The 54,647-nt window shown below is 37.1% G+C and overlaps 3 protein-coding genes across 4 annotated transcripts; 2 read left to right on the top strand and 1 right to left on the bottom strand.

Moving 5' to 3' along the window:
* Positions 1-5,077: 5,077 nt before the first annotated feature.
* On the top strand, positions 5,078-7,688 carry LOC110693227. The gene is made up of 2 exons (XM_021870366.1): positions 5,078-5,873; positions 6,638-7,688. Exons 1-2 carry the CDS (start codon positions 5,498-5,500, stop codon positions 7,150-7,152), a joined length of 891 nt encoding a protein of 296 aa, XP_021726058.1. The 5' UTR covers positions 5,078-5,497; the 3' UTR covers positions 7,153-7,688.
* Positions 7,689-20,402: 12,714 nt separating this feature from the next.
* LOC110693225 (trafficking protein particle complex II-specific subunit 130 homolog) lies at positions 20,403-42,274 on the bottom strand. 2 transcript variants are annotated; one of them, XM_021870364.1, is made up of 21 exons: positions 41,802-42,156; positions 40,528-40,757; positions 39,172-39,353; positions 37,453-37,636; positions 36,999-37,089; positions 36,233-36,393; positions 33,357-33,446; positions 32,870-33,031; positions 32,467-32,528; positions 32,272-32,362; positions 31,252-31,415; positions 30,896-31,103; positions 27,307-27,852; positions 27,013-27,225; positions 26,508-26,883; positions 26,126-26,216; positions 25,977-26,061; positions 23,860-24,049; positions 22,498-22,793; positions 20,918-21,011; positions 20,403-20,817 (listed from the first exon to the last, which is right to left on the bottom strand). In XM_021870364.1, exons 1-21 carry the CDS (start codon positions 41,863-41,865, stop codon positions 20,642-20,644), a joined length of 3,756 nt encoding a protein of 1,251 aa, XP_021726056.1. In that variant the 5' UTR covers positions 41,866-42,156; the 3' UTR covers positions 20,403-20,641. The 2 variants fall into 2 exon arrangements, with proteins under 2 accessions (XP_021726056.1, XP_021726057.1); XM_021870365.1 differs by lacking the exon at positions 20,403-20,817 and having other exon boundaries at positions 20,941-21,056; positions 41,802-42,274.
* Positions 42,275-43,675: 1,401 nt separating this feature from the next.
* On the top strand, positions 43,676-45,034 carry LOC110693302. The gene is made up of 4 exons (XM_021870458.1): positions 43,676-43,838; positions 44,111-44,535; positions 44,620-44,859; positions 44,951-45,034. The coding sequence occupies exons 1-4, from the start codon at positions 43,676-43,678 to the stop codon at positions 45,032-45,034; spliced, it is 912 nt and encodes a 303-aa protein (XP_021726150.1).
* The last annotated feature ends 9,613 nt before the right edge of the window (positions 45,035-54,647 follow it).

Raw genomic sequence — 54,647 nt, 5'->3', positions numbered from 1 at the left:
TTCTCCAGGCTAGACCATGATATACAGCTAGTTTGCATTATATAATAATTCCTTTAATTAGAAATTGTAATATATCATCATGCATCATAAAACCATGATAAAGATAACTTTATCTTTGCATGATTCATTAAGGTGCCCGAGTGGTTTCTTGCTCTTGTGGCTGGGATGAGGGCAGGCTGCCGCCTGCTGCTTCGGTGCTAGGACTAGGCCGGTTGTCTATTAGATAACAAGGGGCTTGCTTGCACCTTACCAGATCTTGCACTATAAACCTATGGAATGCCATATTGAAGCCGTATATACGTAGTATGAGGGCTGTTACTTTTGACTGCCGCCTAAGTACCCAAATGCTCAACACATCTTGGGAGCCTTCTACATATGTAGAGTTGGGTGGCTCGCAAGAATTTAGGCGGCTACCTTGTCAGGTAGGCTACTGTCACCTGCTTGCTTTGAGGGACGTGGAATAGATGCCGCTTACTTTTGCTCGATTTTGCTGAGCATCTAGCGTAATCCAGCCATTAATTGGTTTTACTCACGTTTGCGGGCTTGCTGCATTTGTTGGGAGTGCCGAGTGTTTTAACATGGCTGGCTGCCGCCTGTTTTTAACGTGGCTGGCTGCCGCTGGCTGCTATGTGGCTGGGCGTAGGGCGGCTGCCACGAGGGCATATGCTAAAGGCTACTGCCGCCTACTGTCTTGAGGGGCATGCCGCCTGCTCCTTCATCAATGCAAAGCATTCGGCCATCCAAATGTCGTAACGCAAACAGCGAGAAGTGTGCTGCTTCAAATACATACAAGGGGCAGCCATCAACAATACCAGTCGGTTTTTAGCCTTTTAGTCAAATGCCTTGTGATGGCTTGTTGCCGAATGTATCTCCAAATGCGTTGAGATGGCCGGCTGACTTGCTTATTATGCTTTATTTAACAAAATTCGAAGAGTGCTCTGTTTTCATGGAGTTGAAAATTTATTGCCTCAAACTCGGCATTTGGTTGCCTATTTTTGAAATGCTTGTGCCGGCTTCGTGGCTGGTACTAGGCCGGCTGTCATCTGGCCGCCTGCTTCCTTGGGCGAGACGCCAATGCCCAGCTTTCACAATAAGAGACTAGCACATGAACAAGTTAAAGCATTCACTCTCATGGCCAATTATATTACAACGAGCCAAGCGCTACTCCTCTCGGCAGGCCGAGAGATTTTTATATGTGCGAGTATTTTGGCTGTTTGCTTTTGGAAGAACAAGCTGGAACCAAACTCATTCGTATCAAGTATACTTGGCATTATATTTTGAGCAAAAACCTTGCGACTGTACCTTGATAAAACATCATATAGAGCCGGCTGTTTATGCGAGAATGAGGGCTGCTCTTATGGTTGCCGCCTAAAAGCTCAAAGGCTCGACGTTGGCATGCCACTACTGCACTCACAGTCGGGCCTTTATCGAAGGAAAAACAGCAGGCTTCCTAGACATGTAGAACAACCGACCGAGGAAGCTGTTCGTGACAAGCATCATGGGAGCCGGCTATGTATATAGCGATGTGGGCTGGTAGTTATGACACTACTTATGCCACTTGATAATATCAAATGCTAAGATTAACTTTGTAGTAGGTTGCCACCTAAGGCTCTTAGGTGGAGAAGCTTGACCGTCTGACTCTTTGCATTCGGCCGTATGACGCCTGCAGTAGTTGGCCGCCTGGCCGGATGCTCGGTGGCTGGTATATTGCCGGTTGTACCCAGTAGTTTCATGCGAGGCGCATGTAACTTCAACTGGGAGTTGTTTGATCTGGCCGACTGTTCCTTTGGTGGAGCAGTCGCCTTTTTATTGACAAGCTCTTGGATCTTTCCCTTGAAAGTACTCATGAGAGTCATGATTTCTGTCCTAGTAATAGGAGCAGATCCTTCGGCCGCCTGCTGAGTCTCAGGCGGTGGGCCGGCTGGTTTACTAGATTCAGCCAGGCAGTCTCCCCGTTCCTTCCTTTCGATGGGACGGGTGCGTCGAGCTCTGAGGGACCCGTCAGGGGCCGTGTGAGTCTCGACTTCATATTCTTCGTCGGTACCCTGGTCTGACTGGACCAGGGGGTCGTCCATGGGACGCTTCTCACTTAGAATCGGTACAGACTGTGATACCATCTCGAAAGTACTCTCCCCACAGGTGGCCTGGCCGACTGTTCCTTTGCAGGAACAAGCGCCCTTTGGTTGATCAAGTCTTGGATCTCCCCCTTGAAACTACTCATGAGGGTCATGAGTTCATTCCTGGTGATAGGGGCAGATCCCTCGGCCGCCTGCTGAGTCTCAGGCGGTGGGCCGGCTGGCCGACTGGGACCAGCCTCTCGTTCCCTCCTTTCGGTAGGACGGGTGCGCCGGGCCCTTAGGGTCCCGTCTGAAGCTGTGTGAGCTTCAACTTTAAATTCTTCCTCAGTATCATGGTCCGACTGAACTTGAGGGTCGTCTAGGGGACGCCTCTCTTCAGGAGTTGGTACAGACGTGGATGCCATCTCAGAAGTACTCTCCCCACAGACGGCGCCAAAATGTTTCGGGGTTTTCTGGTGTCCTGCGGGAGAGTTACAACACCGAGACTGGAACCGGACGCCTGTACCTGCAAAACAACGAAGACTCCTTGTGGTGGGAGCTCCGCCTCCAACGGTCAAGTCAGTACTTGTTTGAGGAGTAATAAGTGCGGAAATTAAAGGGGGGAGATCTGGTTCCTCTAGGGGAGGAGTGATCAATGTGTTTAGACTTCTCTAGGTGAGAGTCATTCTTCTGAATATGGAGGCTAATGACATGTTTATATAGCCTCGAAGTTTGTGCCCAATACTAGGTTTTCTGGGAAAAACCTAAGACTGATTGGGCTTGCCTCGGGAATTGGGCCTGCGATGGCCGTTTTCCAGGTTGGCGGATAATGGGCCACATGATGTGACCTGATTAGTCCATGTTGGACCTATTAGGGTGACAAGTGGCGGACGCTGATTGGCCCACGTGGTGGACACGTGGCAGGTCCGGATTGGTCCATTTGTCATGGGTAATTTTACCCTAAACACTATATATCTTATTAAAGTCATACGACATCTATAATTGACAATCAACGATAATGAAAACATATCTAACAAAATCAAACAGGAATTAATCAGGAAAGGGATAAGAATTCAAATACATAAATATAACAATTCGACACATTCTCGATTCGTTGTCTCATACCACTTTTTGAGTAGATCCGATCCGTTGCTGCTTCATAATTTTGTGAAAAAGAAAATTCTTGTGCTGATTTTGTAACTCGAATCTGAGCAATAATAAATCGTAGCCTCGCACAACTGGAGACCAAATTAAACGTAAATAACACCTTGTCTTTCGAAGGAGTTCGAAAAACGTCTTGCGAAGGAGATAAACTCTTTCTTTCGAGAAAGACATAATTATAACATAAAAAAAAATAAAAAAATAAAACCCTTAGAAGGAAACAAAGATTAGGGCTTTCCACCTATGAAAAGCCATAGAAGCCCCTTCGAATTCCTCTCTTCATCCCTTTATTTTTGCCCCATTGCTATTTTTGGGGTCAAATTTTAAAAACTTTGATCATAAATTACCGTTAATGTATAAAAGATAATTTAGTCATGAGTGGTCTTATTATATTCATCTCATTGTATATTTTATTATTATCACGTTTTTATAATATTTACATATATGGAAATAAAGATATAGATGTTTTAATACGCGTTTTGGAGACTGTGTCCAGTCAAATGGGACAAAAAAATAGGGACAGAGAGAGTAACAATGAAGGCTAGGATTTAGGAGAGAGAAGAGGCTAGGGTTTTTTTTTTTTTTTAAGCAATTGCACTTCTCTCATATTCTCATTATTAGAATACCCTAAATTTTAGGCTAATTATATTAGATAAAATAATGTAAATTTAGGTGGAGATATAACAATTTTTAATTAAGAAGATATTTAAATAATTAAGGTGCTTCCCTAAATAATACAAACAAAAAAAAAAAAAAAAATAGGGGCAGCATATTGTCGGCGCAGCAGCATCAAGTATAGTAATTACTGGGAGAGTGATAATGCGAAATTACCGGAACTCAGATTTATTCCACACACTTCCACTTCATTTTGATTGACTTTCTGCCCCACCATTCTAACAAACTCTTCCCTCTTTTTTTCTTTCAATTTCAATTACTGATAACATAGGCAAGGTTAAAAATGCTACGATCCGAGTACTCGATAATGACAGTTATTTAGTGCAACACTTTAAAATTATACCTTTTTAAAATCAAATAAGATACTGTAGCATTTTATTTGATTCAGTATGTTATGTGTTAGTAGTTAAATTGATAAATTTTGTAGATGTTGCATGATTTTCTTCATAAAAAAAAACTATATTTATCAACAAAATTATTTACTAAAATTAACAATTTTTTGATAAAACTAAATATCAAAATTAAAAGTACACCATAAACCTAACTACAGTATCTGAACAACATGTTGTGTATAATGATAAATAAAATTCCAAATTTTGAAGCCCTTATTTTCATACGCCTTTTGCAATCGCTCATTTTACACATACTTGAAAGTGGAGACCATCTGATTACTACTCCCTTTGTTTTGTTTGATTATAATCGCGATAATTTGACTTTTACACTATTCATTTGCTCACTTTAACCATACAATTTATTGATATATAAAAAACATATGAAGGCATGTAAAATATTTTTGACTTAGTCTTTAACTATTTATGTACTCCAACATTTTTATTATATTATTAATTAATTATAAATATTTTTTATCAAAGTTAAACATTGGCATGTGTGTCAGTTAAAGTGTTACGATTATTATGAAATAGAGGGAGTACTTCAAAGTAGTATTTAATAAACCAAAAAAAAAAACTTTAGCTTGTTTGACATCGTTTTTTGTTTTCACTTTTGATTTTCTGAAAATAAAAAACCAAAAACTAGAAACAAATAAAAGATGTTTCCACTTTTCTATTGTCAAAATTTCAAAATTATCATGATTTTAATAAATTATGATCAATTTTTTATTCATTATATGATATACCATATGATTTAGAAAACCAAAAAACAGAAAACATTATACCAAATATACCCTTAATTTAAAACTCAATAAATAAATAAATAAATAAATAACAAACTTCCCAAAAAATCCGAACCTCTTTTCCCGGTAACCCTTCCAAACAATCCCCTCATAAATTGCAGCCTCTTCACACGTATATAATCCTTCCCTCCCATCAATCACTTCCATTTCACACACCCCCTTACTTCCATTATTCCATTCTCTCTCTCTCTCTCTCTCTTTAATCCTAAAACAACCGAAACGCGTCGTCTTACGTCCTTTCCCCATATCACCCGCTTTTAATTCTGCGCAAAAGCTGGCTTCCAGAATCATCATAGTTTGAACCCCACCTCCTTACTTATTGCTCCGAAATTTGGAATCTTTTTATCCAATAGCTCGGAGCATAAATTAAATAAAATTATTTATAAATTAACAAATTACAATACAATCGATAATGGGTAAAGGAAGTAGAGATTGGTCACAGATCTATGCAATCTACGGCATGGATGAATGGCAAACATTCTTGTTTCTATTCTTCCATGCTTTGATCTTCTCTCTATTATCTGTATTCATCCTTCATTTCTTTGCTCCTTTTACGAGTGTCCTATCCGCTCTTCGGGTGTTCTCTTTGCTGCCGCCGGGATCTGCGAGGTTTGTCGCCGGGTTGATTGGTTCGGTGACGGCTTTGATCGCGGTGTGCCTGCTGTTTGCGGCGGCGAATTTCTTATACTCAGCTGTGCCGCTGCGGTGGGAGATCTCTCAGCGGATGATCTCCGCTGTTACTGATTGGTCTAATGTTAAGACTGCTCTTGATGTTGGTTGCGGCAGAGGTAGGCTCATTCTTATATGTTGCTCTTTTTCTTCTTTTGTATACTTTTGCTAATTGTTATGTTATGGAGTCTTAAATGTATTTAATGTTTTATATAACTGATAATTATTTCATTTTTACTAGTAAATGGTATGGTTTATGGTAACAGTAATCTAGTGGGAGTGCCTTTATTCTTTTATTTTATACAAAAGAAAATACTGGAAATGTTTTTATACAGTAACCTTATTTGAAACTTAGGAAAAAAAAGTATATGGTAACATTGTATTTTGTAAACAGTATACAATGTTAAATTTCAAATAATTCAGAAATTCATTTATTGTTTTCTTATCTTCATTCAATCATTAAATGTAGTACTAGTATATGAATAGTACCATGGCATTAAAGTCAAATATGGCGGATGAAAATAAAAGGTAAAAATGGATGATTTAATCTCTCAATCAATTCCGTAATACTCCATTTTTTTTATTTTTGTTATGTTTTTGAAGGAACTCCATTTATTTTTGTTGGTTTGTGCTTAATTTGAATTTTGATGTTACGTACTAATTAAAAATATCATTTGTTTGCATATTATTTTAATTTTAAGTAGTATTGTACTCCGTAATTAATAATTTTGTCAATAGTAAAATTTAAACTTTAACTATAGAAATGGCGTGATTATGATTTATAAAGGTAAACAGAGTCATTAATACTTGGTAGAAAGTGTTACGCTAGAATCATAATTATAGTCAGAACAAAATTCACGGAAAAAAGTTTAAACTTTTACAGGTATTCTCCTAAACGCGGTCGCTTTACAACTAAAGAAGCAAGGATCATCAGGCATAGTAGTAGGACTAGACCAAAAGCGGTCAATAACGTTACAAACGTTACAGACCGCTAGTCTAGAAGGGGTCCAAGAATACGTCACCTGTCGAGAAGGTGATGTAAGGAGGCTGCCCTTTCGAGACGACTACTTTGACGTGGTCGTTTCGGGGGCAGCGATAAGGCGGGCCGGGGCAAAGGAGGAGCGAGAGAGGGTGGTAGGAGAGATGGTTAGGGTGTTGAAGCCAGGTGGGGTAGGTGTAGTGTGGGACCTACAGCACGTGCCGGAGTACGTGAGGAAATTGCAAGAATTGCGGATGGAAGAGATTCGGGTATCGGAACGCGTCACTGCATACATGGTTAGTAGTCATATAGTGTCGTTTCGGAAGCCTTGTTATCAGCAATTACAGAATATGGTGGGCCCTGTTTATTCTTATGCTGGGGAAGTCAGACTTGACTGGAGATGCCACAATTTGTGCTAATTTTTCCTTTAAGGATTATATTACTTTCTTCCTTCACTTTTAGTTGCATCAGTTTCACTAAATGTGTGCGAGCTTTCTAATTAAATTGTTGCAACTAAAAATGAACGAAAAAGTATTACGGAGTAGTTTTTATATTTTTTTCTTTTAGGATTTTGGGGAGGCGAAGCCAAACCAAGATAATTGAGTGAGAAATTAGGGTGAGGAGAAACGGGGGAGAATATATTATAATGCTCTCAACAAAAAGAGATTGTGAATATTAAAACTCGAAAGTATATATACTATTAGTATTAGTATTAATATTAATATTAATATTAGTCTAGTACTAATTAATTTCCTAATAAAACAAGTCCCACTTGTGTGTAGATGAATTCTCTTGGAACAGATGAAATTTTTACTCGTATGGATTGTAAAGTTTCCTCTATATTCAAGCTCATGTATACTTTTGACATATTACTAACGTTTTGACTTTCACACTTGTAACATATCGTTTGAGCTAATGTATACTTTTGATATAATACCCTTGTTTTACTTTAACATTTACTACATATTTCGTATAACATATGTATGAAGGACTTTTTCGTATCTATTTACTGCAGCACTTTGATTTATGCATTATAACTTATTTAATCTTGACTAGTTTGAGGGGGAAAAAAAACGATCACATAATATAGCTAATGATTAACAAGTGTGAAAATTAGAGTAAAAAAATTATTAAGATGAGATTATAAATTTATAACTTAAATATAAATAAAGTAAATGTTAAAATGTTGTGACTTGTGAGTATTACAATTATGAGGAATTGATGTCAAAAAAAAAAAAAAAAAACAATTATGAGGAATGATGAAGAAGTTTCCCTACTCCGTATATAGAACGTAAATACATGGAGTAGGGATTCCATGAATATATAGAACATAAATATTTATGGTAATCATCCTTTGATACATATTCTTATACAAGTGAATTTGGTGAGCAACTCACTTTGTGTCTTTGAAATCACAAATTTGAGTCACACCTGCTATATTTGTTTAAGAATAGAGGGATTACGTTACCTTCCTCTTTATCTCAAATGTTGATTTGCGTAGTTGGATTAGTTTAACATATAAGAGGTGTTAGTTTGGTAGGATTCTATCTACTGAAAAAAACTCTACAAAATCAACTCTTTGCGAAATTTAATTTAATTTAATTATAATAGTTTTTAGGAAAGATTGCCAAAAATTACTTAACCTTTAGCCCATTATTTTTGAATAATACAACCTTTAGGGGGAGTTAATTTTAAACAAGACAAAATTGGATATCAAATGGATTTCGAGGTTAGGAAAGGGGAGGGGATGAGTTTTTGGTGGTGGGGATAGGGAAGGGGGGTTCTCCTCTCCTTCTCCCACCTCAAAACCAATCGAATATCCGATTTTGTCTTGTTTAAAATTAACACCCCATAAAGGAGCCAAATGTTATATTGTTTTTGGCAATTTTTCCTAATTTTATTAATCTAATTTTTTGTTCAATTTTTTTTGTTATTTGATTTTTCTGTAAATAAGAAAAAAATCATTAAGGTCGTGACATTTTTCATGACAAATACATTTGACAATCAACATAATCGATAATCGATTGTTGATCGTACACAAACAAACAAAAAGTTGGGGGGGGGGGAAGGGTGTGACTGTGTGAGATTGTGAATTTGTGAGAAGATTGAAGTATTTAATGAACAAAACAGTGTCAATATTAAACTAAATTGACACAATAAAACTATTTAAGAAAGATCACCGACAACGACTTCGAACAGATAGTATATAAATATTTATCACTCGAATCTCCGAGTATTATAAATTTGTTAGATAAGTTAATTTTACTCTTAGAACTTGCACAATACATTAATTTATAAGATCAATTATAAAACTTTGCATGATTGGATGCTAACTTCAGAACCTCGTTGCATTTTCCGACCAATGATTCAATGAACAATTGAACATGTATTGTAAAATAAACAAATCAAGCAAAATAGCACATGATGTTGCACCTATAAAAATATAAGTTTTGCTTTAATAATCTTTTCTAAAAATCAATTCTACCTATAACTCACGAAGTATTACTTTTTTTTTATGCCAGTTTAACTAGTTTAATCTTTCACACATCCACATGGTGACATAGGCGATTTGAGCACCATATATAATACATTCGACATGTACAAAAACACTTGTTTCTTTAAAAGTATGTAAGTCTGATCGTATGATAGATGCTTTGAAAAGAATGAAAACAATATACGAAGTATGTAATTTGTTATAGAAAGAGACAAACGTTTATCTTTGTTGATTAGTTTCATTGATCCAATTAGTTAGCAAGTATTTGATTTAATCGGTGAATTTGTATGCTACTCCGTAGCACGTCTATTACAATAACAATTTACATTTGTTATTAGCAGCAATCTTTGTACTTTGAAAAAATATAATACTCCGTAACATCTAATTTAATAAGATAATTTCACGGCTAATAAGGATGATGATAAGTACAAAGCTATTAAGATTAGGACTAATAGCTTTGTATAAGATCAGGACTAGCTAATTGATTTGTTTTCCCACATAAAAATTGAGATACATATATAGTTTATAGTTTAATTAGTACTAAATGGACTAGCTATCAATTTCTCAAGACAATATTTATCACACACGTCTTTTTTGATAATAACTATTGGTGAATACTCATCCCTTTCAATAATTCATCGGTTTTGTTACTTGGATAGCACCTTCATACACTCCTTGGTTTAGAATTCTTTGATTGACAGTTATTAAAATTGACATGATTGACCATGACTTATTGACGGCTTTTATATTGCTTTAATCATAATTACAATTATTTTATTGAATGTATAGATCTCATAGTTTGGTTATGAATTTCAATCAACACTATAAATTACAATGAAATCTATATTGTATGGGATTAATTACACTATTTTTATAATTTTTATGGAAAACAAATACAAGTACTACTCAAATAGTTGACCAATACCATCGGTCAACATTTGGCACAATATATACGTTGGAAGTCTTGGCCTTAATTTGTGGGGAATAGAATAGAAAAACAACTATGGTTGACCCAAAATTTGCAAAATAGACTTTTTCAGGGGATATCTTTGAAAATTGAAACTAGAATTTAGATAAATTGTTTGACAAGGTCGATATTAAGATTATTTGAGAGAATGATCACGTACAATATACAAATTAAAGCATATGTATAGAGTTTGCGTGAATTTTAATTTGAAATATTTCAAGCTTAATATACTATATAACACGTTAATTTTCTACTTCAATGTCACTTTACTTTGAAATTTTGAATCAACCATATTATATAAACAAACCATATCCCTTTTTCTTCAAAATAAAATAAAAACAACAATATCCCTTGATAATATTAATAAAGGGTTAAAAAGAGGCTTGTTTTTAAATAACTTTAATGAATTTTCAAATATTGATGTTGGACTTTAGGGGGGTTTAATGGATGTTAATTAAGACTTTAGAGGCCTTACTATAATGATAGTGAAGGGAGTGGGGTATTGATATTTGATAGTGAAGTCTTTATCCAAATTGTGTTTATTTGAATGTGGAAAATAAAATTAGAAAATTGTTGGTTTCAGCATTTAATGTTTATTGGTCACCATTCTTCTCTTATTACTAGAGTGTCACTGTTGGGCTTAGCAAGAACTGTATGTTATGTCATTCACCGACCATCCAAATCCGTAAATTATGGCACAAATTAATCCTACTTTATTAATGTCATTTTCATTAATAACTTGCCTTAAGTGAGTGTGTTAGACTGTAATTATTAGACTAGTGACATAAATCATCATTTTGTCATTTTAATATTATGTATATACGAAGTCATTCTCAAACAATATACCTCGACGTTTAAAATATCATAAGATTCATTGGTCATGTCAAAATATTATAGTTAGATCACTATTACACAAAATTTTGATTGTCTTTTACAAGAACGAAGTATGATTTATAAATAGTACTTTATGTATCATTGATACAAAAGAGGTAAATAGTTCATGTACATCAATTTCTTCAAAGAAAAGAAATAGAGTCCATCATGGAATTAAGAAAAAATTATTTTTGTAGAATGATCAATGTCTTAATACTCTCTAACTTTGAGAAAACAAAATAATACAATAGCATGTTAATTAGTTCGTGCTAGGTGTAATATTGTAATCAATTTCACTTTTTTAGTCTATTTTGTCATGTATATTCCACTATAAACAAATTTGTTTTGTAACAAACCATCACAATACAATAAAGTAGTATTGTAAAAGATATGAATCATATGAGTGACTTTTACTAAAATTAACAGATTCTTTATAAGTATATACCAAGAATAATCTATGTATAGCAGATTCTCGATGATTTACACTATTACATAGTTTTCAACTTTTCATTTCATTGAAAGAGTTTTTTCTTTATTTTATATTTATTCATACATTATTTTTCTTGAGAATACATACATTATTTACATGCATAAACTTAATGATTATAGATTATTAATACAACTTACACAAACTTAATACTTGATTTATAATGATACAAACTTACAATGTTTACAAATAGCAACGTAACACAATGATTTTCTTTGTTTTTTAAAACACTAAATACAGTGATTATCGGAAACTTGTAGAGTTGTATTCATACATCGATAACCTTTTTAATTTTACCATCTAATCAAACTGATCATTTTGTGTAATATATGGGTTAACATCATACTAATTATATAAAGAAAGTACACAAAGGCATATGAAATAATCATATCATATCAAATATCACTAATAAATAAAGTCAGTTTCATAGCCAGGCCACAAGACAACGACACTTGGCATTTCAATTTTTCGCCAAGTGTCACGCCACGTAGGATATAAATTGGTATTATTGTGGCACATATAATGCTAAGTAGGCGATTTTTGGATAGATTTTTTAAGATAAAATTTTTGCATAGAGTTTTATTATCGATAAAATTCTAATATTTCATATATATAAAATTAACCATAACTTTTAATAAATATCCTATAACTCAATTCTATTTCCATCATCAAATTCGTTTTAAAAAGTTCATTAAATTAAGATCCATTTATAATATATTTAATCACAAACTTTTATACTCTCTCCGTTTCCTATTAATCACAACATTAGGGTGCTCACAAAATTTAAGAAAAATTATAGGGTGGGGCTCAAAAGAGGATTTTTTATAATAATAATAAAGTATTGTTGGTAGAAGAGAGAAATAATAATAAAAAAAGTAGTATACGTGGGGTTGGTAACTAAGAAAGAGAAATAATAAAACATTTTTGAAAGTGGGGGTTATTAGTGGGAGAGAGAAATTATAAAATAATGGTGGGTTCTTTCTAAATATAAAAGTGTTGCAATTAATATAAAACTGATGTAAAAGGAAAGCTAGTGTTGCGATTAATACGAAACGGAGGGAGTACGTAGCTGACCAAACCGTGTCACCAACTATTACAAGATCAGAGTTACTTCGTTAGTGCTATAGGGATTACTTGGTCAGTGTTATAGTGGTTACTCAATCAGTGTTATAGATAGGGATTACTTAGTCAGTGTTAAAGGTTACTAAGTTAGTATTACAGGGGCACTCGATCAGTTTTATAGGGGTTACCTTATCCGATGGTGTGGTTAGCCACATGCAAAATGCATTGTTATTCAAAAAAATATTAGAGAATCAGTAAAATAAGTTTTAATCCATAAAAATAATTTTAGCTTGGTAAAATACTTATAGTTCAGTGAAAATAATTTAATTTCAATAAAAATAATTTTAAGTCAATAATAACATAGACATCTATTGCTTTTAAAATAAATTAAAAAAAAAAACAAACAAACAAACAAAACTATTCAAAGTACACTCCATATGATATCGCATGTCTAAATATCCAACGTTATCATAACGAATTATTTGACCGTATTTAACATTCAAGTAAAAATGTTATCTTACACTTTTATGAACCATTGGGCATCGCCCGGGCACAAAAACTAGTCACTAATAAATAAAGTCGGTCTTGCAGTCAAGCCACGAGATAGCGACACTTGGCATTCTAGTTTTTCGCCAAGTGTTGAGCCACGTATGCGACTTATTGTGATTAGATTAGATTGGATAGATTTATTTAGGATAAAAAAATATACATAAAATAATTTATAATTCTTTTGAATTTTTTTTATCTTTTTATTGACATTAGAATATTACTTATAGCAACACACCACATATTATAACTAATATGAATATCCAATTAACAATAGAATTTTACTCATATACAAATAACCATGTAATTATAATTATAAATATGACCATGTATCATTAATTTTTTTTAGTCTACCATTGATTTACCATCAAAAGCTTTTGAATCAGGTATTCTTCATACTCGGTTATAATATTTTTGTGTATGTTTGTGATTTTGTTAATGAAATTAAAGAGTAAAAAAACTACTAAAATTAGGATACAATTCAACAGAAAATGTACAATACAAGGGAATCTTAAAGTGAATTCAAATCAATGTTAGCAAGGTCTTAGTCCTCTTAGAACTTTACGGGTTTTACACATAAAAAGCGTTTCAATAATTTTTATTTATTTATTTTAATGCTAATCATTTTATTATTTTTTGAGCTTATTTTAAAGAAGAATGGAAGCAATAAAGTAAAAGATACTACTAAATTTAATGCTACAATTTAGTTTTTCTTTTGCTTTTTTATGTTAACTCAAATTTCTCGATTTATGTTTACAAAATTATGTTCTAACCATTCACATGCATAGAACATCACATGAACATGAACAAGTAAATTATAATTTGATCAAGGATTTAGTAATCAATAACGACAAATAAGACTGGATTTTAAAAGTAAGGATCACTAGATTGTGGGAAGTATTAAACCCAAAGAGGAACAATCAGTTTATAGGAATTGACATGATCCTATCTGATGAAGAAGTAAGTCTCTAACAATAGCACCTAACTTTTTATTGTATAATAATAATTGTAAAGAATAACTAACTCTTTTTATTGGAACAGACACACCATATTCATGTTTCGATTAGAGCAGAAAAGGCATTAGACATCAAACAAAATTCAAAAGAGGGATTTATGAAAAATATTGTGAGGCAAAACGATTCATTGTCATTCATGTGATGTCAAAGACTATAAATAGAGTACAAAGATATGACGACCTTAGGAAATATTCTGGCTCATATCAAATAATGCTATATTCTATCCTATGCAAATCATAACAAATCATAACATAGCATAATTATCATATCTCCACATAATTTTATCTTAACAATTTATCTATATGATTAAACACTTTAATGTGACACCTAACAAGCAAGAGTGGAGGATTGTCACAACTAATTACATGATATTTTTCAATTTTGCAACCTCTGCTGAGCTTTTAGAGGATAACGACCCTAAAATACCTAGACACAAGTTCGAACTTGGGCACTATGATTTGATCAGACAGGGATGTCTATTGTTTATTTGTTGATTTTACGAGTTAAAAAATAATAATATTTTTAATTTTTTATTTATTTTTTTTTTTTTTTACCGATACACCCTTTTTTTCACAAAATTATACTCCCTCTATTATTTTAGTGTTCTGTTGAAATTTAGCACATATGTGGACATAAAACTTTGATAAACAATATCTTATTTATATTTTTTTAATGTATAATTTACAAACATTAGTTGTAGTAGACCAAGTGAATATAGTGCAACTTACAAAAACTAAAAATAATAACAAATGTGAAAAAATAATAATAGGTAGTTTTAAAAAAATATAAATACTAATAATTATTATAATTATAATTATAATTATAATAATACAAAACATGCCCACAAGTACACACTCTAAAATGGATATCTGGAGCAACGTGCAACTTTTCCCCAAGTCAGTCAGGTTACGAGACAGTGACACTTGGCGTTTCAATTTTTCCCCAAGTGTCGCGCCACGTAGGCAACAATTAAATATTAATTAATATGACAGGTGGGATTTATTTTGATATATTTTTTATATATTAAAAAGTTGTATTTTTTTATTAGTATAAAAACTAAGATAGATTTTGTAGCATATAAAAGGTTAGTTTAGAATTTTGCTTTCAATAAAATTTGGAAAGATTTATAGGATAAAATTGTTGGTTTAGAGTTTTATTTCCGATAAAATATCAATATTTCATAGGTATAAAATAAATTATAAGTTTAGCTAGACCACGAGACAGTGACACTTGACGTTTTTTTTACCAATGTCGAGCCACGTAGAAAACAATTAAGTAATTTATCATATAAATTTATTTTTATATCATATTGTTTTTGGAACAAAGGAAGTAGTTCAAAATGTCCAACATTTATTTTTAATATGTTCTACTTGATTGAATTAAAATACTTCACAATCTAATATGATTTTATTACTGTATGTAGACCTGTCAATCAGGTCAGGTCGCGGGCCATTACAGGTCGAGTCATGATAGGTCGTCGTCGAGCCTACCAAAATATATATTCCTATCTTGGTCTCACTAACTAATAGCAAGGGTAAGAAAGGGTCGAACCCAAGAGAGGCGTTGAATCAACCACCGAGTACTATCGTTTAAATAAGCTAAATGAAGTCGAAATTGGGTTGGTTTTGAGTAACTTCTACTAATTCAATTCAACTAAAACTAAGAGGAAATTAACAATATTTAGGGGAATCTAGGGCTCGGGTTATACCACTCAACTTCATCACAATTCACAATTAACATGCAACAATCAAGGTAAATTAATGGGATAAATTAGGGGAAGTCATCTAAGGCACCCAACTACTCTCTCAAGCTAGAGGGATTACTTGAATCATGAATACAACCTACTCTCGTGGTTACAAAGCATAAAACAAGTGCTAAAGCATAATCACGATGACATAAACATTCCCTTGACCGGAAATTCCTATTCTCATGGCATTTCGGGTCAATCAAGCATAAGGGAGCTAACTCAAGTTCATCTCTCGATCCTTCGTTGAGAAAGCTTGGATAAATAGTTCTAGCAATGGCCATATACAAGAACTAAGCAATTAAACCACTTAAGCTCAACTAATTAACACCCAATAATTACCAAACTATTACATGCAACAAGTAATTAGTGACTACATTGAGGGTTTTACCCAACCCCTAGAAAATAGACTACTCACAATCCATGGTGAAGAACAACCTAGTAACAATATCTAAGTTCATCATAAATCCAACAAGTTGAGAAAAGTAGTAAGAACAAGGTAGATTGAACATGCAACAACAATTTAACAAGATTAAGAAGGACATTAACAATTCAAAGCGATTAAAAACTGAAAATAAGGAGCAAGAGATAGAGGAAGAAATTTACTAATGAAGCTTCAAGGTTGAGAAAGTGTTGAAATTGAGAATACAAACTTCAATTAACTACTTCAATGATTGAAATTGAAAGAAACTAAGCTAATTAATGAGAGTTTTTGAGAACTAACTAAGTATCTAAGAAGACTAAAAGGAAAAAGGAGCCCCCTAAAATAAAAACCAAGGGTCGCTTTTATACTCCCCAAAGTCACATAGAAAAATCCGTAAAGAAAACCGAGTTTGCATGCAGGAGCGCCCGCTCCTAGCTGCAGCAAGAAGGCAGATTGTTGGAACTTAGGGAGGAGCGCCCGCTCCTCCTTAGGTGCGCGCCCGCTCCTCACTGCATCAGAGAAGGCAGAATGTTGGAGCTCGATTAGGAGCGCCCGCTCCTTGACTGGTGCACGCCCGCTCCTTGATTGTTGCACGCCCGCTCCTCACTGCATCAGAGAAGGCAAAATGTTGGAGCTCGATTAGGAGCGCCCGCTCTTGGCTGGAAAAGAGGGAGGCAGATTGTGGTGCTTGGGGTAGGAGCACCCTCTCCTCAGGGGCTGCATGCCCTCTCCTATTATGCTTTGCTTCCAAAATAGTTCTTCATGCTTATGCTATATAACCAATTTATCATTGCATCTACAAACACGAACACACACATAAAAAAGATCGGGGAAGCTAAAAGCTATAATCATGCACAAAAGGAGACTAAAAAGGGATAAAAGAGGGAAAAATAACTACAAAATTGTGTCAAAAGTACCATGATAAGTGGACAAATAACACACTTATCAAGTCACTTCAGGTCACGAGTCAAGAAATTTTCAACGCTAGCCTAAAGTTTCGAGTTTAGGTCAATCCAATGGGCTTAGAACAATTTTTTGTTTAATTTATTTTTGGCTGACATTTCTAATATTTCAAGCTTAATTTGCTATATTTTTTTTTATAATTTTTTAAATCGAACATTTTCACCAATATTATTATTAGTCATTACATGCCACTACATCATTTAAATCGAATTTTTTAAATCGAACATTTTCACCAATATTATTATTAGTTATTACATGCCCACTACATCATTTAAATCGTCACAAAATCACATCAATTTCTAACTAATTTTGTATTAATGATATATTTTAAAACTTGGTACATAGATAAAAATATTATCAATAAAATTTAATAAATAAACCGGGTATTACACAGGGCACCAAACTAGTGTAAAAGTAAAGGCAAATAAAAAAAGTCGATCGTTGGGAGAAGCTTTAAAAAGAGCAACAACTAACGTCTAGCAAGTTATAATAAATGAGGACCATCATCACTAACATGGGTATATACTACGACTATTTTATATAGCCACAATTATTCCACGCATGAATTCACATGAAAATTTCTAGGGAACTCAGCAAATTTTGCCATCTGCCCTTTGCTTTAATCACTCCAAAAATCTCTATCAAAAAAACAAATAAAAATAGAAATTTGAAGAGAGCTTTCATTTTCCTTTTTAATACGATCATGTGAACATGGGACATCAGTATAATGTCTTATGCATTCATCAAATCTGGGACTGCTACGTTGCAAATTCTTTGGAGGGAAAGTGGGAAACTATTTTGTTTTTTGTATTAAAGGGTTGAAGAATAATTATTAAGAATCTCTTTTTTTTTATCGGAAGTAGATAGAAGTATGAAGTTAAATAAGTATTAATGCGAAGTTTAATTGTTACCAATTATTAATTATATACTATGTAATAGTATGTTTAATAGTCAAAATTTAACCGTGTTAGATATTTTGAAACGAAGAGAATAGATAGAAAAGAAAAAAAAGACTCATTTGAGAAAGCGGGAGGATGAAAAGGGGGTGAATTTTATCCCTAGACCTCAGCGATATGAGGTGAAAAATAATACGGAGTACTTCATTCGTTCTTTTAATATTGCACCACATTGACTTTTATACTAAAAAAAATCATATGATCTCCTTTAACTATATACTGTAACTTACATGTAATGAATAATATAATCAATTATCATGCGAGATCTTGTTAAAATTATTTTGATTTGTACTTTTAAAATATCAAGTTTTTATATAATCGTAATTTTTACTTATTGAAAGTTAAACATGTTAACAATTAAAGTAGTAAATTGGCAAGTGTGAAAGTCAACATGATGCATTTTAAAAGAATGAAAGAAGTACTAAAATTTTACCACCACCTTGTATCTATACATTTCAAGTACTTCATTCATATCTAGAAGAGTAACAAGATTCCATTAATTACTGTTTTTCTGTAGTTCATACGAAGTATATTTTATCAACATTAAATTCTCTTAAAATTTCAACTAAAACAATTACAAATACTTGAGTATAGTTTTCACATCATTGAAAATAAGCATTATTTTTAAAATAATGTTTAAAAAATAAAGGAAAAATACACTTTAATAATCCCAACTATTGTCGATTTACTTATAATAATTCTAACTAAGGTTTATTTTTTAATAATCCTAACTATGCCCTGACTTTGCCTCCAATAGTCCCAACCGGTCAACACCAAATCAACGACGTGTTGTAATAGGTAACCAATACATGTGTAAGCACGTGATTGGTCTATAATTAAAAAAAAAAAAAAAAATAATAATAAAAAAAAACTAAAAACCCTAACAGCCACCACCTCCTTCCCTCCCGCTACCGCAAAACGCCACAGCCAACCCCCATCTCGTCGGAAAACGGCCGACCGTCTCTCCTATCCCCCGAAAACGGGCGGTCAGCCTACCACTCCCAACTAGGGGTGAGAAAACCGGGTACCCGGTCAAAATTTTAGGACTCGGGCCCGGAATTGGTTGGGACCGGGTCCTATAATTCCGAACCGGAATTGGAATTGGTTCAACCGGGTCCTAAAATTTAGGACTTGGAATTGGAACCAGCGGGTACTGGTTCCGGTTCCGAGTACCCACTTATGTATATAATTATTAAAATATATTATAAATTATAATACTTATATATCTTATTCTATTTTCATTTTTAGCGTTTAACACTTGTATTTATATATGCATTAAGCTATTTTATTTATATTAGGTATTAATATTTTTATTTTTTTTACTAACTAGATACATTTAACATAAATTTATTTTTAAAAACTTATTTAGTGTAACATATGTTGGGTAATCAAGTACCCAACCGGTTTCGGGTCCAAAAAATCGAGAATTGGAATTGGAAACGGTTACAACCGGGTCCTTAATTTATTACCCGGAATTAGAACCACCGGGTCCAATTCCCTTTTTGGACCCGCCAGTTCTGAATCGGTTATGAGGAGGGAAGGAAGGAAAGTGGTTTAGGGGCGGGGGTGGACCGGCTGTGTGTGTTTGGGGGTAGGGAGGGCCGGCCAACCATTTTCGGGAGGTTAGGGAGGTGGTCGGCCAATTTTCACGGTGGGGGTTGGCTTGGATTTCATGGTGGAGGTGGCTAGGATTGTTTTCGGTTTTTTTTTTTTTTTTTTTTTTTTTTTTTTATTATTATTTTTTTAATATTACGCCAATCATGTGCTGACATGTAGCATTTAAAAAAAAAAAATCCCATTTTAACAGGTAATCAGTTTTTGGGACTATTGGAGGCAAAGTCAGAGCATAGTTAGGATTATTAAAAAATAAACCTTAATTGGATTATTAGAAATAAATCGGCAATAATTAAGATAATTAAAATGTATTTTACCAAAATAAAAGGCCTATTTATCATTTAGCAAATACTCTACTTGTACATTCTGAGATATCAAATAACGGCAACTTTTTATTCTCTATGTACTACCTTTTGAATATCACACAAATACTCAAATATTGCAAAGTTATACATGAAGAAGAGATTTCATGCATAAAATTTAAAAAATAAAATAAAATAATAAAAATAATAATAAAAAAAAATAAAAACAAAAATTCCCCTTGTTTCTTTAAAACTGACTTGAAGAGAGATTACAATGCAAGTTACAAAAATGTTCCTCATCCTATTATGTGGTGGTAATTACAGATTGTACAGACAGGGTACTCACAATGCTGAAAATTTTCTAGTGCCTAGTGATCAATACTGCTGTGAAAGAATTACAATCTACTGACTTAAACTACAAAAATCAATCAATAGTACAAAGATAAACACCCTTTAAATATTACGCTGGTATACAGTATGAGGAGCTTAGAGCAGGAGGGAAGACACAAACCAAATGTGGTGCAGGTGGATTACTACTTATATTTGCCTCGTCAATATCTGGCAACCCAAGATGAGGGGGGCGTACATACCCAGCCACTAAGGGTATACACAAGATTGAGATGATAATTCTTGAGCCTGAATATATTACAAGCATATTAGTTCCTAAAAAAAATTATCGAATCCAAATATATCGAGTTCACTTAAGCATAGAGTTTGAACTTTTGACTGCTATTACCTTGCTTAGTAGAGAGAGAGATATGCCCGCGCTTTCTGCCAGCAATCATCCAGTTTTCTGAATTTGCATCAACTTCGTATAATACTTCCTCGTGCTGAAGACAAGAATGATTACAAACTACTTATTTAAAAAGCAAAACCTGAAATAACCATACAAAGTATATGACATCCTCTATTTACGCAAGTTTTAGTAACCTGTGCGGAGAAAAGACAAGCCAACAATTACAGTTGCAGTATCAATTACCTAAGCTATTCATAGCCAGCTAAATTAGAGAAAACGAGCCTTGGCATATCCAGAGAGGAGACTCCAGCAACTTACAAGTCTAAGGGAGGTGTTATCAGCTTATCGCAATACCACTTGGCAATAACAGTTACTCCCTACACTTATACAGTGGTTATTTATAACCTCTTCTTCACATGCGCTTAAACATATTGCTAAATAAGGTCACAAAACCCTTCCTTACATGTAAGTTCCTCATAAAAGTTGAGCAAACTAATAAGGTGTATAGCTTTCCTCATTTGGACATCCAATAGCAGCTAATATTCTCACTCAACAGCATGATTAAGGGATTAGAATATACAACAAGCCACCCTAAGCTTTGATAATATCATCTCTACTACATAAGCCAACTCTAGGAGTTTGGTGTCCACTTGAGATCATCTAAATCACCCTTATTATTTGCGTACTCTAATAAAAAGGTTGTACTACCTCTGTTTCATATTTTTTGCAACTTTGGGGTATTATTTGTGAGATATAAAATATTCCAAAGTTGAAAAAATATGAAACGGAGGTAGTATATTTTTTTTGAAATTTATAGCATGCATCCCGTGCATATAAAATTATAAAGCTAGTAAGAGGTAAGAAAATGGGCCAGGGTCGCCCCTAGAAAAGGAGAGTTGTGAAACTTGCAACACCCCCCCCCCCACCCGAAAAAAGTAATAAATAAAAATAAAAAAAGAGACGATGGAGTAACTTCCTGTACTTTAAAAGATGATTAGTTCTATCTCTTTTTCTCTAATGTGAGAACTGTATATAAATATAGATGTCCCTTCAATCACCTAGGTTCAAAGTAGTAAAGATCTAGACTAACAAGGTTGCCAAGTAAGTGAAACAGAGGGAAAAGCTTACAACTATCAGCAGATCAAGACACCAAGCACGCAGGAATAGGCCTATGTTTGTGAATGAAAAGGAACACTTACAGGATATCAACAAAAGTGAATACTTTTATCACAAAAATTAATTTTTTTTTTTAAAAAAAAAAGAAAAAAGTGACAATCAAGCCATCCATATTTCATGTGGACACTGGCACACAGCTAGAGAATACAATTAAGAGTGCTATAAACTAGTTTGAACTAGAGAGAATTAGTCACGAAAGCATGCATGGCCACAGTGGGAAGCATAAGCTAGAATAGTGCTGACATAAATGTTGATGACAGGTGCAGTTGGCTCTCATAGCCAAACTCTCCCAAATCTTCAATCAGGGAACTATGAAAAAAGTGATGTATTATCCTGAATTGTACACCACTATTATGTTTGTTATGTAAGATACAACATTACCAACAAAGCACTTAATGACTCACATTGCTTTGAGGAACCATGTCTTCTGCATCCTTTAACCTCTCAATCCTCCAATTCACAGTAACAAGCTGGCCAACCCTAAGGCTATCTGACGGAAATGGGAGAAAGCCAACTGCCAGGCATGGGTCCAGCACAGGTCTTTGTAAAATAAGAGCACTCTTAAAGATCAAATCCTGTCCTACACTCTCAGTTGCGGAAGACTTGATTATGACAGGCATGTGTGCTCCCATGGTTCTATCTCCATTAATCTTATAACTGATATTTAATATACTTTCTGCACCGGATGCCCCAGTCTCACCTGCAGCAGGAGGAAATAACAAACAATTTACCGAATTATTAGATGAAGCACATGAAATATTATGAAAGCAGCCAACTGTATAGCGATGGTTCAAAAGTAATCCAATTAACTGTATTTGCAAATGCTGTTCCTCAATGCAAGCAGAAAAGGACAGGAGGGGACTGCCCATTATTGAAGCATATTTCCAATTGCAGACAAAAGTTTTTATAATGAACAAAAAAGAGATAATAAAAAAAAAACACCAAGAATGAGGGCTAAGAACAAAAACTACGAGCCCTTGCGCTATCATGAAACAGTTTATAAACGTAAGTATCACTTAGAACCCAATAAAAGACTAGTTATACAGAACATTATAAAAAAAAAAAAAAAAAAAAAAAAAAGGGACCTGCAACCTAAACAAGGGGAAGCTACAACCTCTGTTGGTTTATTCCTTCCCATAAGCACTGCCAAATGGCCAATGGAACCATCTTCAACACTTCAACAAGCCTACCTTTCTCATCCCTTATTTTTTCAAGCCATAAGAACATTCTTCTTAAAACAAGGCTGGACCCAGCTTAATGATTAGTGCCAAAGAAAAAGAACTCAATGATAGAAGAGTAAAAGATGATTAAAAGACTCTTCCCCCTTAGGACGCAAACTACAATGGAATGAAAGAAATCCCTTCCCTAAATTTAAACTTTAATGATGGTAAATTCTGGCTTCTTGACCAACTGACTTTCAGCATTTGTAGGCACAAATTATTAGTTTTGACTCTTTCATCCACTCTCCTCAGTGTGAGAAAAGTAAAAGATGGATGTCAAACAGTCTTTAGTCACTTTGTGTGTCTGTTTGTGAAAAACTGTATGCTAGCCTTTTCCCCTTAATAGACAAGATAAAACCCCAAGATTAGCCTTTTATAACCATTTCCACCTACTCCTTGAAAATAGACAAATCAAAACATCCTAACAAGTGGACAGAAGCACCAATTGAAGAGTTTGAACTCAAGCCCTTTATATAGATTTTGTAGTACAGCAAGTAACAAGTCATGCATTACCATCAATATCAAGCATAAAATTTCTCATAATACCTTTGACATTCATGGAACCAAAGCATATGCTGAACAACATGCTAGCTTTTGAAGAAGGAGAAACAGTGAGAGGAAAGAAAGCTGAAGCTGGTCGCCCATTATTCTGACAGTTGTGGACGAATCCATCTTGAAGATCCAGCCGAGCATCATGAACACTCAAAGTAGCCTTAACTTGAGAGTGCAGAGTAACCTGAATAGACACAGAAGCAATGTAAAATATATGTCTATTTGTCAAACTACATGCATAATTTAATCAAAAGCATAATAAAAAAAATGTGAATATGAATGTTATTTTGCATTCCCTAGACATTTTTTCTCCGTCAAGTCAAACTTAACAACGATAACCTAAAAACAGTGCTCAATATCATTGGCCCTTGAATGCAAGTCGAATAGTCTTCTTGTGGATAAGTTGGAAGGATAAAAAAGAAGAGTTGATCTATATCCTGAAAATAAAGTTTAATAGATACTCCCTCCCTTCGAAAATATAAGACATCTAACTTTCCAAAGCTCATATTTTGACCGTTATTTTATCTAAAATTGTATGATAAAATAGTATCTATATTATAATAAAAAGTAATTTTTATTCAAAGCTACCGGTCAACCAGTGTTTTATTAGTCAATGATGCAGATGTAGCACTATTATCGTTTATTTCACTATCTTTTTAAGAAAAATATACTCAAGAGAATTAGATAAAACAGCCCACCCATCCCTACCTTAAGACCCTCCATGTTACAAAGCACTACCCTTGCTTGGTAAAAGCATTCTACTAAGAACATAATCAACAGTCAACAAGAAAGGAGATGTGAAGATGCCTTGAGTAAGGCCCTGCAATGCCCCAAACCAAACAAACCAGCTTCTAAGAATCCCATAAATAAACACATAGATAATACTCAATAATCTTTTGCGATAATAGACCGATCTTCTTTGGAACAAAAGAGATGAAGTTCAAACTCTTTCTCACTATCAGTCCCAAAGAAGTCCTTATACATTTTCAGATGATCTTTAAAAGAGATCAAAAACTTATTAATTATATCCTTACCAATTACTGCTTCCTTAATCTGTTCCCTAAAAGGGTGCTCTAAACACTTACTATCAGCATGAGATATATGATTCCACATCAAGGCTATAATTATTGGACGATCTTCTGATAGATATTCAGAATTTTAAAGAGCAATAGCCTTGTGGATCCTCACAGACTATAGCTTCTTACCCTTCTCACTTGTACATATAAATACAACTTTTAATATTCACCCCCTTAAATACCATATTCAACCCAGTGTCCACCTCTTCAGCCTTCATTTTCTCACACAATATCGCCTACTCATTTTCCAACCACATCCATACCTCCAAAACCTTCCACTATGCATTCCTCCACAGCTTCTCCTCCATGAGACCATTAACAATATCCTGCATATCTGATGTTTCCATCTTGTTAAGAATCCCTCCATCACCAAAAAAAAAAAAAAATTGGACATTTCAACTTTTCAACATCTTATACATACCACAATTCACTCATTAACACAAAAGCATAGAGGAAAAGTCACAGTTTCAATAGTGGACCATTAGAAGTCACAACATCAATCGACTAATGTGAAAGTTCACTTCATTATTCTGATTCCTGAGTTTAAACACATGTATTGTATCGTCAAAGAATTAACAACCGAAAGTACCAAAGTTAGGCATCCACCACGCACTACACCACTCCTTTCCTTACTCTCAGGTACACCAGGTCAGCTCATCTTTGTAATTTTTTGTTGTGTTATAATGTGACAAATCGTTTGTCAATTCTGAGTGAAACATCATATTTACTCTTTTAGAAATATAGAAAAAATGGTGTCGACATTGACAAGATTTACAGTAAAAATTTACATGTACGAACAAAATAAATAATTTACTTCAACACAAATAACAACATTATGGCAATACATTCATATCCATTTATTTGTGGCTTGTCATTAGAATGATTAAAAGTACCCCATTGCTAAAGTAGCATCAAAACTATTCGAAACCACGTAACTACATAAACAATATGCACTTTTTAGCAACAACATTTTCAACAATTCATGAATAAGCTTAGCAATTTGTCTAGAGATAGATTTATATCAACAGTAAATACCTGGAGAAGCAGAGTACCATCATTGCATTTGTCAATGACGCGTGTGCTCACATGAAAGGGATCAGTAAAATGGACAGCCAGAGTCCTACATAAAACAATTTTGTTAAGTCTTGTATCACAAAACGATGCAACAACATCTACAACAGTACCTATCAAACGTTTGGTTGTGGGATATTCCGAATTCAAGTTTAAGAGCCATTGTCCTCATCATATCCACAATGCTCAGCCTCTGCGATGCCGCTGAACAATTAATTAAGGAGAGTTAAAAATAACAGACATAAGAAAGATAAACATTTTGTTCGACAGTACTTCAATTTTCTGGCTCCACACAATAAACATGTGGGTTTTTTTTTTTTGTTTTTAAGAGGGGGGGGGGGTGTGGGGGGAAAAGGGCAAGAATGGAAATTAGAAAGGTGCAAGAATATATTCCCTCGCTCTCATTTTACTTTCCCCGTTTGACCCAAAAGTTCTCACAAAAATTGGTCAAATGGAGCAAGTAAATTGAGGTAGATGGAATAGTTAACATCATACCTCTGGTAATTCCATCACTTACAGCACGAACTGGAATCCACAAGACAGAAATTAGATCACTTGTCCAGTCAGGCAACTGAATCTTGCCATCCTGCAGGTTTAATTGTGTAATATCTTTGACAAGAGGGGATGGAGAATTTTGTTCCCCAGAGTCTCCCATGTTAGCTATGCTTTTATGAGCAGTTGTGTATCTATCCATCTCAATAACATGAGATTCTTCAACTTCTAAACCTGGGCCAGTGTCAATGTGCAAGACACCCCCTTTAAGGGGGTAATCTATTGGTCTTACTATAATTCCAACCCACTGTACTTCATTTATCAGCAGAGGTGATGAAACAGCAGGAGTAAGATCAACCAGAGCTCTGGGTTTGAACACCTACATGATAAAAGAACACGTCAGAATGCTCAAATATATTCATGATCAGAGCTGAGTCCATGGCCAGCATAGGTTAGGAGCATGAAGCAGAATTATCTTGAGATCCATATCAACTGAGAAGGTGTATACCTTTAAGATAGGTCTAGTTGGCTTTTCATAACTCATGAAATCATCACTATCTGCAGGAGCGCCTTTGGAGAAACTATGAGATCTAAACCTCAAGTGTCCAATTTGACCAGTAAGGACTCCTAAGACATATGAACCTGGTTTTTGTGGCGGCAGGGTAAGTGCAATAGTGTTCCTTCCAGGCTTTAATATTGTCTCAGAAGAGATACTCGTAGCCTGAAAATTCATAAAACTAACAAGTTAATCCTTCACTGGATAAATTCAATTACTGCTACAAGAAGAGTTGACCAAGCCTACCTTAGCACCTTCATCAGCATTGTGAGTTTCCATCAGAGTAAGATTTAGTGATTCTAGGGTAATGTCATCTGGAAAGCCACTCCACACAGTCACCGACAAAGTACCAGGATCACCATCACATAGCTGCAATGGTCTCCCAGCATTCCCAGAAAATGTAATTAAAGATGACACATCAAGTGGAACTGGGTGCTTCATTTCACTATGTGCAAGGCCAATGACTTCTGCCTGAAATGCTTGTCTTTCTTTGGTTGAGAAGAGGCTTTTATCCAGAGACAATAGCCTTATACAAGATTGCAAATAACCAGCTTCATCCTTGAGAATCTTCTGACACTCGGCCAAGTTTGGAAGCACTTCAGCCAAAAGATCTTGCCAACCTTCACCAGCATAAAGAGCACAAACCTTCTCATATGAATTTGCGGCTAGGTCATACTTTCCATGTTTATGACACACAGCAGCAATTTCACCATCAAGGACAACTCCATGTCTTCTCCACCAGGAAAGATGGTAATTTTCGGCAGCTCCCTTTGTTAGTTCCAAGTACTTTTGCTGCCATGAATGAATAATGGACGAATTTGTACCCAGTATATAGAGAAAGACTCAAATTGACAGTCTCAACTCTTTAGGGTTTCTAATAAGCCAAAATTAGTGCCCTTTTTTAAAATTAAATGCAGACTCTCACGAACTAATCTTACTGATTTTCATGAAATGTATATTAAATACTAAAGTAACCAATGTGTTAAAGTTGACCTATGTCTCAATGTCAGTAATTAAAGTTTCTTGGGGCCGTGGGGGTCACCTGGAATGGGAAATGGGTGGGAAAATTTTAAGGAACAGCAATTCTGAGTTTTTTTGTCTATTTGAATTGAGGCTATTAGTTAATAGAGTAATGTACTCCTCAAAAAGGAGGGTAATAATTACCCACTAGCTCTAAGGTTCCCCCCTCCCTTTCTCATTCTCTCTTCTCTATCATCACCCTTTTTTCTAATTAGTCAGTCCCAGGGCAAAGCCACACATTATTTCTTGGAGGGAAGGGGGCAACAATAGGTAATCTCCATGTACCCAAATCATAAATAAATGCTGACAAAAACAAATCATTTTAAAAAAAAGTTATTAAGATTTGAACCATGACTTACAGTTATCAATAACCACTTGGTCATACAGACGATTCAACAACCATCATGCCAAGAGTTATGCCAAATGTAAAATTTTAGAAAGGAGAGGTCAAGGCCCTCTTCTGCCCCTGTATGTCACTCTATATTCTTCCCCTTCCCCACTAACGCTGCTATAAATCTACCTAGATTATTATGATAACTGAGAGATTAAGGGCAGAAAAGAGTTTGCAACACACGATGGATACCAAAAAAAAAAGTGTACATATTTAGAGTCATGACATGTCCTCGGCGTATATCTTCCCTCAACTCCGCTCTATCAAACGCCATATTTTCCTCAATCTCCAAATGAGTCATATCATCTTAATCACCCTCCAAGTTTTCTTAGGTCTTCCCCTAACCCTTACTGCCCCCTATCACTTTGTCACTTTTCAAGCCTCTTTACTGTCAAAGTGTCAATCAATCTTCAACTTAAATGGCCAAACCACCTTAAGCAATTCTCCCTCATCTAGTTCTCAAGTATCTCAACAGATATAACCCCTACTTTCGTCCTAATCATTTCATTATTCAATCGATCCTTTCTTGTAATGTATAGCCACAGATCAAACCCACTATATGCATCTTCACCACATTCATTTAATGACTTTGACAATGCTTCATAGTCTAACATTCCGTACCATATAATAATGCTAGCCTAATTGTCTTGGCGGTAGAATTTTCCCTTTAATATGGGGCAGGATCACATAAAAACATTGTAGCACTCTTCCACTTCAACCAACTCGCTTTGTTTCTATGAGCATCATTTCCATTCAATTTCCCATCCTTTTGAATAATGGATCCTAGATATCAGAAGATCCAAGAACCTAATACAAATATCCCATACAAGATGATCGTTCCTACCAAGTACCAACCTATTTCTAACTTTGCAAAACTTACATTCCAAATATTTCGTCTTACAGCAGCACATGAAGCCTACTTTCATTCTTGAAAGTTCTTAGACTCTTCGTTTAGTGAAAGTTGTTTACACTTTTGCTTTATTCTACTTTTGCAAAATCTTTTTGCTACCTCACCCTTCTTGTACTTTTTTACCTTTTTCTTACACCGACTCACCACATCAACACTCTCTCTTCAATTGTCTTAATTTATGGGCAAATAATAACCATAAAGGACTTTTTGGAACGAAGGTAGTATATAGCAAACACAGCAAGAAAAATCAACAACTCAAATGCCAATAATGATTATTAAGCCTTTTCAAACAAGCCATCCACACACAAAGGCCCTTTTACTTTCCCAAAACCTAAGATCTCCAAATAAAAATATCAAAAATTGAAGGAGAGGAATAAGATTACTCTAGAGGATTCATGATTTAAGTAATTATAAAAAGAGCTACAAAATATGGCCAAATGTATACTATATACTTCAATTCCCATACCCCTAGGCCCTAGCTATTCCAACCCTTAATATTGAGAATCCATTTTAAAGCAAATTTTAAAAGCCACATAATTCCCTTTAATCATAAACATACTAGGGTTCTTATATGGAAGAGGGGGAGGGGGGGGGGACTAGGGTTCGTTTCCAAATGCCAAAATTTCCAAAATGGACCTTAGAATTGTCCTAAGCAGGAACAAAGCCAATATTTAGGACAAAAGGGCATCTGTAATAGTGATTCCTTCTCTGAAAATCATTCATTGCCACGGATAATTAGGTCAAAGAGAAAATCACCAATATTTTTCCCACCAAGAATATGATTCTGGCCAACAATGGCAACAAATCCCTGAAACCAAAGGCCCCCTACTTTTCAAGTCCATGGACTAAAAAATTCTTCTAAGTAGGATGGTCTCTATTCTTTTCATGCAACCAAGAAAAAGACAAGTCCCTCGTAATTTTCTCCAACTTTTAGCAAGACCCCAAGAAATCCTATAGAGAGTTTCATGTTTTTTTTTTCTTCTTTTTATATTCCATTTAATCTCATTACAGCAGCACATGTCCCAGTTGCCGGGGCAAATGATGAATCTCTAGAAAGACCCGGGTTCAGAGCTCACCTAAGGAGGGGGAAGAGGGTGGGTGGGCCATACTAAATTGTGTCAACGGAGGAAACAAGTATATACTCTCGCTGTCCTATAATTTTTAATTTTGGTCAAATCCTATTTTTTATAAACCCCAAAATGTTTGTGCATTTCTAATATAAATGTCAATTTTTTAATTAATGAGATCGCGTTGAATAAATTTTTAGTAGAGACAAATGAGAGAACTCATGGATTAATAAGGGTAAATTTGGAAACTCGTAAACTTTTATTACAGCAATATCTAATTGAAGTCTTGCTCAAATAGTTGGATTTTCTATACAAAGGATGGAGCAGATGATAATAGAAAGTGATTCGGTTCATAACACTACAAGATAGGATATTTTGCTATCTTCAGTTATAAAACAGAACTAAACCAATAACAGTTGCAATGACGTGGAGTATGTAATATGATACCTCAAAATCCTCAATAGATGATAGAGATTTCCATAGATCGGGATCAGAGATTGTTTTTCGCAAGGCATGTTCTGCAGCAACATGGATTTCTGCCAGCCTCATAGGTCTATCAATAGACCCTTCAAAGTTTCCTGGAGTCGAATAATTACGTGACATGGATGGTGCAGGTGTTTTGCTAGGAGGACTTGCACCTCCTGAAACATCTAAGCTGTAGATATGCATAAGGTTTTACTTAGAAAAACAGGAAAAATGAAAAGACTTCAGCAGATAGATAAGAACGTTAACTAAAGCTATACATATAGTTCGATAAGGTAACAAGCAAGGTAGACAAAATTTAACTGCACTCATTTACCCACCCGTCATTCAAATTAAGCTGTGCGCCAAACATTTCAAACATGTTTCCAGCAGATAGAGAAGCCCTCCTTCTATTAGCTTCACGGAGAAGAACACAGGGCTCAATAGGCAATTGCTTCCTTTGAATACCAAAATGCTTCACTTTTGGACCTGATTGAAGAATCATCTGGACACACCAAAAAAAAGTCAAATATTCTTTTAAATTCTATCTCAACAAATAACAAAGAAGACCTTCAAGAAAGTATTTTCTTTCAGAATAGACCAAGAAACTTCACTAAAAATGATTCAGAACAAATAGAAATAATAAGCATAACAAAAAGAACATAAATAACATTAAAAAAAAAAATTAAAAAAAAAAAGAAATAAGAAAAAAGAAAAAGCAACTACAACCTACAAGTAAACAGGCAAATGCTATAGAGCCATTCATTGTTTCCCTGGAAACAATAATGACATCACGTGAACATGGATACCCAGCCAACCTGGAAAGAACTCCAGTAAGATCAGCCATTTCTAGAATCTGCTGTCTAAGGATTACCTTGACTTGTTTCTATCTTATAAGTTGGCCATTTGCATTTTAGTTTTATCGTACTTTGTTCAGTTACTCTGGACGTCGTAAATTGTTATTGTACGGCCTTGTCGTTATGACATTATCTTACAATAGTTCAACTTATTGAAATTAAAATAATTTTCCTCAAAAAAAAAAAAGTGGTCACGTTTTAGATTTACTTGCTTTTCAAGATTTAAACCTTGAATGCAGAATATTAGTTTTCTTCCAATCTACCCCTTCTTCATTATTTTTTATTTTATCATCAGCAAAAAGCAATTTTAATTTCCAAAAAGTTGGAAGAAGTGCTTCACATCATCCAATATGTAATAAATAACCCACTCTTTAGAACTCAAAAGGAGTAGACCATGGGATTGCAGAAGCTCTTCACACAAATAAAATAGGCACTAATAAACCCTGAGCAATTATAAGTTATAAATTAATAACTGACCGTCAATAGTAGCAACAGAAATATTACCTTTTCTTTCTCAAGAACTTCCGAAGCAGCATCAGGTGGAACCAAAGGCCAAACTGCTGGTTTGGGCCACGGCAACATGCTGAGGGAAGCACTATTTGGTGGCAACCAAAATAAGTTAAGCAGCAGAAGACAGTTCGAAGGCACTATACCACCCAGAAATAATTCAATGCATCTTTAAAAAACCTAGCAATTTACCTATTTGCAGGACTTCTCTCAATATCTGTCCCGTATCCTACTAAGTACGCAAGCCTCATAAACTGCCACAATAATATACCCATGTCAGATAGAGAAGAAATTTCTGTTGGGAAGGGGAAAACTGGTAAGGAGGAATAGATCCACAGACATACATACATACATACATACAAGCATATATTTATGCATTTGAATAAGCAAATGAAAAAAAAATAAAAAAAATCCAACATACTTTACAATTTTACATAGGTGATGTGATTCGATAACTCCCTTATCTATTAAACAGTAACTCTTTTATGAAAATAGATTTTAATCCTCAACCAAATATACTAAGCTCATCAGATGATACAACCCCAACAATTTTCCTGATAGAGTAACCATACCCATAAGACTTTAGAATATCTACCTTGACCCGGCACAATGAAAAGAGATCACCCTGAAGTCGGTAGAACTCCTTTTCTACATCAGGGACTACTAGTCCATCTTTGTAGTTTGCAGCAGCGGCATTGAGCAAAGCCAAGCAAGCAGTTATTACCCAAACTTCACGCAAACAGAATGGCAACATGCTCTGGAAGAAAATAAAAGGTTCAGTAATGAATTGAGAATATTAAGACTTGCTTGAAAGCTTAACAATAAACTAGGGCTGGCAATCCCTGACCCGACCCGAACCTGACCTGAAGTTACTAAAAGAAACCCGAACCCGACCCGAACCGAACCCAAACAACCCTAATTCAACCCGATTTGACCCAAATTTCATATATCGTAATAATATTAAGTTTTACACTATTTTTGATAGTTTCTAAGCATAACCCGAAACCGACCGAATTCTGACCCGAAACCGACCTGCTAACCCGAATTGCCAACCCTACAATAAACTAGATGAAACTTTGTACCTCGTAGAGTGCCAGTGCCTTAGAGAAGCTTATGATAAATGAATAGCCTCTAGATGCTACCTCGAAAGGACGACTTAACTTGAAGAGAAGCTGCAAACGTCAGCATAAATCTCTGCATAAGCTATCAATATTACTTGACAATGACAAAAAGAAAATAAGTAAAGCCAAAGAATGAATGGTCTTGTATTAAACAATTTCAAGGATGTGAATTTAAACAAAAGCAAAATATATATGGATGATGCCACTTAGCATAGTAGTTGCATGGTATCACAAACGCTATCCAGTCACATTCTATAACAGAATGAGAGAATCACAAGTAAGCCCAAAGCATACGCTCAAAAGACAACAATTATACAGTACTACTACGCAAAGAAGCCCAACACCAATTTCTAAAGATTCTTTCAATCCCCTCAAGCCATGATACCACAAGTCCACAACGCATTAAATTAAGTGTACCCCCAAAGAGCCTACCTCTCCTTATTGGCAAACTAGGGAATTTTAAGAGTTTTCTATCATAAAGATACAACTTTAATTTTCTGATTAAGTTTCAAAACAACTTGTCCTCTAATGTACACTAATCTACGCTGAAATATATTATCTATTTCTTAAAATAATGCAGCTTGCAGGCATGTAGAAAGAATTACAAGAAACACCGCAATGAATCAATATGCCAAACTCTGGTAGTCGGGCGTCCAAGAGACTAAGAAGCGGCAACAAATCCAGAAACTCAAATTTGTGAGCTCACGCCTCTTGAATTCTCAATCCTCAGAGGATTTATATTGAATTAACGAAAGAGAATACATGGTTTCTACAAACGTTGAATAGTTCTCTCATACCAAGGAATCAAATGGGCACCTCTTAGAGAAGCATTAGTTGCTGTCATCTAGAATATTTATAAAAGTTGTATTTTCACTGTGTCAACAGATACTCTATGATTCACAAACACTATATGGGGGAAAAAACAAGTGCACGACATTAACTTATAATAGAGGGAGATAATGTTTCCATATGGATCGTGTTTGTGCTTGGTCTCTTGTTCGTTTCTTGTTCACAAAAAAAATTCAGAAGCTAATAACTGTGTAATATGACAAAAATGTCAAAATGGGCTGTGTTCATGTTGAGTCAACTTCGGTAAATTTTATGTTTATGTCGGTCTTAGATGTGTTGGTATCATGTCAGAGAATGCTACTTCTAATTTCAATGCTTCTTATGGTGTTTTTATGTCATTTATCTTACATTAGCGATAAGGCTAAAAACATAAAGGTGCTCGTTCTCATGTAAAATTATAAATAACGTTTGTGCTCCATTGAAGTACACACATTACATGCATGAGTTACATCAAGTCTAAGGAATAATTCCAGCTTACTAAGATACTAGGAACTTATCAATTCACCTAAAACACACTTTATAAACAGGAAAAATAAAAGCTCTTGACACACTCTTTAACATCACTCCCCAACTCCTTAACTTCTACGCATCATAGCAGAGCCCCCAACCCTCTCCTTGTGGAGTGAGAAAATGAAATGATACAATGAACACAAAACTTGTTCATCTGAATGTTCCTTCACACCTCCCTTGAGTATTACAAAGCATTGTTAATATCACATGTCTCATGAATTTGATGCACTCTACAGAGACAGCCAAATAATTAAGGGGGAAGCACCAAACTAAAAAGACAAATCCAATGAAGGATGGCATCACGTTGACAGGATAATCAAAAGTTAGACATTAACTGAAAACAGATTTACAAGGGTGAAATTTAGGTATGAGCAAACTTTAGAAACTTAAGGGATACACATTGTGTAAGGGTAAGAAGAGCCTCAATAAATAACAAGTGATAAAAAGCTGATTGAGTATGTATTTATGTATTACTACTAATTGGATTGCTTATATCATTACAAAATGACTGGATAGAGAGAAATGGAGGAAAGGAAGAGAAGAGAAAGCGAGGAAAAAAGTCATCCCTTATTTGGATAGCTTATGGAGAAGGGAAGGGGGAGGGGATTTGAAGGTTCCATTTTTCTTCTCCTTTAATAAATCAAATCCTTCCAATATTGGAAAGATTTGGAAAGAAATTAGAAGCTCACTCCCTCCCTCCTCTTCCTTTCCTTCCCCTTCTTTATACTCTTCTCCCCTCGCTTTCCTTTCATAATTGCTATCCAAACATAGTGTTTAACGCCTAAGACTTCTTAGCTGATGAATTAACCCCCACTCCCTCTACCTTTGATAGGTAATAAGTTACAATATAATACATTGCTGAAGATTTTTAGATATCAATACATATTCATAACACAGAAGGGGGCAAATTGCTTTCTTTCTCAGAGCAGATTTACCAAATTTTTATGCAGCAGGGCTTCTAGGAGAAGCAGAACAAAAATCAAAAAATGATCCTATTCGATTCAATGGAAAGAGGATAGAAAAGGATGCAGAAATGACAACAGCCAGCAATATCAATCATTTTATGACCAGAACCTAGACAATCTCAGCCACAATTAGAATAACTTACTAGACATTTGGCTTCAATGAAGTCCATCACTAAAGGTCTAGATGGCAGCATTAAGCCATCAACTTAGATAACAAACAAAAACAACAAAAAATCAATATATATATTGCATTGTCATATGCAGCTTTGTTCGGTGAAATTTGAACAACCTAGCACTAAGCAAAGGGTTCCAAAAACAAAGATATTATGTTACATGGATTATCCAGCCAGGGTATGTGTGACCTAAATATCAGGCCTAGCAGGAATTTTGCTTTTTTTTTTTTTCCCCTGAATTCAAGTTTCCAAGTATCAAACTCATCTTTCAACAAGGAAATTTCGCTCTATAACGTGTCCATCTGATACAGCTAACAAAATGAATAAATCGCTTTCATACCTTTGCTTGACATGCAAACAGATACTGACGGAATTCAAACTCTCTGAAAGAATCATCCTGAACTATTTGTGCCAGTGGTTTGATTCCAGGATTTACCAGTGCAGCTTGATCATCACCTTGGTCCATTCCACCAAACTCCTTCCTCTTTCCACTCACATTTACTAAATAAAATTTAGTGTTAGCATAGTATTTTTTTTGTTAAATATGTATCATTATTCCCTAGAATGAGGAAAGAGTTGTGTTAACAAACACAAAAATGCATACAGGCTGACAAACTTTAGCAAATACAGTAGTAATACAAATTTGATCAACTGAACCTTCTACCCCTAACAAAACATCATCCAATGACATTGTAGGAACAAGACAGAGAAGAAGCTGGAGAAAAAAAAAAAAAAAAATCTTAACATTGAAGCAGTAAGGTTCTTCATTCAATTATCCTATTCATACAAAATTGCCCTTCCCCATGCAGAGCTTCCCAAGAAAAGTGAAAAGATACACTAAAAAAACTCAAATTTGATAATAAACAAGATTCCTGAAACTTTTCAAAGTCATGAAGCTCGACAATTCAAAGTTCATATAACTAGAGACAAACATAAGCGAAACGATACACTAAAAAAACTCAAATTTGACAATAAACAAGATTCCTGAAACCCTACAGTTTATTTCAAGCTACAAAAAAACATTATAATTCTCACTTCTCGAAAGCTAAAAGAATTCTAATTTGCAGATTAAGCCAATCACATAAAGTAAGCAATGAACAAATTACCTGTTTCCAAATAACAAAGTTCAAGCTCATCATACTCGCGTAATGAATCTTCATGAAGATGAGCCATCTCAAACATAAAAGCCAAGCTTTCCTAAAGCAAATAAGACAATTTCAGGCCAAAAGGAGAACAAGTAATAAAGTTATGGATACCAAATTTATTAGATGAAAAAAGACTATAAATAATCATAATAGTACTTCCTACATCCAAGCAAGGAGCCAAAGACAACAGAAAAAAGGTTATAAAGCCAATTCAAATACAACTTAGTGACTCCACAACAAAAGGCAAACCGGCATTAGCTAATTAAAAATTCAGGATATCCAGCGTCTAGAAAAAAAACTAATCATGAGGGGTCACCATGAAGATGTAGTCTAAGAATAAGCAAAAATTATAAGGTACATCTAGCTGAAGCATCTATCAACAGCTGCTATTATGATTAAGACAGAAATTCAAAACCTTCAGTATAAAGAAGTTACAAAAGTTCCAGATTGGCATAAATCGTTGCTCGCTCAGCTTCCGAATCTCTTCCTCGTAAAACTGAACTCGCCTATCCAATGTATTACGAATACACTCCATGATCTTAGACTCAAAGTCCTCCCAAAAATTCGCTTCTGGTCCATGTAAGTCTAGTTTGCAACACCTGAGAGAGAAATTCCCAAAATTCAGCAAAATTTCCAAGAGAGTTCATTTTGGTGTGAAGTATTCCACTCAAATTATGCCACATTTGTTCTTTTATAGGGTTGCATCCAACACATTTTAGGCCATTTTATAATCCACACTCGAAGGAGAAAAGGTATGGATAATGAGAATGGAACCAACCAAAAACACTAGGAAATATTATATTGAATTCGCAGGACACAATCAACCACCACCAGAAACCTAACAGAAATCTTGTATACTCCTTCCTCTAACTTTTAGACAACCCCCAGCATGAACAGCCAAAAAGGTCCCAATTACCTAGCTTACCTGATATTTGACAGTAGACAGTTAAGCACAAACACACCTAGCTAAAGGTGAGGAGGTCCCCATTCTTAGAAGGCAACATGACATGACGGTTTAGATATACCACCGCCTAGATCATCATCAGATATCTAAGGCTGTAATAAAAATCACAGAAATAAAGAATGTATGCACGACCACAAGTATAGATATCCTAATCAAAACCAACTGATCTTCCAAAATATCACTTGGTTCATATTCATTGGTGACAGGTATGAAAATGATTATATGATTAGTACTCACACCACCCAATGATAAGTATTACAAATCAATAAAAACCCTATGTATAGAGATACACCAAGAGTTATAAAATAAAAACACCCTTCGTTCTTTTTGTTGGTTAAAATTATTGTAGCAACATAAACCAAAGAGGGTAGGAGAAAGAGTAGCAAGTGGGGCATGTAAAAGTAAAATTAGGAGAGAGTGTTTAAAGTGATTTTATGTTTTAAATTAGAAAAGAGAGTGTTGTAAGCTTGTAACTTGTAAGCGGCTTTTGTGTAAGAAAAATTAGGAAAGAGAGTGTTGCATGTGCGTAAGATGGAAATTAAAGTTTTCCATAAATGGATTAAAGAGGATGTGTAACTAACATTTATAAACGAAATGAAGTAGAAAGCATAACCAGTAGAGAAAAAAATGGAGGGAGTAGTAAGCAAGAAAATTTTATAGGACGGTATTAACATCATGCCACAAGTCAATGCAAACCCTCTTCCAATTTAAATTGCAGTTTACTATAGTTGGAAAAGCGTAGTTTAAACTTTGGAAGCTACACTCAAATAATAATTCAGCATATTATGTGTTGAAGCTATCACATAAAGATTGTTCATGCTATAAATTTGAGCAGATTCAGACAGATACAACAACAGCTGCTATAAATACTCATGATCAAAGGTTATCAGAGTCTGCCAATAATCCAAAAAAGATCGCAGAACACAAATATATCCTAAACACAACAAGTTATGTGATTCTATACTTCCACTCAATACAAGTATTATTGGAAAAATTGTTACTGTAATTGTTAGTTGATCAGTATACTAGACCAAACAAGCACGTTTAATGTGGTGTAAAACTGCACCTTAAGTCAATTCTGTAGGTCACACAAGCTCTAGGAATGACATAAATATACTATGCAGAATCATAATGCAGGAAAACATATGCTCCTTTTTGCACTAAAAGTACCTTTCTCTCTTTTTTGAGCTGAATTCCACTTCCACCTTGACATATACCCTTTTCGCCATCTTGGTAGCTTGATCATTGGTGGGATGAGCTCTATTCACAAACACAATGAACCACTCCTTCTCATCATTTTGTGTTAACAATTTCACTCTAGGTTTGAGGATGGATTTAAACTCATCAAGGTCCTGCAGCATATATATCGAGGGATAGAAGCAAGTAAACACGAAGCAAAGAAAAATTGCAACCAAATAATGAGAGTAAGGCTAAACAACAACATTGAGTATGCCTGTAATTCACTCATAACTATGCTCAATAACACCCCCCCCCCCCCAAAAAAAAAAAAAAAAAAAAATAAACTAAAAAACATAACTACCAAAATTTTGGAAACCTATAAAAATGATAACTTCCGCACCAAATTCCAAGACAGTAACTGCAGACAAATTTTATACAAGAAACATTAATCATAATTTCATATCAGCAAAGAAATGAAAATATAAAGGTAAGAAAAGGAAGCAAAGCAAGTTACTTTATTCCAAATCACGTAATGATGTGGCTCTCAGGAAAATATCAGTAATATATTCGAATCAAATACATTCAAGAGAGGTTACAGTTTTAATTTGGATTTTGGTAGGGTGAAGAAGACAATGCTTTGGCACAATTCAGTGATGACATGGCATTATTGTGGTGTGCTTGGCTAGAAAGAAATAGTTGAACTTTTAAGCATGAGTCTATCCCACGTGATTTGATATTGGACAATGCGACTTCACTAGCCTCTTTAGGTGCTATAGCAGCTGGGCCTTTCTCAAATTATTCTCTAGGAAAGATGAAGAGGAATTGGACAAATTTGTAGTTTTTAAGAGTTTCTTTGTAAGGACACCTTGTCCTCCTTTCGTATTACCCTTGCTAATACTCCCTCTGCCCTCTTTTCATGATCAATCTTTAAAAACTTTGACCAAAAAATATCATTAATACATACAAAAAAACACTCTTGTGATATATTGTTGGAATCCTTTCAGTGCATAACTTTTTATAATTATTTGTTATTAAGTAACTAGATACTAATGGTCATAGATACATCTTGAAGACCATGCAAATGAAAATGTAAAAAAAAAATAATGACCGAGAAGGCTGCAAAACACTTTGACACTCAATCATTAAGAAAATGTAAAATCAAGAACTTTCTAATTCAATAAGGATGTATCAATTTCAGAACAGCCATGGCCTTTGGGATCACAAAATGGAATAAACTATACAAGAAGAATTTTGTCAATTTTCACAGAAAACGCATGAGAAACACTTAATTTTAAATTGAAGGAACAAGGAGAACAGTAGAAAGTGATAGAAAATTTAATTTTTTACCTCACATGTAACAAGTACCACAGTAGCATACTGCTCCCGAAACCAAAACAGTGACTGCTCCTGTGGGAAGCGGCTGCGAAGCCTTGAATCTGTGGTCAATATATATTCAGCTGGCAGTTTCTCCAGAAACACGGGATTCCGAGTCTTGTTATTTAGACAAGCCTTTTTGAATGGAAGCCGCTCTTCAAATAAATTTTTGACATTTGGCCACAAATCACTCACATCTTCGACTGAAACATAGTTGTATGTGCATTAGCAATGAATGTTGACAAATAAACAAATGTAAATGCAGCATAAAAGAACAAGAACAAACGGATCAATGATTTAATATAGATATGCACGAACATAAGAGCTCAAATAGAAAAAAGGTAACCAAAAAAAAAAAAAGACCTTGCCTATACCTCCCCATGGTGAGGCTTCTAACATTGGTAACTGTTATGTCTTCCAGGCTGAAGTCATGACATGGTATTACAACTTTACAAGTATCCATCTCACAATACTAGAACATAGTTTACTCAAATGGCTATTGATCACTATTCGCTAACCATTTTTTTTTTTTTTTTGTGGATTAATGTACGCTAACGTTGACTGTATATTTTTCAATTAATGACTTAATGTGTTAGTTAAATGCGAGGAGCTTTTCTATGTTTATCTTAAGAAGTACCCCCTCCCTCCCCCCCCCCCCCCTATCTGTAATCAATCCTTAAATTTTTTTTGCTTCTACTCCTTAAATTCACTCTTCCTTAAAAACGACAATATCAATAAAAATGTACGAGGCGTGATTTCTCATATACCTTGGACAAGGCCATCTAGTAAGTGAGCATCAAGTTTTAATATAGTCCAAAATCCAATTCCTTAGTAGATTCCTATGTGAAAGATTGATACCCTGTCCTCAAATTACTTTCTTACTAGCAAGCCGATAACTCCATTGAATCAGCACAATTATCGATTTACCACATACTCTGTATTGCCCAGATTAAAGGAAATCAAGTTACATGATATCCCAATAATTCCATATCAATAATTGCACCCTAGAACTAAGTTCTGCATTGTATTAGTAATCTTACACTCTCAAACATCAGAATTATAAAATCAAACAATGTGAGTTGCGAAATCGAATCAATGCAAATCAAGCAACAAACAGATTTCATTGGATCAATCAAACAGCAAATCAAAAAATTATCATTGAAATCAAAATGCTAATCTTCTGAATTGTGCAATTGTTCAGCAAAAATAATAATTGAAGTTTACGAGAGGAGAGAGAAAGAGAGTACCAGCAATGACGAGATGATCGCAGGTATTTTTGATAGCTTGGAACTGCGCTAAGTAATTCGCCATGATTGATCTGCAGATGAAGAAGAAGGAATCATGCGCTGATCGCGCAAGATTTAATCAGGAAGAAGAAGAAAATCCAGGGTTTATGGATTGAATGTGAATTGAAATTATGGTGGATGTTTTCAGTGTTTAAGGGAGTAGAAAATGGAGCAAAGAAGCATCGACTTTGCTGCTGCTGTTGTGTTGGTTCAAATGTTGTTCTTCACCCTCCTCGCTTCTCCCTCCTTTGAGGCTTCTCCCTCTCTCTCTCTCTCTCTCTCTCTCTCCTCTTCTTCTTCTTCGGTGTAGTGATTTTTTTTTGGATTTTTTAATATGAGTAGACAAACCTTTGGCCGGTTCTTCAAGAATGAACAAACCTTTAAATCTTTCCATTTTTGACAAAAGTTTGCATTTTTTAGCCCATAATGGACTGAGTTTACCTGCAACCGATAAATGAAGTCAACATTAGCCATGTTGACCTTTGGGAAGTTAGTTTCCCTCCAACACCAATTGAAGCGCCATTACTCTTCAACCAACCATGTCGAATCAGCCATTAATGCTGGGAAAAGCGCGCTTCTCCTCCCCTATTACCCAAATGACGCTCTATTCCTCTTTCACTTTCACTCCGCACAACAATCTTCTCTGCAAATTGCTGGTCCCCAAATATTTTTTTCCTAAATTGGTTTGCGATTGTACTGGTTTGGTGCAAGCATTGAAGTGAAATTAAAGCTACTGGGAAAGCCATTGGGGTCCTCGACTCATACGTAAGTGATATGTTCTTTGTAGAACCCTAAAGCTGATTATTTTCGTTGTTAATTGCAAAATTGTGTGCGAAATTGTCAATTTTTACGGATTTTCTGGACTGAAATTGCGCACTGTTAATTGCGTTTTGGACTTAGGTTTAGTTGTTAATTGGATTGTTGTTGTTAATTGGATTGTTGCTGTTAATTTTGTGTCTGAAATTTGGTATTTTTCATGTTGGTAAATGCCAGATATGGATCCTTTTGCTACTGTAACTCTTAAGTACTGGTATGGGGAAACTTTTAAAACTTTGCATAATAGGACATTAGTGTATGAGGGTGGAAAAGCTAGGACTTTTAGTATTGATCCTGATGAGTTATGTTGGTGGTGGTTAGAGGACTTTGCAAAACAATGTGGGGTTGAAAATGTGGATGTTTTGTGGTATTTGGAACCAGGGTGGCCATTAGGGAGTGGGTTAAGGAAGGTTTATTCTGACAATGAAGTGAATGGGATGAGGGAGATTCTTTTGAAGTTTAGGTGTTTGGAGATATATGTACATAAAGGGGTTGAAATACCTAAGTTAGATCCCATTGAACCCCAAGTACAAACAACACACTGCCAACCTTTGACCCATGACCTTGCAAGGCATAAACTATAATAAAGAGGGGCCCACATTTACCTTTAATGATAAAAGATTCTCTCACCCAGAAAGATGCTCCCACATCAATAATAGTATGTCCTTCCACAAATACAGATACAACCACCCAATCTACTTCTATATTCCCAAAAGACAAAGGCAAATCAAAACTAAACACTCTTCCTTTAGCTACCTTCTACCAGCCTTCCCCTGTTCTTATTGATAACTCCTCCATTTCAAATCTGACCTCAAACAGTACACTCCTTCTTAGTGATGAAGATGACTGGGTTGACAATAGGCCAAAAAGTCCTTTAGATTGGGCAGAGCTTTTGGGATTCAATGAGGATGTAAGTGGAGATGAACAAGATCCACTGTATGACCCAGCTATTGATAAAGGGAAAAGTATTATCACTGGAAAAAAAAGGAGAAGGGGATGAATCTGAAGGTAGTTATGATATGGATGATGAGGATGAGCAACCGAATGAGATGTTAAGTGGTGAAAATGATGGTTATGACTCTGAGGTAGATGAGGAGGCTTTGACGGCAAGGGAGAGAGTGAGAAGTTGTACTGCCAAGTTGCTACAGATAGCAAATCAGCTACAGAGGGAGGCTGCTGAGGGTAAGCTAGGTTGTGAGGCTGATGGGGGGGTTGGAAAGAACCTGAAGTTGTTGTAGAGGGATATGCTAGTGAGTATGATGAGAGTGAGGATGATTTAATAACCCCAGCAAACAGTGAAGATGAGGAAGAAACTAGAGAGCAAAGGAGGAAGAGGGCAGGGAACTTAGTGAGTGCAGACACTGATTTCAGTGTTTTCACTTGGAAGGCGGGGCAGAGGTTTTAATCGAGGGATGCTTTCAGGGATGCAGTATCTAATTATGCCATTTTACAAGGAAGGGATCTCACTTATGACATAAGAAACACTAAGGTAAATCAGAGTTTAGGTGTGAAGTGTGTGGAGGGTTGTGCTTTCTATTTGTATGGTGCTTGGGAGAGTAGGAGGGCAACTTTTGTTGTGAAGACTGTGCAGTTGGAGCACACTTGTCACAGGAACATGAAAAGGAACAGACAGTTGAAGTCAAAGTGGGTAGCTAAACAATTTTTAGAGGTTTTCAAGAACAGACCTCATTGGCCAGCAAAAGAGATAGTTAAAACTATCAGAAGGGCCTTTAAGGTAGTTGTTAAGAGAGGATTTGCATACAAGGTGAAATATGCAGCTCATAGAATGCTTCATGGCTCAATGCATGAACATTATGCAAAGGTGGGTGGCTACATAACAACTTTGAAGGCTGGCAGTCCTGGTAGCTGTGTTGAGTTGGTGACAGTAACAAAACTGAAAAAATAGCCTGCACCACCACCTGTTTTTCAAAGGTTGTTCACTTGTTTTGAAGGTCTGAAAAAGGGATGGGTAGATGGCTGCAGGAAGGTAATTTGTGTGGATGGGTGTTTCTTGAAGACCTTCTTAGGTGGGCAATTACTCTCAGCTGTTGGAAGGGATGGGAATAAGCAGATGTACCCTATAGCTTGGGCAGTAGCAGAAGGGGAGAACAACTTATCATGGGAATGGTTTTTTGAGCAGTTGAAGAACAATCTTGGCCTAGGGGATGGTGAGGGTGTGTGCATCATATCTGATGAATATATGGTGAGTATTTGTAAGCTTCTTTGATTTTTCTTTGTGTATGATGTGCTAGTCATTGATTTTAATTTCATTGTTACTTTTTGATGTGAACTAGTCCATTTTGAATGGTGTGACAAATGTTCTCCCTAAGGCTGAACACAGGCATTGTGCTAGGCACATATATGCTTTGTGGCATTAGACCTGCAAAGGGGATGAACTGAAGCTGATGTTCTGGAAAATAACTAAGTTATACAACATGGCAGATTACAATGAAAATCTTGAGGCTTTGGAGAAAAAAACTAGATCTTGATGCAGCAAATGCATTCACAGCATACAATCCAAAACTTTTCTGTAGGGCTTTTCTGAACACTTCTGTCAAATCAGATGCAATCACCAGCAACATGGTAGAAACTTTGAATGGCTATATCATCAATGCAAGAACAAAACATCTGATTTATATGCTTGAAGAGATAAGGGCAAGCCTAATGCAGAGGCTTGTGTTGAAAATGATGGAAATGCATAAATGCAGCTCTGTTTTGTGTCCAAACATTCAGAAAAGGTTAGAATTAGAGAAGAACAAGGCTGCTTACTGTGATGTTATGCCTTCATCAGAGACCTTGTTTAATGTCAGCTATCAGTTGGATTCCTTAATGGTTAATTTAGAGGCTAGAACTTGTACTTGTAGAAAGTGGGACATGGTTGGAATACCATGCTGTCATGCAGTGGCATGCATTTTTTTTCTTGCACAAGGAAGTTGAGGCTTATGTGGACAGATGTTACTGGAAAGACTTGTATTTCAAAGCATATGCAGGTATGAACCTTGTATGTTGTTACACATAATGTTCATTGATTGACAACTATATTCATCTAACTTGTTGTGTCTTGTAGGGTCAATTCCACCTTGTGAAGGGGAGAGTCACTGGCCAAGAGTTCAGTGGGCTTTGGATCCTCCCCCAATAAAAATAGGGCCTAGCAGACCCAAGAAAAATAGGATCAAAGATCCCCATGAAAATCTTTCAAAGCCTAGTCACCTCACTAAGACTGGGATGAAGATGACATGCAGTAATTGCCAATTGAAGGGCCACAACAAAAGGAAGTAACCTAATCTAACCTCCTTTGCCAGTAAGCCTCCCACCAAGAAGTAAGCAATTGCAGCTCAACCTCAACCACAATACCCACCTACTGATACTGATGCAGAGGCTCAGTCACATCATCAGGCTACAACACAACCCAGCCAACTTGGTAAGGGTGGTAGAATGATCAGAGGAGGCAGGGGCTCAAGAGGGGGAAGGACTAGCTCAACTTCTGGTAGAGAAAGTAGCACTGCATCTACAACAGGACAGGGAAGGGCTGGCAGAGGATCAAGAGGTGGCAGGGGATCAAGAGGTGGCAAGGGATCAAGAGGTGGCAGGGGCTCAAGGGGTGGGAAGGGCTCAAGAGGTGGAAGGGGCTCTAGAGGTGGCAGGACTAGCCTTCCAGTTGGTGTTGGAGTGCTGTTTGCAGCTGATGGTTCTGCTGCAATAAACTAGGGTCCATCTCAGTCTGATGTAAACCAGGGTCCTTCACAAGTCACCCAAAATGTGCATCCCACTCAGACAAGCCACATCTGATGTATGACAGTACTAGTTGAACTCATGAAGCCTTCTTTTGGCAACAATGTGTTGGTGTAATTCAACTAGGGTTGGTTTTTTAATTAGCGAACAATTTATCTTTCTTGGTGAACAATTTGGTGTTTTTTTTTTGGGTTGCTTTTAATTAGTGAACAATCTGTTTGTTGCTTTTAATTAGTGAACAATTTGTCTATTTTGGTGAACAATTTGCTGTTTTTTTTCCCTGTGAACAATTACACAAAAAAATAACTAACAATTAGCAAAAGACAGGGAATCCTTTTTTATTCAATCATCAGTCTTAACAGCTACACATTACAACTACAACACAACCAAAAAACAACCAACAACAACCTACTACTTGAAGGACATAATCACTATCCCAAACAAAACCTATGACAAAACCAAATCCAAAGAAAAATTTCTCTCATTCGTTGCACTCTTCATCAACTCAATTCGCATTTGACTGATGATTAGGGGATTTCTCCCACCAATCACTATCTGACAAATGGTCCAACCAGGTTCCGCCATGTGTCCTTCACATGGGCCAATAGGAGCCTGCCACGTGTCAGTCAGTGATCCGTCCACCATGGACTAATTGCGACACAACACGTGTCCACCCCATGACACATGGGATAACCGGCCAACAAGGCCCAATCCTTGTGGGAGGCCCAGTCAGCTCTAGGTTTAACCTAAACCTAGAAATTGGCACGCTTCCCAAGGTTATAAATACCTTCATTAATCCTCATTAAAGGGGATTACGCACATTAAACACTCTCACCTAGAGAGACTCATTTACACTTTTTCGCATTGCTTACTCCTAAAACAAGTACTAACTTGACCGTTGGAGGTGGAACTCCAGTCACTCGGAGTCTCCGTTTGTTTTGCAGGTACAGGTGTCCAGTTCCAGTCTCAGAATTGTAACTCTCCCGCAGGACATCAGAAAACCCCGAAACATTTTGGCGCCGTCTGTGGGGAGAGTACTTTTGAGATGGCATCTACGTCTGTACCGACTCTAGAAGAGAGGCGTCCCCTGGACGACCCTCAAGTTCATTCAGATCATGATACTGAAAATGAGGTTGAAGTTGAAGCACGCACAGCCTCAGACGGGACCCTAAGCGCCCGACGCTCCCGTCACACCGAAAGGAAAGAATGGGTAGATCATCAAACTGGACTCAGTGATCCAGTTGGCACACCGCTTGATCAGCAACAGGCGGCTGAAGGATCTGCTCCCATTACAAGAAACGAACTCATGACCTTCATGAGGGGCTTCAAGGGGGATATCCAAGAACTGATCAACAAGAAGACGCCTGCTCTGTCTAAGGAGCAGTCGACTAAAAAGCTTTCCCATTCAGGAAGAAGGAAACATGTTCAAGGACGAGAGGCGACCCCGCATCCTAACTTTCGGAAGTGGGAGCCGCCTGTGCTTGACTTCACGAAGTACCGTTTTCCCACACCAGGGAAGAGGAAGCCCGTTCGTCATATACAGGTGGACGGGTCAAAGAAAACATACTCAAATGCTCGGCTACTGCTAGAGCAGAAGAAGAACGACCGACTGTCAGAGTCGGCCTCCACTTCAGATTTCCAAGATAGTTTGCACAATACCTCTATGAGGTATACTCAGTCAAACCATGAGAGTCAGACAGACGGCACCTCCCGTCGGTCTGGATTTCATAACGACCAAGCGGTACCAAACTTACCATTTGTACCGCAACAACAATATTTTCTGCAGCCACCTCTGTTTGGAGGACAGACGGCAAAAAATGTCCAGCCTTTGGACTGGAAACTACGGTTGCTAAGACTTGGAGAACAACCGCGTCTTTCTCCAAGGAAATTACTGAAGCCGCTCAGCCGGCCAAAGTTAAAAATGTGTTAGTAGGCGCCTATGACGGCACCACTAACCCTGAAGACCATCTGATGGCGTTCACCAACCTAATGTATCTCCAAGGGTTGGATGATCCCACTTGGTGCAAGTGTTTCCCAGCGACTCTGAAAGGAATCGCACAGCAATGGTTCGGCAATCTGCCGACTGGTTGTGTGAACAACTTCAGGACGCTTGCTTACTTATTCACCTCCAAATTCGCCAAGAACATTCCTGCAAAGAAGACGACTCTTGATTTAGGGACGATTCAGCAGGGCGAGAAGGAGGGGCTCCGTTCTTACATCAGGCGGTTCAACCTGATGAGGATACAAATTCAAGGGCTACCGGATGAGGTAGCCTATACTGACTTTTTCAGAGGTCTTAAGGACGGGTCGACCTTCAAGTTTGACCTGGTTCGAAAGAGGGTTGCGACTCTTCAAGAAGCCTTGATCGAAGCAGAAGCCTATATACAGGCGACTGATCTCTGTAGTACTGGAAAACAGTCGGACGGAAGGAGGTCCGACAAAAAAGAAGGCCGACCAAAGCAGTCGGCCAATAAAGATGATAAAAAGAGAAAAGAAGTCTGGGCGGTCGATTCCTCTAAACATCCGGCCCAAAAGAAGAAGAAAGAGTTCAAACCATACTCTCCAAAGTATGCGTTCAGCAAGGATAGTCAAGCTATCCTCAAAGAAATCAAGGGCCGAATCTCAATTGAGAAGCCGGCCCCCATGAAGGGTTCTGCGAGCAATCGGAACCGAGATAAATTCTGCCATTATCATGAAGACGTTGGTCATGAAACCAACGAATGCATAAGTCTCATGCGATATTTAGACCGCCTGGCTGAACAAGGCGACCTTGACTCTTATGTCAAGAAGTCTAAGGGGAACACTTCCTCAAAAAATAAGCAGTCGGCCAAAAAGAATCAACAGGCCGATAGTTCCGATACAGATGATGTAGTCGTCTACACAATTTCAGGCGGCTTCTCAGGAGGCGGCCCTACTATCAGGGGCAATAAAGACAATATCAGGCGACTAGATGTCAATTCCGTTCACCAAGAACGGCCCTCCAAAAATTTATTCCCTGAAATTGTCATCACAGAAGAAGATTTAGGACGGGTTAAGGGGCCGCATGATGACCCCATTGTTATTGAATGCAAAGTGGTCAACCAAAGAGTTGGCCGAATCCTCATAGATACCGGCAGTTCCTCCGACCTTATCAGTAGCAAGTGTCTGTCAAAGCTCAAATACAAGACTGATTGCATACATCCGGTATCCCACCCTTTAGTAGGGTTTGGAGGAGGTGGAGTCCACCCTGTAGGGCGAGTGGATTTACCCATCCGCCAGGGTGAAAAGGGGGAGGGTCGTCACATGGTGGTCCGGTTCCTGGTAGTTGAGGAACTCTCGGTCTACAACATGATTCTGGGATGACCTACCCTAAATAATTCAAAAGCTGTTATTATTTCATCTCTTATGTTGCTCAAATTTGAGAAGGACGATGGAACAGTCGGCTCCCTAAGGGGAGATCAGAAGATGGCTCGGGAGTGCTACCTCTCGGATATCAAACCCACTGTGGTGGGCGCTGGGTCAGGTGGTGAAAAAGCAGATCTTGACGTTGTCAAGGAGGATGCGCCTGCTCAAGAAGCAGGTGGCAAGAAAAGAAAGGCTGCCCAGTTGGGGGCCGCAAGAAAAGAAAAAAGATAGCAATCACTGGCAGAGGAGCGGTCAGACGAATTCCGCCCTCAGCCGGCTGGTGAGCATACGGACCTGGTCCTGGACGACTCGCGTCCTGACCGAACAGTCAAGGTTGGGACGACTGCTCTTAGAGTTCTAGGTGAAGATTTTCACCAACTTTTGAAAGAATACAAAGACATCTTTGCATTTGAAGTTCATGAAATGCAAGGCATCAGTCCTGACTTGGTTGTACATAAACTGGCCGTGGATCCGAAGAAGAAGCCAGTAAGGCAGAAGAAGCGGAACCATGGAAAAGAGAGGAGTCAGGCGGCAGCCGCCGAAGTTAAAAAGTTGCTTGACGTAGGGTTCATTCGGCAATGTTACTTCCCAGACTGGTTGCAAATGTTGTACTTGTTAAAAAGTCGAATGGTACCTGGCGAATGTGTGTAGACTACACGGACCTAAACAAGGCGTGCCCAAAGGATAGTTATCCTCTGCCCAAAATTGACAATTTGGTCGACTCAACAGCTGGCCATGCCTTAATGAGCTTCATGGACGCCTACTCTGGCTTTCATCAAATTCCTTTGTGGAAGAAAGATCAGGAGAGGACGACCTTCGTCACTGATCAGGGGCTATATTGCTACACGGTTATGCCGTTTAGTCTGAAGAATGCCTTGGCCACCTTCCAAAGAATGATAAATACTGTCTTCTTTGACCAGATTGGGAGGAACGTTGAGGCATACATTGATGATATGATCGTTAAGTCTGAGCTTCAGAAAGATCATCTGTCGGACCTTCGATAAACTTTCTCCACACTCAGGCGGTACCATGTCATGCTCAATCCCAAGAAATGTGTATTTGGGGTTGAGTCTGGGAAATTTCTCGGATTCCTCATCAATCAGAGAGGAATAGAGGCGAACCCTGAGAAAGTGCAGGCGGTCATCGACATGCAGTCGCCTCGCACCGTCCGAGAGGTTCAGAAGTTAAAAGGTTGTCTGGCAGCTTTGGGAAGATTTCTAAGTCGATCAGGCGATAAGTGGCTTTACTTTTTCCAGGCTATAAAGAAGAAGGCAAGGTTTGAGTGGGGGCCGGATGCTGAGGCGGCCTTCCAAAAATTTAAAGTTCACTTACATTCCTTGCCGAGGCTGGTTTTACATGTACCTGGCCGTCTCTGATCATGCTCTAAGCGCTGTCCTTCTTGCTGAAAGAGACGGCTGCCAGCTCCCGGTCTACTTTGTCAGTCATGTACTGAAAAATGCCGAGTTAAGATATCCTTTAGTGGAAAAGTTCGGTCTTGCTCTCTTTATGGCCGTCAAAAAATTGAAGCCCTATTTCTTGGCACATGCAGTTGTTGTGTATACAGATCAACCAATCAAGCGGCCACTGACAACCATGGAATCGTCAGGCCGGATGATCAAATGGGCAATAGAAATTCAGAGCCTCGAAGTCACATCCGAGCCCAGAAAAGCAGTGAAGGGGCAAGCCTTTGCTGATTTTATTGTAGAGATGACTCGGCCCCCTGATTCTCAAGTTCCAGACCAAGTCTGGAAGGTATATGTGGACGGAAGCTCCACCTCAAATGGTTGCAGAGCAGACGTCATATGTCAGTCGCCAGAGGGCGACAGGTATGAGTATGCTTTACGTTTCAATTTTCAAGCCTCCAACAATGAGGCAGAATACGAAGCTTTACTAGCCGGAATCCGCATGTGCAAGGCGGCCTATGGGCGAATGAACTACCACATGTTCTCTGGGCCATTAGGACGACTGAAAAAGGGTCAACAGTAGAGACTCCATTTCTCCTAACCTATGGTGCAGAAGCTGTTCTCCCAATTGAGCACTACGAGCCGACTCTTCGAGTAATGTTATACGACGAAGAGGCGAACTGGGAGTCCATGTGTCTGGCTCTGGACTCACTCCCAGAAAGGAGGGGCAATGCAGCCTTGCGCCATGAAATTTACCGCCTGAGAATGACCAGATCATATAACAAAAAAGTACACAGGCGTCCACTCAAAGTGGGGGATTTTGTACTAAGAAAGATGGAAGCAGTCGGTAGGGCTAATGAGTCCGGCAAATTAACTCCCAACTGGGAAGGACCCTACCGAATCTATGAAGAAGTCCGGGACGACACCTACCGTCTGGAAACACCAGACGGCCAACCCTTGCCTCGAACCTGGAATGTAGATAATCTCAAAAAGTATTATTTTTGAATAATGTAAATAGCCGAGAGCTACCTAATAAAAGTTCACTTGTTCACTTCATTTGTTCGTACAAAGAGGGGCATGCCTACTGGTAAAACAGTCGGCTACTCTCCAAGTTTTTTATTTTACGAGTTTAATTAAGAGGGGCATGCCGCTGGTTCTATACAAACGGCTACTCTCCCATACATAGTTCACCAAGAACTATCTAAGGCCTATGGCCGAAATGATCAGACCAGGCGCCAGGCCAGCTGATCCAACTTCAAAACCAATCCGACCTGTCCCAACATCATAGCAGGCGTCCGGCGGCATCCATCCGGATTAAATTCGTCGCAGAGAGCAGCTCCCTTTTGGGTGGAACATTGTTCTATAAATTAATTACACGGCACCTATACGACTGTCTAACTAAGACAACCACGTAGCCGTCTAAAACAAGGATAACTCTCACTGGTCCAACAAGTGTTTGCAGTTAGCATCCGTGTCAGATAATCGACTGTACTACTTGAGATAAGTACAGCCGGTACCTTTTGGGTTAATAGCCAACAAACATTGGCGAATAAAGGGATCCAGTCGGCTTCCGCCGCCTGTACCTCTACTACTCAAACAATGTTGGTTCTTACTAAGTTATCACCCCTATGCCGCTTAGTGCCTCTTCTACTTAAACAATAACCGACTGTCTAAAGTTGAACCAGTCATCAAAATACGTTAGAAACCGATTGGATAAATGGCCGACTAATCGCCTAGCCTGGAAATAGCCAACCAGTCGTCCAGGGGCATAGGCAGCTTCTACATTGTACCTGTCCGGAATAATCGGCCACACAAAACAGTCGGTATGACATGCAAACGGATATCAGAGTTTCGACACTTAGAAAAAATAAAAAAGCACAATTCGAAATTTGGCAGCTTAGGCGACCTAAAAAGATGGTCGCCGAAATTCTATTAACAGCCGGCCATAAAGACCGGCACAAATATTCAAGACCCCGGCCCCCTGGCCGGGTAAAGACACAAAAATAAGCCGGCCATAAAAGACCGACAAAATATTCAGACCCCGACCCCTTGGTCGGGTAAAACAAAAACAGACGGAACGCAGGCCGAAGAAAAAAGAAGACATAAGCTTAAGATGGGGGCAGATCTTCAACAACAACTGCCGCCTGATCAGCAAGAGACGCCTGCTTCTGAGAAGCATTTTTGCTGGTCTCGGCTTCAGTTGCACCCCTTATCGGCACCAGGGCCACTACCGGGTCCTCCTCCTCCTCTAGCGCCTCCTCCTCAGTAGCCGCTAGGACTTCTTGGTAGTACGTTTCAAAGCACCGGTGAAATTGTTTTTCCCAAGAAGCAAAGTCGGCGTTTGGAAAGAGGCGAGTCCAGGTCATGCGCTGGATTTGGGCCGAGTCCTCCATCATTTCTCGAACCAAATCCTTCTTCTCTTGCTCAGCTTTGGCCGTGAGATCTTCAGTGAGGCTCTTCTCTTGGGTTACCAGGAGCTCCTTAACACGCTCCAAGGATTTCTCCAAGGTGTCGTAGTGGAGCATATTTTGCTTAAGAGGCTTCAGCTCGGCCTTGAGGTTCTGGATGGTCGCCTCCAACTCGTTATTTCTCTTCTAGGCCGCCTCCAACTGAGTCCTGATAGCAGAAGTGGCCTGCGCCTGATAATAAAGAATATCAGTTGTCAAAATTTCATTTTGGGCAATTTGAAACATTGCCTTATCACAGTCAGAGGCGGCCATTGCCTTAGCAGCCTTTACCTCTTTATTCTTCTCACTAATAGGTTTGCGAAAGCCGTTAACTCAAAGCAGGGACTGAATAAAAGAAAACAGGCGTCAGATTTCAAATGAAAAGCAGACGTCCTGGAATTAAACAACAAAAATATGCCAAGTATACCTCAGCAAGGAGCCCTGCAATTCCATCTAGGTCAAAGGTGCCGACACCCCTGATCCGTCTCTCTCTGCTGGAGGGACAACTTTTATCATGGACTTGGCCACTTTGACTAGGTCCGGTTCTTGAGGGTCGGTTGCATCAAGAGTGAACAAGAATTTTAGACAAGGCGAAAGAAAAGTAGGTCAAAGTCTAGAAGAGCATTTTCATACTTCTAGGCGGCCTGCTGAGAGTTTAAGAAGGAGTGGTCGGCTGTTTGTCCGCAACCGCTTGGAGTCCACAGTCGTCTTTCGGACCTTGGAGTCCGGCTGTTGGGAGGAGGAAGTTCTTGGTGTGCCCGTCTAAAAAAAAAAAACCACAAATGTTTAGTATGTGTACAAACACAACTTTTAACAAAAAAGGGAAAGGTGAAAGCTGGGAGCTTACTAAGGGCGTCTCCTTGTTGGGAGAGTCAGCTGGAGAGTGTTGTTGCATGATGTATGCACGCAACATAGCAGTCGCTGTCTTGGAGGCGGTAATCTTGCTCATGGCTTCCGCTGCATAAATAAATGCAAAAGTTAGGAAAGTTCATAAAAATAATTTCCACAAAAGCACGTATTCGACA

This window comes from Chenopodium quinoa, unplaced genomic scaffold (genome assembly GCF_001683475.1).
Source record: "Chenopodium quinoa cultivar QQ74 unplaced genomic scaffold, ASM168347v1, whole genome shotgun sequence".
NCBI classification, from domain to species: Eukaryota; Viridiplantae; Streptophyta; class Magnoliopsida; order Caryophyllales; family Amaranthaceae; genus Chenopodium; species Chenopodium quinoa.
The sequence above is the reverse complement of the archived record's forward strand: the minus strand, read 5'-3'. Positions and strand labels throughout refer to the sequence as shown.

Coding starts and splice junctions, on each gene's coding strand:
- LOC110693302 (XM_021870458.1), top strand. CDS start 43,676: ATGGATGATGAGGATGAGCAACCGAATGAGATGTTAAGTGGTGAAAAT. Junction 43,839..44,110: donor ACAGAGGGAGGCTGCTGAGG/GTAAGCTAGGTT, acceptor CCATTTTACAAG/GAAGGGATCTCACTTATGAC. Junction 44,860..44,950: donor TCATATCTGATGAATATATG/GTGAGTATTTGT, acceptor GATGTGAACTAG/TCCATTTTGAATGGTGTGAC.
- LOC110693225 (XM_021870364.1), bottom strand. CDS start 41,865: ATGGCGAATTACTTAGCGCAGTTCCAAGCTATCAAAAATACCTGCGAT. Junction 37,090..37,452: donor GTAACTTCTTTATACTGAAG/GTTTTGAATTTC, acceptor TATTTGCTTTAG/GAAAGCTTGGCTTTTATGTT. Junction 26,884..27,012: donor CAACTAGACCTATCTTAAAG/GTATACACCTTC, acceptor TTTATCATGTAG/GTGTTCAAACCCAGAGCTCT.
- LOC110693227 (XM_021870366.1), top strand. CDS start 5,498: ATGGGTAAAGGAAGTAGAGATTGGTCACAGATCTATGCAATCTACGGC. Junction 5,874..6,637: donor TGATGTTGGTTGCGGCAGAG/GTAGGCTCATTC, acceptor AAACTTTTACAG/GTATTCTCCTAAACGCGGTC.